General features: G+C 40.1%; 1 protein-coding gene across 2 annotated transcripts; it reads right to left on the reverse strand.

Annotated features, from left to right (window-relative positions):
- Positions 1–415: 415 nt before the first annotated feature.
- Positions 416–43,609, reverse strand: cdk11b (cyclin dependent kinase 11B). Of its 2 annotated transcripts, none has more exons than XM_062999173.1 (19): positions 43,566–43,609; positions 41,777–41,907; positions 40,001–40,116; positions 38,292–38,419; positions 38,054–38,198; positions 30,567–30,715; positions 28,443–28,580; positions 25,601–25,693; positions 23,345–23,461; positions 20,132–20,203; positions 19,194–19,390; positions 16,982–17,194; positions 16,725–16,830; positions 7,701–7,822; positions 6,714–6,821; positions 6,389–6,505; positions 5,872–6,020; positions 2,393–2,582; positions 416–951 (listed from the first exon to the last, which is right to left on the reverse strand). In XM_062999173.1, the coding sequence occupies exons 2-19, from the start codon at positions 41,885–41,887 to the stop codon at positions 859–861; spliced, it is 2,364 nt and encodes a 787-aa protein (XP_062855243.1). In that variant the 5' UTR covers positions 41,888–41,907; positions 43,566–43,609; the 3' UTR covers positions 416–858. The 2 variants fall into 2 exon arrangements, with proteins under 2 accessions (XP_062855243.1, XP_062855242.1); XM_062999172.1 differs by having other exon boundaries at positions 38,054–38,201.
- Between the last annotated feature and the right edge of the window lie 28,480 nt (positions 43,610–72,089).

The raw sequence follows: 72,089 nt of genomic DNA on the forward strand, positions 1-72,089 counted from the left end.
TGGTCCTAATATTTTGGTAGCCTACAAATCTCATCGAAAACAAAGGTCCTCAAAAAAGTTCAGAGAATGATGTGAGCTGCTTTACTCTATCATTCCTATGCTTAATTCCCCATTCATTAAGTATCCGTGACTAAAAAAAAAGAATATCACCTTGGATGGAAAGTTTCTCTGGCCACTTCTCTAATAAAACAAAGAAGCCAGACAAAGACCTCTTGATTGTACCGTCTGTGTGCAGCACAAAGGATGACATCATTTTTGGACATCTGGTGCTGTCAAAGCTGCCCGACTGTTTTCCCCCACTTTCTTCTCATTTCTGTTGTAAAAGTCAATCTGTTTACTGTCCCTAACCATTCCTTCTTCTAAAACATTGGTCACTACACACAGAAAGGCTTTAGATATTTGCGAAATCTGAGAATTTACTTTAAAATACTTTTATTTCCTACAACACAATCTACTACCAATTATGGATTCAGTATACGTAGTCAATGCAGATTTTAAGCATGAACAGTTCCTCATCAGTTGCTTAAAACCAGTTTTGAAATTCAATATCTGTAAGGAACAGACAATGAAATATGAAGTATGCTGAAAACCCACTACAAAAGGGAAAATGGCCTGGAATAACAATGATCACAAAAAGGCCAAAAAAAAGGAGACAGAAGCCCAATTTGGGGTTGTGATAAAAGCAGTTCATGGTGCTGAAAGAAAAAGTCTGACTTTCTTTGTCTGTGTATTGTGTCAAATGACCACAAAAGTTAGGTTAGCTTTCAAGTCTCTTTTAAATGTAAGTCCTGGTTCAAGTGCCACAAAGACTGCAAAAAATCTCCTGGCAGTGGCCTAGTACCTAAACAGGCACAGGGTTTAGAATTTCAGACTGAATCCCGGGCCACACTTGGATAGTCCTTGATTAGCTGTGGTGAGGTGGAAGCCTGTGTCTTTTAGATCGTCATCTCCCTGTAAAGCATGTGAGAAAAAAAAAAAGTAAATAATTTTATTCTTTAAAAAAAACCTTATTATACAATGACATAATACAAACTACTGTTCATGGTTGGGCTTAATGATCAGCGGAACCTTACTCTAGCAGACTTTTCTGCTGTCAACTTCTACTGAGCTTCTACTCAGCATTCTAACCTCACAGCTTAATTTCATTTTCATCAACTGCTTTATCCTGGTCACGGCAGATCCAGTTTTACTGGGAAACACTGGCAGAAATACCCTGAACAGGGCTCCAATCGATCCTACCCCGACACAGCAATCATGTGTGTGTAGATGCCCAGCCGATCGATAGCATCACTGAGATTCAATTAGATGTTGGCGTTTTTGGGCTATCATAATAAACCACTGCACCATTCGAAGTGCCCCGACTATCTCATGTTTGAAATGTATTGTTATCTTAATGACCATAAGCTGACCAGGATTGTGGCAGCAAAGCAACCATCCATCATGCTTCCTGATTGGAGGAAGACTTTGGTGCCGTTTTGTCTGTTTTTCTTCAGTGGTTTATTTAAGCAATAGAACACGAGAGGGAGTGTGTTATCACGAATAACACACAACCTCAAGTGTTCTATTGCTTTTATACAACAGTTTTTACAAAATAAAAAAAGAAAAATCAAAGAAGCCCTGAATTTCATACTGAATATGCTTTAATATTGACAATACCTTCCGCCAAAAAGTAGTTCCACAACGAATGAGTTGCTGCTATGCAACGGTAAAAATTCCCTACCCTGCCTTAACACAGTAGGCTAAAAAAGGCATATAGTTTAACACTACAAAGTAACGCTAGTTGGGAATAAAAATAATAAGCGAAGATGAAAGGAAAAGGAGAAAAAGCTAAAAATAAAATTAAAATTAATTAAGAATTAAAAGATAGAATTTAGTTATTTATTAGAGTTATTGCGTTATTTGTATATGTTAATCTGCACACTTCCGTATCAATTTCTGGATGTGTATGAGCACAAATAGGCCTACAAAACAACCGGCGGCTTGTGTGCATGAAGCTCTGCACCATCCAACTTTGACTGTGGTGGTTGGTGGTTATTATTTTTTAATTTGTGCTGATCATGGCACAGTTCACAGGAGAAATTGTGCAGTTTTTTTTTTTAATTAGGCAGAATACCTTTATATCCCTTTCACAGAAAATACAGGTACTTTTAAAGGGTTCGCCAGGCTATTTCTGGCTACTTTAAGTTTTCTTTTTAGATTTAAGCATGTTAGATAAGTTTGTGCATTTATTTATGGCTTTTTGTTTACTTTTCCAACACTGACTTAAAATCTGTCTTAAACATTAGTCTGAATGTTGATTCTGGCTCGTCGCCATTTAGAAAGAAAGCAAATAAAACGTGGTACAGTAAGACTTCAAGCGCAACATTGGCAGGTTAGCTACGGTTTCTCTTACCAGCTGGCTGTAGCCCAGACCTCCCTCCGGTGGTCGAGGGCTTGTTCCTCTTTTCACCCGCTGCTGTTCGCTCTTCGCTGGCCAAGTTGGAAACATGGAAGGATCAATGGGGAGTGGTGTTTCCCGAAAATACTCGTGCTTCAGGGCTTCATCGGCGCTGATCCGCTTGGCGGGGCAGTAGGTAAGGAATCTGTTGGTGCAAGATGGCGAAAAAAAAGACTTATTCCACCAAACTAAGATTGTAGTTTATTGTTTTTTTTCTGTATTTTAGCCACTAATCTATAAACCTAACTATAAAATATCTAAGCTAAACCTCCTGCAAATCTATGCAGGTTTTGGGGACTTCTAAAATTTGTGAAATCTGAATCCTCTCTAGGACCAGAAAAGCCACTATTTGTTTATAGCCACACCACATTAACTCTGTCATATTTTATTAGTACAAAAAACTGAAAATTTCCAACTCGAATGGACAAATCGAAAGCCTGGGCTGCCAGGACAAGCTAATTTAGCATCACAGCTATTAGTTTTTTATCCATAATTGCCCAGCAGACAAATGTCTCAGCAGGTTACTGACAAAGCAATCACCAGTGTTTTAACTTCCATTAATAAAGCAGAGAAAATAACTCTGAAAGGAAAAAGGTGCGTCATATTTGTACAATTACATTGATATAAGGATTTAAAGCAACATAAGGCAACTAAGAAAGTTCCAACAAGGCAAAATAGTGCGTTAACAGAAGTTGACATTACAAAAGCTGAAAGATAAGAATGTTGATATAAAAAATTTCTTACTTTCCGCTTTTCTAATTGAAGTCACACCTATTGCTAACAGTTGTATTAAAATCAAGGAGGCCCTTTCCTGTACTAGATGGCTACGCCACTGTGTAATGCTCATTTGACTAAATGGGCATACACTTCAACACACACTCAAAAATATATAATAAGTTTTCCTAGAGAAGTTGAGGCTGTCATGGCTGGCACAGGATGTCCAACAAGCTCTTTCTGTCAGGTGTCTACATACATTGCCCAGTTATTAACTTCATCTATATGGTCAGATTTTGATATGGAACAGATGCATATAGTGACAAAATGTCAAGTTTGTTTGGGCTTAAGTGAGTCGTGCGAAGGCACATTTTTTGGGAAAAGACAAAAACTAAAAGGATTAAAAACCTTGCGTTTCCTATCTTAAAAATGACATTTTATGTTGAATTTGGAGAAGACACCATTTGTTATATTAGTTGTGTTAAGTTATTTAAATTGTGGTTTATTGCAAACAGCTGATTGTGCATTTTGCTAATAAACCTAATTTTGGGGGTTTAATCATTTTAATTGCAACTGTGTGGTCTTGATCCCAGGGTTGAAAGCTAATGAAATCAAATGACAAAATAATTTTTTATATTTCAAAGACGCTGATAAAGCCAAAACTGTGGTAGTGCAGAAACAAAACAATATAAAATACACCGATCAGCCATAACATTAAAACCACCTTCTTGTTTCTACACACATTGTCCATTTTATCAGCTCCACTTACCATATAGAAGCACTTTGTAGTTCTACAATTACTGACTGTAGTCCATCCGTTTCTCTGCATGCTGTTCTCAATGGTCAGGACTCCCCCAGGACCACTACAGAGTAGGTATTATTTGGGTGGTGGATCATTCTCAGCACTGCAGTGACACTGACATGGTGGTGGTGTGTTAGTGTGTGTTGTGCTGGTAAGAGTGGATAAGACACAGCAGCACTGATGGAGTTTTTAAACACCTCACTGTCACTGCTGGACTGAGGATAGTCCACCAATCAAAAACATCCAGCCAACAGCGCCCTGTGGGCAGCGTCCTGTGACCACTGATGAAGGTCTAGAAGATGACCAAATCAAACAGCAGCAATAGATGAGCGATCGTCTCTGACTTTACATCTACAAGGTGGACTAACTAGGTAGGAGTGTCTAATAGAGTGGACAGTGAGTGGACACGGTATTTAGAAACTCCAGCAGCGCTGCTGTGTCTGATCCACTCATACCAGCACAACACACACTAACACACCACCACCAGGTCAGTGTCACTGCAGTGCTGAGAATGATCCACCACCTAAATAATACCTGCTCTGTGGGGGTCCTGACACTGTGAAAACAGGCTAAAAAGGTATGTAGAGAAACAGATTGACTACAGTCAGTAATTGTAGTCAACAACTACAAAGTGCCTCTATATGGTAAGTGGAGCTGATAAAATGGACAGTGAGTGTAGAAACAAAATTAAAAAAATAAGTAAAAAGCCCCTCCTATCATTTCTTCAAGGTTGCTCATCACTGTATACAGTCAGAACCAGAGTACCAATGTGCTCTGACAACATTCTACAATATATTTAAGGCCTTGATTAAGGGCCTAACAGTGGCAATTGGTGGGGTGATACTTGAACCAGCCATAATTCTAGGTGAAAGTAAAGGGCTAGGAGGAAGGAAATTGTTCTTTTTCTGGCACTATTGAAGACAGCATTTGGCTGCTGATTGTGTCTGCTTTCTGTCTAGCAAGACTGGCAGACTCCTCACTGAAAGAAGTTTTTGCTGGTCCAGTAACATTGGGATAACAGGAATTTTGGACCCATATGACAGTTTTATTTACCTCACACAGGAGAGTATTGATTCCTGTTGGGGCTGAGGTTTTTGGGGCCTTTCAAATAGCGGCTTTTAAGATAAGTGCACATGCACACAAAACACACATGCACACCTATGTGTGGTATTTATTAATAACCTGTGATATTAAGAATAATGTGATACATACACTTAAACTGTAGCAGAGTCATTCAAGATTGCCAAAACAGTGTTGTGTTCATACTATACCTGGAAGAGATCCATTTTTATATAACCCTAAATGGCAAAAAGTAAGTGGAAACCCATTCATTCCATATTCAGTACAAGTGTTTTACCACATTCTCTGTTCATGTGTTCAAAAAGGGTTTGGCAAAATGGGGGAAGGGGTGTAAAAAAAATACTACAACAAAAAAACTCACCTTTGCATTCAGTCTCTTAAGCTATGTAGATACTACAATTTACAATTATCAATTAAAGCTTGTATTCTAAATATCCTAACATATACTGATGAGTCAAAACTTCAGTACGACCTAATATGCTGTCAAAACAGCTTTGACCCACCGAAACATGGATTACACATGACATCACCAGGAGGTTTAACTTGTGTACAGTGCATCCTGGTGCCATCTCCTCCATGGGCTTGGGCTCGATATAAAAGATTCGATGGACCAGTCAACCGTTGGCTAGTTGGCTGATGGCTATAACAATTCGGCTCTTAGCAGTCACTTAGGTCTTTATGCTGATCATATCTGCTGCATTCAACATGTGCACAATCAATAACTACCATCAACCACACATGTAATATATCCCTGAGTGTGGATTTTTGTGCGTGTTGGGTGGCTTTTGTGTACATTTCACAAAGGAACTTAAAGTTACCATTAATTCCAAACTCTTACTTGTTCATGAGGTCGAAGCCCTGATCTGAAAGCAGAGCACCAAAGCGCTTGCGTAGGTTGTTATAGAGATGTTCTGTAAAAGTCATCTTCTTCACAGCGGGCAGCTCACTGTAGCCTGGCCAAATCTTCTCACTGGGAGAGCCAAGGTCCTGCAGTACAGGAAAAAACACACTGTGTTCACTCTCGCACATAATGCACAAACAGCATCAAGAAAGATGTATTTGGAGGATTTCCAGGAAACATCCTATCAATCACTTAGGGTAAATGTTAGAAGAACATGAAAACAAAATGAACCAATTGAGACTACATCAGACAACACAGCTAATGTGTCTGAGTGTGAGTGTTGTAGCATGACAAATGTACAGTATATTAACTAGCCTGAACAGCAAAGCCTCTTGTAAAATTACTGTGATGAACATTTTTGGTCAGCCTTTAATATTTTTAGCACTGTTCAACAAAACCAAGAGAGAAAGACTTTGCAGGATTTGTAGAAATCTGTATACATTCCAAAATTCACCTTAAATATTTTGTTGATTTGGTCAATCTCAGACTTCCCCGGGAAGAGCGGTTTTTGGGTGAGAAGCTCTCCAAATATGCAGCCCACTGACCACATGTCCACAGCTGTGGAGTACTCCTGTCAGAAAATAGCATATCAAACTTGTGACACTTCTCGGGGGATACAGGAATTTAGATCCAAAACCTCAAATGAGCAAACAATGGCAAGACGAAAAATTTCTACATTTTATAAAGCCTTTAGAGAACTGAAAAGTTTAAAAAAACCATCCTCAGCCATTCCAAATAATGTAAGATTAAATTAATAGAAATAAATTGTCATCATTTACCTTTGCACCCAAAAGCAGCTCTGGGCTACGATACCACAGTGTGACCACCACTGGTGTGTAAGGCTTTAGGGGGGAGCCATACTCTCGTGCCAGTCCAAAATCACCAACCTGCAAGAAACAGAAACCCCCAACGTCCTCATTACACACAAGAGTCTAATAGTTAACAACGGAACAATTATATCTTTGAAAAATACATCAAGCAAACGTAGCACTGTTAGGTTTCTGATTTGTTAGCAAATTACTGATATAAATATTCTGGTGCAATTCTCGCAAAACAGAGCTGTGTAATACTAAGTTCAAGTCTCAGTGGTTCGGGTTAAGTGCTTTACGAACATCACTGTTTATGTAGGTAGGGAATAATCAACATAGTGAATACTACTCTCCGTTTTACTGTTGAATATGTTAAAGCTCTCGTTAGAACTGTAATGTAATGGGGAATTAGATGCATCGAAATTATAAAAAGTTGTCAAAGGTGGAGTTAAAGGTAAAAGAGGAAGAGGACGGCCAGCAACAAAATGCATAAATACAACAGGGACACAATAAGCGAGCCATTAAGAAGCTGGAAGAACCAAACAGAAGACAGGATATTATGTAAAAACACTATCCATATGGTCTCCAAGAGTTGGAATCAACTTGACAGCACTCAACGGCAATAATTAATAAAAAAAAATATAAGTAAAACACGCTAGCCCACTACTACTGAGATGTCAAGCTCGAATCTCAGCTCTGCTATCAGCCAGCCAGGCGTCCACACAGACATGGTCTAAGGGTGGGAGGGCTGAAGGGATTCCTCAGAGCAGTTGCAATTTTGGCCTCTGCTGGCTAGTTGATGGAGTCTACATAGAGACAGGAAATAATGAAGGTCAGTGTGAGACAGTGTGACACTGGTCCCTGTGTGAACCTGCCTTGTGCTGGTAAAAAGAAGCAGTGGGCAACTGGACACAACTACACTGTTAGAAAAAAATGCAGATGATTTTCTCCGACGACCTTTAGAATACCCTTGTGGCTCAACAACAGGTTGGAAGTCTTAAGGTCACGATGCAGGATCCAGTTGTCATGGAGATGACGAACTCCCCTTAGCAGCTGAATCATCAATGTCTTTACTTCTCCTGGACAGACAGAAAACAAAAAAGTGAGTTGTTTTATTAAGCATTATAGTACAAATTAGATATAAAAAGTCTAACTTCATGTGAAAATGTATCATTAAAAATCTTTATCCCATCCTCTGTCAGCTAGTGGTGTAAGGTTTTCTAGAAATTCTAATACTTTTTGGTAAAGGTTGTATAAACTAGGGATGCACCGATCCGATATTATGCTATGCCAACAAGTTCGATGGCAACATGCAATATCTGCAGAACAAATGTTGCAAAGGGTGGTGGTAGCGCTGCAAAATACAATACAACAAATTTAATTAAGCACCTCCAAAAGTACCATGCTAAAGAGCACGCAGAGTTCCTAACGTTACAGTCGAACAAACAAAAAGAAGCAGGAGACAAAACGACGAAACAGTTAACTGTGGTGGACGCACTGCAAAGACGTGAAAAATTTCCAACCGATAGCGTGAACTACATATATACATATAGCGTTTACACTACATATTTAAAAAATAAGATTGATTACTGTTTGTGTAACTACTTCAGTTTCAGCTGATACATTTAATTTATTTTAAAATATTATAAGAAGTTTGCCTTTTTTATTTTGAATTTGAATGCTGTGCCAAGGTCCTGCACAATTGTTTATTATTTTATTGACAAATAAATAGCAGTTCAGTACATTTATATCTGTGTTAATTATATTTTGTTTTGCAAACTTAGTAATGTTTAAGTCAATCCTGATGCCTTAAGTCTTTCCCACATGATAAAGTATACAGTTTATTAATTCAACAATGGTATCGGATAGGTATTGGGTATCGACCGGTATGCAAAGTATATGTATCGTATCGGAACTGAAAAAGTTGGATCGGTGCATCCCTAGTATAAACAGACTTGACTATCTCAATAACCACCTGTATTTGCTTGCAAAGATCTTTGATGGATCCCCCTTTATAGCCAATACGTGCTGATTTTCATTCTAGTCACATCAATTGAAACTGCTCACAAAAACAAGCTGGGGGGCGCTGCTGAGCTCGCGATGGTGTAGGACGTGTTTAATTAGTGCTCCCGCCGAGTCTCCAATTTAATTAAAATAATTAAGTGCTTACTTTAGGAAATACTGCGCAATTTACGCTGAAAGTAGTGATGGGCAGATGAGGCCTCATTGGGTGTGTGGCACATTTCCCAAACTGTGTCGACACTGTGTTGCTGTATCACTTAATGGCGACATCTGCTGGATTTAAAAAGTCATTGCAGGCAACTTCAATAAAGACTGGAAACAAACAAGGTTCATTCATACGTTTTTATTTTACTTTATTAATTACTTAATTATTAATTAGTTACTTTATTAATACAATTTAGCGCGCTCGAAACCAAACGATACAGGAACTGTATCGGTCACGTGGTTTTCCTTAAAGTGATACGCGCACCGACACGGGGTTTCGCTTTGTTTACTCTGCGCAAGCGCCGAGGCTTCAGTGTCGTCAGACCCATCACTAGATGAAAGCATCTCTGAAGCTGGGAGATAACTTATATGTAAGCCAATGGCGACAAATCTACGCAAATATAAATACGCCGGACCAACCATCGCTAGGCCCAGCACAACTTCAAGTCCCTCCGATGCTCCGGCCCAACGGACTCGGACACCATCGAACAGTTTCGAAATGGATTTCACAACACTAAAAGCGGAGATTATTTCATCGCTAAAAGCGAATTTATCAGCCGTGATAAAAGCAGAAATAAAAAGCGCATTTGCTGAGGAATTTAACTTCCTAAAAATGGAACTGCATGCGGTTAGATTGGAATTAGCAAATAGCACAACGGTAATACACGCCGAAATGGACAAAGTTAAAAACACTGTCAAAGAAATGGAAGGCGGATTATCAACCTGGTCTGCTGAAACGACTGCTTTACAAACATCTGTGACTGCTTTGAAAGCCGAGGTGGCTGAGTTTAAGGAGAAATGCGAGATTATGGAGGGGAGAATGAGGAGATGTAACATTAGAATATACGGAGTGGCTTAGACGAACGGGTCAAGCTCTACTGAATCTGTTTCGAAACTTTTGAGAGAAGTGCTGCATCTGGATAAGGATGTGTTAGTGGACCGTTCACACAGAAGCGCGGCTATGAGAAGAGCTGACGGTAAACCGCGCGCCATTGTAGCGAAGCTACATTACTACCAAGACTGTGTTGAAGTACTGAGTCGCGCGCGTTCTCATGCTCCACTTCGTATTAATGGCGAGTTAATTGCCATTTACCCGGACTACACTCCAAGTGTTCTCAAGGCTCGGGCTGCCTTCACAGAGGTTAGAAAGCTGCTTCAAAATCGCCAGGACGTCCGGTATGGCATACTATTTCCAGCCCGTTGGAGATGTAAAGGAATTCACCGATGCAGCTAAAGCGATGGATTATGTAATGAGCAAGATTCTCCCAGCGACAGTGGATGGACCGTGAGACTAAATGCTATGTTTATATGCTAACACATTTCAGCATTGATTCGTTCAGTTGGGGTCACAAGTAATTTGTATTAAGTTATGGTGTTAATATAATTTAGTTTGCCCCATTAGGTCTGTAGACTTGCTTTACGGTGATTGCCTCCGCCCTGGCATAAGTATATATATACCCAGATGTGTATGTATGGATGTATGTGTGTGTGTATGTGGATGAATGTCTGTCTGAGCCTGTGTGTGTATGTGGGCTTGTGTACATGATGTTAAGTGTGCGAGTTATTATGTGAGTGTGTGTGTAGGTGTGTATGTTGATGAGAGTGAATCCATATGTTCCTTAGAAGTTGCTTGGGCGGAGGCATCACTGTTTTCCATGACCAACTTTATTATTTAAATGCGCAGTTAAATTCTAAGATATATATTATCTTATATATATATATATATATATATATATATATATATATATATATATATATAAGGGGGGGGGACACACGAGTAGCTGAGGTCCCAATCATAAGCACTAAATGTGTGGATTTGTTTTGGACTGGTATAGTGTTAACGCTGTTCTTGTTCATGTAAGCGTTATGTGGGGGGTTTTACCAGACATGGTTCTTTTGTTTTTCTTCTTTTCTGATTTAATAAGCCAGTTATTAGTTTTGCTTTGTATTTGCTGTCGTGCTGTGGCTCCCATTGACTTCAAATCCATAACCTCCTATACCCAACATGGCAAGCTCTAATGTTTTGGGAGGCAGGGGAGGCTGCTCGGTTAATTTTGTAAGTTGGAATGTTAAATCGCTTAATCATCCGGTTAAGCGTAAAAAGGTCTTTACGCATCTAAAACAGCTTAAGGCAGATATTGCATTCCTTCAGGAGACGCATTTACGGGTAGCAGACCATTTCCGATTAGAAAGAAGTTGGACAGGACAGATGTTTCATTCTAAATTTGACTCAAGGGCTAGAGGGGCTGCCATACTGATTGATAAAAATATACCCTTTACTGCAACAAGTGTGGATGCTGACTCTGCGGGGCACTATGTTATAGTGGTGGGACAACTCTATGCATTCCGGTTATATTGGCTAACATACAGTTAGGCCCAGAAATATTTGGACAGTGACACAGTCTGCATGATTTGGGCTCTGCATGCCACCACATTGGATTTGAAATGAAACAACTGAGATGCAATTGAAGTGTAGACTTTCATGTTTAATTCAAGGGGTTAAACAAAAATATCCTATGAAACGTTTAGGAATTGCAACCATTCTTCTACAAAGCCTCCTCATTTCAGGGGCTCAAAAGTAATTGGACAAATTAACTTTACCATAAATAAAATGTTCATTTTTAATACTTTGTTGAGAATCTTTTGCAGGCAATGACTGCCTGAAGTCTGGAACCCATGGACATCACCAAAAGCTGGGTTTCCTCCTTTGTGGTGCTTTGCCAGGCCTTTACTGCAGCTGTCTTCAGTTGTTGCTTGTTTGTGGGTCTTTCTGCCTTAAGTTTTGTCTTAAGCAAGTGAAATGCATGCTTGATCGGGTTAAGATCTGGTGATTGACTCAGCCATTGCAGAATATTCCACTTCTTTGCCTTAAAAAACTCCTGGGTTGCTTTCGCAGTACGTTTTGGGTCATTGTCCATCTGTACTGTGAAGCGCAGTCCAATCAACCTTGCTGCATTTGGTTGAATCTGAGCAGAAAGTATACCCCTGTACACTTCAGAATTCATCCGGCTGCTTCCGTCTTCTGTCACATCATCAATAAACACTAGTGACCCAGTGCCATTGGAAGCCATGCATGCCCATGCCATCACACTGCCTCCACCATGTTTTACAGAGGATGTGGTGTGCTTTGGATCATGAGCCGTTCCAAGCCTTCTCCATACTTTATTCTTCCCATCATTCTGGTACAGGTTAATCTTAGTTTCATGTGTCCAAAGAATGCTGTTCCAGAACTGGGCTGGCTTCTTTAGATGTTTTTTGGCAAAGTCTAATGTGGCCTTTCTATTTTTGAGTCTGATTAATGGTTTGCACCTTGTGGTGAACCCTCTGTATTTGCTCTCATGAAGTCTTCTCTTTATGGTAGACTTACATACTGATAAACCTACCTCCTGTAGAGTGTTCTTCACTTGGGTGGATGTTGTGAAGGGGTTTTTCTTCACCATGGAAAGGATTCTGCGATCATCCACCACTGTTGTCTTTCCTGGACTTCCAGGCCTTTTTGAGTCCCCGAGCTCACCAGTGCGCTCTTTTTTCCCCCCAGAATGTACCGAACTGTTGATTTTGCCACTCCTAACATTTCCGCTATCTCTGTGCTGGATTTCTTCTTTTTTTTTTAGCCTAATGATGGTCTGTTTCACTTCCATTGAGAGCTCCTTTGACCGCATGTTGTGGGTTCACAGCAACAGCTTCCAAATGCAAATGCCACACCTGGAATCAACTCCAGACCTTTTACCTGCTTAAATGATGATGGATTAATAAGGGAATAGTCCATGCAGCCCATGAAATAGCTTTTGAGATAATTGTCCAATTACTTTTGGTCCCTTGAAAAAGAGGCAGCTACATATTAAAGAGCTGTACTTCCTAAACCCTACCTCCAATTAGGATGTGAATACCTCGAATTAAAGCTGAGAGTCTGCACTTTAAGCCCATATTGATTATATAACTGTATCTTGTATATTTTTTGGTAAACAGCCAAAATGCCAAAACCTGTGTCACTGTCCAAATATTTCTGGGCCTAACTGTATATGCACCAAATTGGGACAATCCTGCATTCTTTACCGGTCTTTTTTCCCGTCTACCGAATATGGTTTCTCACCACCTTATCCTTGAAGGTGATATGAATTGTGTACTCTCCCCGGTTTGGGATCGTAGTTCATCCAAAAAAGTTCCCTTATCTAAATCTGCACGCTCTATTCAGCACTTCCTCGAAGTGTATGGGGCAGTCGATATATGGCAGTTTCGCAATCCTATGACTAGAGGATATTCCTTTTTCTCCCCAGTTCATGGAACCTATTCCCACATAGATAATTTCCTTCTGGATAAGCGGCTTCTGCCTTTAATCACTGAATGTGAATATGAGGCTATGGTGATTTCTGACCATGGCCCCTTGACCATGAAAATGCGTATTCCTAACACACGATTCGACTCCCGACCCTGGAGACTAAATCCGTTACTTTTATCAGAGGAAACATTTACCACTTTCATTTCATCTGAGATTGCACTTTTCCTTGATATTAATCAATCTCCAGAAATGTCTTTCTCTACTGTGTGGGAATCACTTAAGGCGTATATTCGGGGACAAGTTATCTCATATTGCGCTAACAAAAATAAAACAAATACGGCACGTCTTAAAGAATTAGCTGATGAAATTCTGATACTAGACAGGCAACATAGTTGTCAACACTCCAAAGTTATAAAGAAAAAACGTATGTCCTTGCAAGTCGAATTTGATCTCCTATCAACGAGACAGGCAGAGTACTTTATTACTAAAGCAAGGCACAGTTCATACGAACATGGGGAAAAAGCTGGACGGATACTCGCCCACCGACAAAGGACTGCCGGACTATTTCGGCAATCAAAGACGAGCAAGGTTTAAAAACTATGGACAGCTTAAAAATTAATTCCTGTTTTAAAACATTTTACCAGTCATTATATACCTCTGACTCATCTGTAAATCATTCCCAATTTGAAAACTTTTTCAAACCTTTGCATTTCCCATCCTTAGACCCAATGACCATAGCCAGACTGGAGAAAGATCTGTCGGTTGAGGAGATAGCTTTGGCCATTAGAGCAATGCAAAGCGGTAAATCTCCAGGGCCTGATGGCTATCAAACTGAATTTTTCAAAAAAATTTCAGACCAGCTTTCTCCATTACTGTTGTCTGTCTTCGAAGAATCACTCTATCAAAAATCCCTGCCACCGACCATGCGACAAGCAATCATCTCTTTAATACTTAAGAAGGACAAGAATCCACTTGAATGCAGCTCATTTCGCCCCATCTCTCTTTTAAACACAGATGCTAAAATTTTTGCCAAAGTCCTTGCACACCGTTTGGAGATGGTCCTCCTTCCATTATCTCACCTGATCAAACTGGCTTTGTAAAAAATCTTTTTTTTAATTTTTTATATTAGACGCCTCTTAAACATTCTTTACGGCTCCTCATCATCCAGTACGCCAGAAGCAATACTCTCGCTTGATGCTGAAAAGGCATTCGATCGGGTGGAATGGGATTATCTTTTTAATGTTCTGGAGAGGTTTGGATTTGGTCATAAATTTATATCATGGGTTAAAATATTATACACATCTCCGATGGCAGCTGTACGCACTAATAATAATCTGTCCACCTACTTTGAACTCCATCGTGGTACAAGACAGGGTTGCCCTCTATCCCCACTTTTATTTGCACTCGCAATCGAACCACTGGCTCTAGCTCTGAGGCAGAATGATAATATTAAAGGGATCATGCGAGCAGGGGTGGAGCATAAGGTCTCGCTGTATGTGGATGATATGCTGCTATACATCACACAGCCCCTCTCAAGCATTCCCAAATTGATAGACCTGCTCACAGAATTTGGGAAATTGTCTGGTTACAAGATCAATATTCAGAAAAGCGAGCTGATGCCTATAAATAATGGGAACAACCGGGCGTCGTTGTCCTCACTTCCTTGCAAAATTAGTCCTAGAAAATTCAAATATCTTGGAGTATGGATTACAAATAATCATAAAGACCTATTTGTGGCTAATTATGAACCTTTGCTCTATAATCTGAGGAAAGACATTGAGCGTTGGGACCACCTAGTCCTCTCTCTGGGGGGACGAATCAACTCAATAAAAATGAACGTTCTTCCCAAATTTTTATATATATTCCAATGTTTCCCGGTCTTTTTAACAAAATCATTTTTTTCTAAGTTTAATAATTTAATTTCAACTTTTATTTGGAACAAGAAGACACCCCGTATTAAAAGAAGTATGCTACAAAGATCTCATACAATGGGAGGGATGGCATTACCAAATTTTCTGTACTATTACTGGGCAGCCAATATAAGGTCATTGCTATATTGGATTAGGAGTGAGGACACCACAGCTGATTGGCTAAAACTGAAGGAAGCGTCAGTCAGTCACACATCCTTAGCAGCTTTATTATGTTCCAAATTACCATTCACTCAGCCTCTCTCTAATTCTACCCATAACCCGGTCATAATACACTCACTTAAGATCTGGAATCAGTTCAGAAGGACTTTCTCTCTCAGGGATCTATCTTTGGCAGCGCCAATCACAAACAATCATATGTTCATTCCATCAACGATGGATGCAGCCTTCGCTTTATGGTCTAGTAGAGGCCTGGTCACGGTGTCGGATCTCTATATTGACGATTGCTTTGCCTCATTTGATCAGTTAGTACAAAAATTTAATATCACAAGACCACATTTTTACAGATACTTGCAGCTTTGAAATTTTGTAGCTACCAGCTCGGACTGCTTCCCAACACGCCCTCCCACTACTCTATTGGACTCAGTTTTTAACTGCAATCCTACTAATAAGGGAGCTATAAGCACAATTTACGGCCTGCTTGACGATTGTAACTCAACTTCATTAGATCTTCTCAAAGACAAATGGGAATCAGATTTTAACCAAACTATATCAGATGAAACGTGGCAAATAATAATACGGGGAATTTTCTCCTCATCTATTTGTCTAAGGCACGCAGTTATTCAATTTAAGATTGTGCACCGCCTGCACTGGACTAAGGTCAGACTCTCTAAGATTAGGGCAGACATAGATCCTACATGTGACCGATGCAAACAGGCCCCGGCCACTCTACTGCATATGTTTTGGACATGTCCAAAGCTCCATGTGTACTGGCATACAATTTTTGAAACTTTCTCTAAAATATTTAGGAGAGTAATCAACCCATCCCCGTTTATTGCCTTGTTTGGTGTGAGAGTGGTACCGCCAGCAAGAAAGAAATTAGCGTTATGGCCTTTAGCTCTCTCCTGGCAAGAAGATTGATATTATTTAAATGGAAGGACTCTGCCCCACCTACATATTGCCAGTGGTTTACAGAGGTCGCTAGTCATCTCAGACTGGAGAAGATTAGATACACTGTCCGGGGGTCTACCGAGAAATTTTATAATATCTGGCAGCCCGTTCTGGCACATATTGGGGAGATGGGGGCTAACGGCACGACGGTATAATTAACATATGTAACTTTAATGTGATGGCATTTTCTGTTTTGATTTATTGTATACTGGCTGTATTTTAAGTTTGAATACTCATGTCTGGTCTGGGGGGAAGGGGACTTTATTCCCATTTTTTATTTTTTATTTTCTCTTTGTTGCTATTTTTTGTAAAATTGTATTAAAAAACAAAATAAACAAACTTTGATCAAAAAAAACAAAACAAGCTGGTCTAAAACAATGTTATCATGAAACCATTTCATAATAATAATATTTCACAATATCTGCACTGGTACCATACCTGGTAAGAAAGGCTGTTTCATGGTTTCCATGAGACTCTTTAGATCATGTTCGACGTAGTTCATCACTATGTAGATCTTATCCATATTACTGCCCACAACAATCTCCTACAACCAATATGGACGTTAGGCATTAGTTATCCATTTAACTAATATCACAACTATAGCCAAAGCTTAACAAGCTATGACAAAATCAGTAATGTATAATACTAATTGTTGTATTAGATACAACATATTAGGCTTTTTTTAAACAGCTTACCCTGACAGTGACAATGTTGGGATGCTGGGCTTTAAGGATAGTGTTGATCTCTCGGAGAGAAGTGATAGGAAAGCCCTCCTTCTCTTTTTCCATTTTCAGTCTTTTGAGAGCCACAATTTCATCTGTCTTCTTGTCTTTGGCTCTGTAGACCACTCCATAGGTGCCCTCTTCAATTCGATTTAAACACTGGAATTCCTCCACACTACGACAGCCCTTAAAACCAAGAGGAAATGTAAAGAATGAGGTTAAAATGTTCCGATTTATTTATTTGCAGTATGTTCAAATTCTCCAGTTAAAAGCTGGAGACCCGGCCGGTCATCCACACAAACGCAATTGGTCGAGTTTGGGACAGTGAAAGTTTAATCCACAACCTGGAAGCTAATACAGAGAAGAGCACTTATGCTCCTCATCTTTAAGTCTTGAGGGGTGAACAAAGTTAAGCTGTTAATGTGGCTTGTGATTCAAAGGGTAACAATCTTGAAGGTCAGACAGTTCAGGACTGATCTGTTTTTAGCTTAGACAAGCATCAATGCTCAAAATTTAATGGGGGCAGCTACAGGAAGCCAGTTAATTGCAGCAGGGGGGCAATGTGGCAGGGCTAAATTAAATTTTAATCCTGGTATGTGCTTACAGAGGTCTGATGGTGGACATGACACAGTGGCAAAAGAGTGGCCTCCATGAAAAGGAATGTTCAAGTCCTTTTAATTTTTGTTTGTTTGTTTATTGGGATTTTAACGTAATGTTTTACATGCATGACAGGAACGGTAGTCACTCATTACACAAGGTTCCTTAGCCCACAAGGTTATATTGAACACAGTCCTGGACAATTTTGTATCTCCAATTCACCTCACTTGCATGTCTTTGGACTGTGGGAGGAAACCGGAGCTCCCGAAGGAAACCCACGCAGACACGGGGAGAACATGCACACACCACACAGAAAGGACCCGGACCGCCCACCTGGGGATCGAACCCAGGACCTTCTTGCTGTGAGGTGCTAGTGCTACCCACCGAGCCACCGTGCTGCCCAAGTCCTTTGAATGTATTACTGGAGAAATGACAGCAAGATATTGACATGTTAGGGTAAGGTGTTCATAAATAAAAGTAATGATGATACATTTACATGATATAGTACCTTTCCCAAAATCACTTTACAACCAACATGGACACAAGAAACAAAAGTACAACAATGAACATCACAGGTAATACAGACAGAACATCCAAGTACAATTGGAACCAGGAAAACATTGTGAATACAAGTAAGTCTTTAACTGAGATTTAAACGACCCAAGAGAAGAGTATTCCACTCTGAAGGATGGTAGTGGTGTGATCAGTCTTCTTAGATTAAGTGACAATCCTAGCAGCAGCATTTTGTACATTCTGTAGCCTACTGAGGATTTTAACAGGGAGGCCATATAGAAGGGCATTACAGTAGTCTAACCTTTATGTCACCAATGCATGTACAAGTATTTTAACATCTACAAGGCTGAGGTATGACCAGAGATGAGCAATATTACACTGATAGAAAAATGCAGTTCTGACTACAGCATTATTATGAATGAGAGTAGAATAAAAAATCACTCCAAGATTGCATATGCCAATACCAAGCACAAATGAACTAGATATCAGTGCCTTTGTGCCAACAAAAAGCAACTCAGTTTTTAAAAGTTTATGCTCATCTATGACTTTATATCATGAACATAGTTAGACAAAGCAAGTGGTGGCAAAATCTAAGTAGGGCTGATAGACATATATCAGAGTGTCATCTGCAGAACAGTTTAAATTTAACCCATGACTGCATGTTACATGACTAAGTGAGAGAATATATACGATGAAGAGAAGTGTACCTAAGACTGAACCCTGTGGGACACTCTTAGTAATAGTAACAGACTAAATCCATCTTATGCAAAATAGTAGCTGTACTAGCTCTGGCAGCTGTACAAATCTGTGTTTGTTGAAAAAGTTCCTAAGCTGGCATGAGTTACAGAGGATTAGCAAAGACAAATAAGTGAAGCAAGCCCCATTTATGGCATCTTTGTTTCTAGCCATAAGGTCTGCATAGGCCAGAGAGTATACAGTAAGGCCACTTTTCCTATAAAGCAGGCAAATTTTCAAACATTACATAGCAATTTATTACAACCTTAAAATGATTAGTTCAGCGCTTTAATCACAAAGCCACCACTGCACACATGTGTGACTAGCATAAGCAGCATACCTGTAATGCTGGGAGATATTTGGGCAGCTCTTTTTTCAGCTCTACAGGCGAGACAGGCGGTGAGTCAGGGACGTAATTTTCCTCCGGTGTTGCTGAGTGAGAATGAGACTGAGGAGTCACATCTTCTTCATCTCCTTCCCCGACTTCCTCCTCTTCTAGACTCTCCTCCGAGTCGTGATCAAACCGTGATTCTGGAACTAAAGAGAAACACGTGTTTATGCTGGCTCAGCTAACACCTTAACAGAAAACATTTTAAAACTTACAAATCCAGCTTTTTTGAAGCAAAGCTTACTAGGTTATCAAACAGAAAACAAAATAAATTGGAGCCCTTAATTTGACTAAATGCTTTGTTTTAACCTGAGAATGTCTGAGGTCAATCTAGTAAGAGCTAGTAAGAAGTATTCCTTAGTTGGAATATTGTAAAATATTCATCTGAACTTCTACCTTTTTATATGGGTCGATATGACAAGCTATTTTGTGTCCAAGTACAGGAGTTAGCATGAGCACTTTGGCCTGTGACTATGCAGCCCTACACACAGCAGGGTTCACATTCACCTCATCGGAGGTATTTGAATAATCTGCTATTTGAGCCACATTCGCTCTTCTGCTAGTCTGTACCAGACACCATTGACGTCCTCTGGCATTGAATCCTAGCCACCCAACAGCCAGTTCCAGCTTGGACCACTGTTCAAGGTTGGACACTTCGGCAGTATTTACCATGGCTAGCGTGTATTTCTGGCTGTTTCAGAGATACTCCAATTAATATGTCTGGCTTCAATTAGTTAACCCTTACTAAAGTCATTCAGGCCTTTATGTCTGATCATAATCTGCACATTCAACATGTGTACTATGAGTAACTAGTGAAATTGGCATTGTCATGCACATTTTTGGGGTGGGGTGTAATGTTTTGGCTAAGTGGTTTAAGTGCCCACTCTTACCAGCAGGTATGTGATTTCCATTCTCCCGCTCATCTTCCTCATCTTCTGATTGTTCATCTTCACTTACATCATCTACAAAAAAACGACAAAGAGACAGAACACCTTTACATTTCATTTAATTACATATGCAGTTAACACAAAGTTTACATACATGAATAGGCGACATGCATGTCATGACAGTAGGGGTGGGCGATATGGCCCTAAAATGATATCACGATATTTCAGGTTATTTTTGCGATAACGATATTTTTGGCGATATAACAAAACACTGAAAAATATTTTATTTATTTCGAGAAAACACTATTGCAAAAAAAATAATAACACTTTTCTTTATTTTTTCCTTCCAGTAAAAATAATGTAACATAATGTAATGGCGAAGTCAGACAATTTCCATAGGGGTGGCCAGACTGAGACCATTGCTCACACAGGGGTCGCACAGAAACTGATACCTTTTTTTATGTGGTCACTCATTTATTTACCTATACAGGCAGTGAGTGCCATGTAGAATTACATCACGAAGACCCACATACTAATAATAAGCGTTTTTTCTCTTTCTATTTTCCCTGACAATTAAAAAAAAATATATATATATAGCAACCTTAACATAATGAGAAAGAATTTCAAAGATATTCCTTTGCAATACTTTATTATTTGGCTGCCAACTTGTGTGTAATGATGAGACTCAATTGAACCCCAGAACATGCCATTGTGAATGCATGGGAAAATTATTTTCTTTCAATATGATAGACTGACCAACACTATTAAGCCAAATCAGCATTGAAAATTGACTTTACTTTTAATAACCTTCTTCAATGCTGGAGCTTTTTAAAACGGAATATTTTCTCTTAAATAGAAGTGTTATTTAACTGCTATTAAATTGTTTGGCGGATAACCGCCCAACCTGGCAACACTAGAAAGCGCAGAGCCCGGTGGGACTTTACTCGTAGCGCGCCACAATTACTACTAAGTACAGTAGTATTGGTACTAAGCAGTAGTAGTACTACATCTGTGTTGGTGGTGGACATTAATGTTGAGAGTATTCCTGCACTGTTTGGTGGAGGTGTGCTGATGAATTGCGTCCCTGTGTAAACCTGCGTGCAGAAATACTTCCGCAAAAAAGTCGCCGGCAAAGTGGTGGTTGGGATTTGGGTTGCCAAAGATTAATTTATGGTGGACTTGGAGTTTTTGGAACGAGCTCCTCCACCACAGAGCCGCTTTCCGCCATACTCGTTACTGTACCCAAATGACCCACGTAACGAACGTACGCCATTTGCGTAGCTGTGTGACGTCATTACGCAAAGTACGCAGAATATCGCTTTTATTACGATATGGTACTTTTTGTATCGTTTTAAAAATTATACCGGTATTATCGTGAACGATACGATATAGCACAACCCTACATGACAGCCTTGGAATTTTAATGATTTTCTTTTGGCAGTTCTTTGTTTGGAAACATCTTTCATGCTGGGTCAAAAAGACATACACAAGTGATTGATTTTAAGGTGCAAAAAAAATCTTTTAATGATATTATAATAATGGCACAGCCTCCTTATTCCTCATAAGTGACTAGTTGTCTTAAGCTGGTGGCTTCTGTGTCAATACAAGTAGGGCCAGTTTGACTGCACACATTACAAAGCACATTAAACAGTGGTTCATTTGTCAGGGAAGAAATTACTATAAGCTGAGATGGCCAAATATAATCTAAGAATCACAAAGAAAGGTTACAGGGATATCTTACAGGCTGCGATGCAGGAAGTAAGTCACTCGCTTCAGTTTTTCATGTGTCCATGTGATCAGCAACAAACTTTAGGTGAGCTTTAGCCCATATAAAGCCATGTAAAGCTTGCTTGACAGTGTCACCAGTGTTCCAGCAGCTTCCAATTAACAGCAGACCCTTTTGAGTTTCAATTTAGGGTTACATTTGACTACATGGACAAATAATCTTTTGTCAAGAATATCTTCTTCCCAACTTTCAAAATAGCCCTTTTATTTGGAGCTCTATTTATATTTTTTTAACCAAGCATGATTTCTTACCTGACAAACAGAACAAATCATTTAAATTAGTAAAGATTGTTTTAGGATAAAACAAGTACGTCACAATCATTCAGATAGCAGAAATCACTAAAATTCCAAGACCACCATGACACACAATATACAGTAACATTATGTGGACACCCCGTGTCATGGGTGTAGGAATTTTATCCGAACCTTTTGCCAAAAAATATATAAACTATATGCAACAGTCTTGGATAGGTTTTTTCTTAGTCCAGAATGACTGTGGCCCTGTTTTTTCAGTTTATATGTGCATAAAGCAAGATCCATACAGACATGGCTTGACAATTCTGTGAAAGGAAAAGAGAAGGAACTCATGTGGCCTACAGACACCTGACCTCACACTCATCAAACATCCTGGAGCCTGAGCTCACAAATTCACACATCCAACCTTTAAAATATTCTGTACCCAAACAGTACAGTAAATTCCAGCTATGAAAAAATGCACCCATCCCCCAAATCATTGTTGAGATAAGGCCAGAGTAAAATAAACTAATAATGTTAATAAATTTGAGAGTTGAGTACAGCCTCTACACAACACGAACACACTGTAGCGGCATAAACAAGAAAAATCCATAATCTATTAGTGAAAAGGCAGAGTGGGGAATATAAAAGGCATTTAGCAGATGCTTTCATGCAAAACAACTTACAACTGTGACTAAATACAATGCAAAGAGCTGAGGGTTAAGGGCTCTGCTCAGCAGCCCACAGTGGCACTTGGCAGTGATAGGGATTGAACCAGCAACCTTCTGATCACAACCAGTACCTCAACCACTATGCCACCACTGCCGGTTTCTGTTCAAACATAGTTCCTACTGTGTTTGATACAGACAATTGTGTGTCTGACAATAATGACTGCTGCAGTAGGTGGCTTTTTCTGATATTTTAAGGTAGTTAAATTTGACTGTTCCTTTTTTACATTATTAAAATTTTTTAGGAAAAAACATCTGTTAAAAAAAGAAACAAATTTATTAGTGGAACATGTGTTTCCATTTGTATCATCTGAATAGATAAAACCAGTCTGTTATGGCAATAAGGTGACTAACCATAAGCCATAAAGTGAAAAAGAACTAAAAAACTGATCTGATCTGTTTGTCTGCTTAAGGCTTTAGCTTGGTGTAGGGAATTATAATTGGGTGTATTGAAATAAATAGTGCTGACCTGCACTTTGATCAGATCCTTCAGACTCTGATCCGGACTCTGCCTCTCCATCTCCCTCACTCTGGCTGCTTGACTCGTCGTCTTCATCTTCATCGTCTTCTGAGCCTGAACCCGATCCTTAAATGATAAAAAGTGATTTTACTTGGATTCTTTTTAATTCTATTTATTTATTTTAATTCTAAATCTGCTGCAGACCCCTACCCAGACCGAGGAGGGCAGAACTTAACACATGCTCCCCATGACGTGTAGTTGCCAACCGCTTTTTTTAACTAGCACACTGGTTCATACAGGGATCAGTATTGTTTACACAGAGAGTCACGCACTGATCTCCATTATTTTATCTCAGGTGCCATTGACCAGCCAGCAGCGGCTGCAGTTGCAGCAGCAATGAGGAATCCTTTTAATGTAAGTGCACAACAGCCAAACTCAAGATCCTAAGATTTAGGGTGTTTTAACACTGTGCCACCTGAGTGCTCTTTACTTTTAATTCAGAAATTTTAATTCCAGATTGAGTGATTTCACAGTATTTGTTTGCAATGAAACCCTAATTGTAAATGAAAACAGAGGCACAATATTAAAAAGCATTGCTTGAACAGGGCTTTATTATTAACATTATTAATGAAACTCAACAACAGTTAATCGACAAAGAGCTCACTGAATGTTTAATTCTATCATGTAAAAAAAAAAAAAAAATCATTTTAGGGCACTCAGAAGGCACAGCACTCTATTAAGCTAGCCCACCCAAGCTGAGATAGAGTTTTCAAATCTCAGCTCTGCACCTACACAGACATGATTGACTATGTCTGGCTAGTAGGTATGACCATTGTCAGTCAGCTGTAGTGCTGAGGAGGAATATTGCTGGGTAATTGGATATGACTGAATAAAAAAAAAAAAAAAAAAAAAAGGTAATTTCAATGTATTTTTAACAGCTGGTGCTCGATTTGAACTGAGAGCAGAGCCACAGATCTTGACATACACAAGAGCTCAGACAGATAATTTGAGGCTCACCTCAGTGCACATGTATCAGTTTATCTCAGAGTGCACTGCTGTTTCAATCTAAGCAGTAAAACATTTTATGCATGTTTATTATTTAAATCAGAACACATTAAAGCTTAGCATTAAAAATCATGAAACAGAAGCAGTTTTGTGTCAGTATGCATTCTAACTCTGCACATGTTGATTTGTGTTTTTTTTTTTTTTTTAAAGAAATGGCTTGGATTGTGCATGATTTGCAATAATTTTGAATAATGTCCAAGTATAAAGGTAAGACACAGACTGAGGAAGGGCAGGTCAGACATGCCACTGCTGCTGTACCAGCAATTTCTGCTGTCTGGTAAAGGCAGCAACTTAAATAGTGATGATACAAATAGGGTATAGCAGGACTCACTATTAGCGATACAACTGTAAGGCTTTCTACTTACTGCTTTCTGGTGTAAAAAAAAAAAAAAAAAAAAACAAACAAAAAAAAAAAAAAAAGTAGCTGACAACCTAAAAACATGTCACTGGGTTCTAGCAAGCATCCCTCCTCGGCCAGGTTAGGGGTGGTGACAGCAGCATTGTAATAAGAAACTGAAAATGACTAACTGAAGAAAATGTCAAGAAAAAAAAGAGAAAATGGATGCAGCAGTTTGTTTGGGTTTATTGCCATATCAGCATCATACTGGCTATATTTATGACATAGACAGACATTGAAACTGTACAATATTTGTTCAGATCATTTGTTTTATATCAAGTCTGTCTAAAAAGTTCAGATTTTTAATTGGAGGAATCTTCTCGAACAAGTCTTTCACATGTTCTCAACCCTATAAAAGTCGTCACTGATGGCTGAAATTCTAGGACATTCTAACAAAACATGTTTGATTGTAAGGGTTATAGCACATAATTGACAGGTTGGTGCCTGCTCGCCAAACAGAGAGAAAGTGGATGCAGCGTTAATTATCTACTATTGCACATTTCATAGATGAATGACAATTTAATTAAAAATAACATGCTGAAAACTAAAAGTTTATAGGATTTTCAAAGAAGTCTATTTAATAATGTTAATAAAATATTTTTGTGTTTTAAAATAAATGTTATTGTACAATGCCCACTTAAGGGCAAACATAAATCATTTATTATGGTCAGATTGTGTTTTAGTGCTTGGTTCTAGGCAACACTGCCACCTTGTTGACAATGTAGATCTCCAGAGAGCTATAAAGGAGTGAATCATGTACACGGGAGAGTAGATCTGCGTATGACGCCTGAACATGTTCTTACCAACTGAGGACTCAGCTGTACTGTTGGTCTTTCTCTCACTATCACTGATATCCTGAAGATCAGCAAGCAGATCTTCTATCTTTTCTTCTTTCACTAAAGAAAAATAAAAGAAAAAAGTCAAATTTGATTGGATTTTCTAAAGTCTAGGCAGAGCACAAAATAGCTTGAATGACAGACACGTTTGCAAATGCTTATCACTTTTGCAGAAGAAGTGAAGGGAACTGGGTGATCTAATATACTTTGAGCAGCAAAAAACATGGCATACTCCGCCAGTGAGAGAAGTCTAATGGCTAGCACACGCCACTAAAAGTGTCTTTTTACCACACAAGCAGGACTAGACTGCCCCATTAAAAGCTGCAGGAAAAGCTGGGGCTGAACTTCCTTTTTACAGCATGGAAATAGCCAGATGCACTTAAAAATGACAACTGTGATGGTTTTAATAGAAAAATACTCAAGTAATAGACTACTGGTATTTCTATGAGCACTTCCAGTCAGTTAAAAGTTTACATGCACTTGCACGAGGAATAAATTATGCCAGTCTTGGGATTACAAGAACTTCTGCATGGTATTTTTACTGTGAAAATGATTAAAACACACAATTTGCTGAAAAAAGAAGCTGTCCTGAAATCTGAATTCCTTGGTTTATTTGTAGGCTTTATTGTAGGGTTTCTAAAAATAAGTTGTTAGAATTGATTATAGCCTTTAATAAGGTCCACTTTGAAGGTGTCCAAATACACAGAACAGAGCTTGTTTAGGTCAGGTAAAAAAACAAAACCATTAGACTATTCTAAAAAAAATGATAACTGTCCAAATAGACAAATATAATCAAACAACCACCAGATAAAACACTGTAAAAGGAAACAGAGCTTAACATAGCAATGAATTAAAATGCTGTTGTGCAATAAAGAAGTCTTTACTACTGTTTTCACAGCAGGAGCCTCATTCTCACTAGCATGGTGACATTTTAGCCTAAGCTAGCTTGGCTGTGGACAACGTCAGTCTTTTTCCACCATATTCTAATTTATGAGAAGACTTTTTAAATTGACCTAATACATCAGTAACTAGACCTGTTGTATGAGCTTATATAGCAGGTGAAAAGAGCATCACCAGTACTTGAAAGGACATTTAGGCATAGTGAAAGGGGTGCATCCCATACCACATTGCGACGATGAATGCTAACAAGCTCTTTAGTATGTATGTAATTGTGAGCCAATGGAAATTTCCTGGCTTTCCACAAATGTATGCTGCTTTTAGAGAAATTGACACTTTTTTGGTCACATAATGTGCATATTAGCCATTTAGACAAAGTGCAGTGTCATATCTGTCTGCTGTGGAAGACTTCGTCTGCACAAATCCTTAAATCTGGAACTTATTTGGCTTAAACACACACCATGGAAACTATGATGGCTTAATAATAATGTAATTGTAACCCAATATAAACACATAATATAGCTGAAGGTCTATATGAAAACTGCACTACACTTTCTAATGCCACCAATTTTTTTTGGAAAATTAAAGGTCTAGTGCAGAGAGCGGGTTAGTATTATTTATAATTGCTTTATTAAATACACATATGGTTGACAGACGTGCCGATGCCCTGTCCTGGCCTTCCACCAATAAGCTTTTAAGCAATAGCCTTTCTGCACCTAAATGCTCCAGCATAACAAATCTTCCTTTCGGCTGCTCCCATATTATGGGTTGCCGCAGCAGATCATTCTGATCCACATAACTAAGTTGGTACAGTATTACTTCCTGACACAACCCTACTTATTTTCTTCAGGCTTGGGACTGAATAAAATGATGAGAGCACACTGACAAGTGCACATCCCAATGGCCAGGCTGTTTGGCAATCCCTCCCACATAGCCAGACTGGCCGATAGCACAGCTGAGATTCAAACCCTGGATGTCTAGAGCACCACCCAAGCACCACAGCTAATCTCCACAGATTTACTAATTAAAAAAGCATCAAGGTATGGTAGGTTAAGTTCTAGACCTGTCATTATCTTAATTCTATGTATTGGTAGCCTGATGTACACAAACAGATAATACTAGACATTACCTAAAGTCATATATTGATACCAAAGTTGATCCTGCAAAAACCATTCTGTTTATCTGCACAACCAACCCGAAATTTAACAATTACTTTATTTAAGCCTAAGTAACCAAACCTACACTTGATGGACTATTTTTTTTGGTGCTTAATTTTGTAGCTTGAAATGAGCAGGGCGTGTGTTTTTGATTCTATGGCTGGCTGAGCAAAAAAAATCCTTGGGGGAAAAGAATGTTTATGTTCACAAAATTACCAGGAAACTTTTCCAAGGCTCACTGAATAAGCAGAGATGATTGCTTTTCTGTTCTTGTGATTTGATACAGTACATTAATGCAACAGATTTTCACTGGCATTTTCTGACCGTATTCAGGAAAATAAAACTGATGGCTCAAATCACTGATTGCCTTGCCTTCCATCAGCAGTTCTGGCATCAAGGTTGATCATTTCTCCCAGTAAACACTTGCTGGAATGCTCTTATTTTAAAAATGAGTCTACAGAAGAGGTCAAAGTGACAGGGTATCACAAGCAACAAGAGCAATCTAAAGGCCTCTGGTATATAATAACTATATTTACTAGCCACTGACTAATCCACTGCCTTACTAAAAATGTCATGCAATATATGTAAACTGTACACTACTTTTATCCAACATTTAGCACCGATAAAAGCTTTCAAGCCTAAAATGTTTAAAAAAAAATAATAATAAAAAATACATGTAGACACAAACTGGAGATGGTGCTCAACATGGTAAAGTTGTAAACAAGTATGCATTCTTCCATTTGTTTTTGACTGACCTGCACGCCGCTGTTCACCTCCCTCTGATCTTTGTTCTCTCTGCATGCGAACAGGACTCCTGCTGCGGCTGCGATGCCGAGGCTTGGCTTTGTCTCCGTAATCATCTAAAGCGCCACCTCTGTGGTGAGAGGGTGGACCTACACAAGCACAAATACAATTATGCTAATAAAATGTCATTTGTAGTGAAAATTAAAAAGTATTTGTAGTATTTAAATATAATGCGACACACTGGCCAAATCGGATAATAGATTATTAGCTACCACAAGTTTTCATGTATACAATATGATCAAAAGCATATGGACATCCCTATATTTTACTTAATTTAAAAGACATAAAATGAATTATGTACAGTCAATTATGTGTTCAACTTTGTGGCAACAGTTTGGGAATGGTCCTTTTCTGTTTCAGCAAAATTGTGCCTCTGTGCACATAGTAAGGCTCATGAAGACATGATTTAATAAGTGTGTGGAAGAAGTCAATAGGCCTGTACAGAGCCCCGATGTCGGCCTGAGTAAATCCATTTAGCATAAATTGGAATGGCAAAGCCAGGCCTTTTCGTCCAGCATAAGTGCCCCACCTCACAAAATACAGATACACCTACATACTGTAAAAAGTTGTCCCAGAAGAGTGGAGGCTGTTATAGCCCCAAAGAGGTATGTTCATGAGGTCCACAAACGTTTGGCAATAGGAAAAACAAGCCCTATACAAAAATTCCTATTTGTCTTAGGAACACAAATAAAGAACAGTGATGTCCCAAAACAATATTTCACATTTACAATACCAGTTAAAAACCAGTATTAGGTTAATGGTAGCATGCTTGAACATAATTTCTGTTCTGTCAATAAAATACAATATGAAAGTGGAACAATCAACAACAGTCCTAAACCAATCAAGCGTTAGTCATACTGATTCTTGGTACCAGATCTTCACATTTCCAAAACAAATGAACAGGAATTTGCACAGATGATTATATTTACATATAATCTGTACACTGTTGTAGATGTTGATGGCATTGAAGTCTAGGACAATATGTACCAATAAAAAAAAAAACTGTGGTCCAGTGTTCTTGTTTACCATGACATTCATGGGCATGACTGTGATATACAAATGAAAAACAGAAAGGGAAAAAAAATGAATGAGAAACTGTAAATGGATAAGCGCATCCAGTCAAGGGAGCTTTGCATTGGAATTTAAAGCAGAGGCTACTTACTTGCACAGCAACATCTAAATTCAGAGAAATGTAAAGATTTGATGTAAAGATCCATCCGTAACAAATTTTCTCACACTTTCAACCTTGGCCTGAGACCAACGTAACAAATATTTAAGCTAACCATATTTGCATGGGCACAGATAACTCACTATTAATAGTCGATCAATCGTCTGAAAAAACAGTTAGGCCTAAAACTAAATTAAAATCACCAAATTCATGCCATATGTATATTCTGACAAGAAGTTAAGAGGGAACGATGAAATAACACAAATTTGTCACAAGTTTTTGGGACAAGTATGGTGGCTGTTTTTTTGGTCAGACAGGGCAAAGGGAAAAAAAACATGTATTCATGTATTTAAGTTCTTTTGTGTCTTACTGTAGGTTTTAGGTCAGATTTCACCTATTAAACAATAAATGAAACAGTGGTCGTTGTCCAAGGTTGTTAAGAAAACTTCGGTCTGTCATTAATTAGAAAGTACTGAAACATGGCTGAGATTTGTCTACAGGCGAACAAGCTTAACATCGCTATATGCTTATAGGGTCAGCTATTGTATGGTGCACCTGGAGAAGAGAGGGTTAAGAGCCTTGGATGGCAACGCTGGGATTCGAATCCACAACCTCCTGATTGATGGCCCAAAGATCTTCCTACAAGGCTACCACTGCACTTAATGTGACAACATGCTCAAACCTGTCTGTTTAGTCTGCAAAGGTCTGTTATTAACATTTAGCACATTGTGCTGCTAAAATAACTGGCTGGAGAGAAATTGCTTTATTAAATTTTACCAAACCAGTACAGGTACTTCATAAACAAGCATGTATACTACGTCTGCTAACATTGAGAAAACTGCAAACTGTTATAAATCACAAAGGCATTAAAAAAATAAATCTCCCATTCTTCATGTCCCACTTTTACCTTCACGCCGCGCCTCCCGTTCCTTGCGCCGCTCTTCTGCCCTCCTCTCTCTCTCCTTAAACTCACGCTGTTCCCTCTGTTCCTTTTGTTGCTGCTCCCGAAGCTTCCTATCCCTCTCACGCTGGCGCTCCAGTTGCTCAAGCCGGTCCCTGCAGAATATATAGGGCAAATCAGTAAGATGTCAGTGGTATCACCAACAAAAGCAAACTTACACTGCAGGATCTAACTTATGTCACCATGACCTTCTTTAGGCATTATGGGCTCCCCATTTGCAGCTGTATATATATATACAGTGTATCACAAAAGTGAATACACCCCTCACATTTCTGCAAATATTTTATTATATCTTTTCATGGGACAACACTATAGAAATAAAACTTGGATATAAGTTAGAGTAGTCAGTGTACAACTTGTATAGCAGTGTAGATTTACTGTCTTCTGAAAATAACTCAACACACAGCCATTAATGTCTAAATGGCTGGCAACATAAGTGAGTACACCCCACAGTGAACATGTCCAAATTGTGCCCAAAGTGTCAATATTTTGTGTGACCACCATTATTATCCAGCACTGCCTTAACCCTCCTGGGCATGGAATTCACCAGAGCTGCACAGGTTGCTACTGGAATCCTCTTCCACTCCTCCATGATGACATCACGGAGCTGGTGGATGTTAGACACCTTGAACTCCTCCACCTTCCACTTGAGGATGCGCCACAGGTGCTCAATTGGGTTTAGTCCATCACCTTTACCTTCAGCTTCCTCAGCAAGGCAGTTGTCATCTTGGAGGTTGTGTTTGGGGTCGTTATCCTGTTGGAAAACTGCCATGAGGCCCAGTTTTCGAAGGGAGGGGATCATGCTCTGTTTCAGAATGTCACAGTACATGTTGGAATTCATGTTTCCCTCAATGAACTGCAGCTCCCCAGTGCCAGCAACACTCATGCAGCCCAAGACCATGATGCTACCACCACCATGCTTGACTGTAGGCAAGATACAGTTGTCTTGGTACTTCTCACCAGGGCGCCGCCACACATGCTGGACACCATCTGAGCCAAACAAGTTTATCTTGGTCTCATCAGACCACAGGGCATTCCTGTAATCCATGTTCTTGGACTGCTTGTCTTCAGCAAACTGTTTGCGGGCTTTCTTGTGCGTCAGCTTCCTTCTGGGATGACGACCATGCAGACCGAGTTGATGCAGTGTGCGGCGTATGGTCTGAGCACTGACAGGCTGACCTCCCACGTCTTCAACCTCTGCAGCAATGCTGGCAGCACTCATGTGTCTATTTTTTAAAGCCAACCTCTGGATATGACGCCGAACACGTGGACTCAACTTCTTTGGTCGACCCTGGCGAAGCCTGTTCCGAGTGGAACCTGTCCTGGAAAACCGCTGTATGACCTTGGCCACCATGCTGTAGCTCAGTTTCAGGGTGTTAGCAATCTTCTTATAGCCCAGGCCATCTTTGTGGAGAGCAACAATTCTATTTCTCACATCCTCAGAGAGTTCTTTGCCATGAGGTGCCATGTTGAATATCCAGTGGCCAGTATGAGAGAATTGTACCCAAAACACCAAATTTAACAGCCCTGCTCCCCATTTACACCTGGGACCTTGACACATGACACCAGGGAGGGACAACGACACATTTGGGCACAATTTGGACATGTTCACTGTGGGGTGTACTCACTTATGTTGCCAGCTATTTAGACATTAATGGCTGTGTGTTGAGTTATTTTCAGAAGACAGTAAATCTACACTGCTATACAAGCTGTACACTGACTACTCTAAGTTATATCCAAGTTTCATGTCTATAGTGTTGTCCCATGAAAAGATATAATGAAATATTTGCAGAAATGTGAGGGGTGTACTCACTTTTGTGATACACTGTATATATATATATACAGGGGTTGGACAAAATAACTGAAACACCTGGTTTTAGACCACAATAATTTATTAGTATGGTGTAGGGCCTCCTTTTGCGGCCAATACAGCGTCAATTCGTCTTGGAAATGACATATACAAGTCCTGCACAGTGGTCAGAGGGATTTTAAGCCATTCTTCTTGCAGGATAGTGGCCAGGTCACTACGTGATGCTGGTGGAGGAAAACGTTTCCTGACTCGCTTCTCCAAAACACCCCAAAGTGGCTCAATAATATTTAGATCTGGTGACTGTGCAGGCCATGGGAGATGTTCAACTTCACTTTCATGTTCATCAAACCAATCTTTCACCAGTCTTGCTGTGTGTATTGGTGCATTGTCATCCTGATACACGGCACCGCCATTGGATGCACATGGTCCTCCAGAATGGTTCGGTAGTCCTTGGCAGTGACGCGCCCATCTAGCACAAGTATTGGGCCAAGGGAATGCCATGATATGGCAGCCCAAACCATCACTGATCCACCCCCATGCTTCACTCTGGGCATGCAACAGTCTGGGTGGTACGCTTCTTTGGGGCTTCTCCACACCGTAACTCTCCCGGATGTGGGGAAAATGGTAAAGGTGGACTCATCAGAGAACAATACATGTTTCACATTGTCCACAGCCCAAGATTTGCACTCCTTGCACCATTGAAACCGACGTTTGGCATTGGCACGAGTGACCAAAGGTTTGGCTATAGCAGCCCGGCCGTGTATATTGACCCTGTGGAGCTCCCGACGGACAGTTCTGGTGGAAACAGGAGAGTTGAGGTGCACATTTAATTCTGCCGTGATTTGGGCAGCCGTGGTTTTATGTTTTTTGGATACAATCCGGGTTAGCACCCGAACATCCCTTTCAGACAGCTTCCTCTTGCGTCCACAGTTAATCCTGTTGGATGTGGTTTGTCCTTCTTGGTGGTATGCTGACATTACACTGGATACCGTGGCTCTTCATACATCACAAAGACTTGCTGTCTTGGTCACAGATGCGCCAGCAAGACATGCACCAACAATTTGTCCTCTTTTGAACTCTGGTATGTCACCCATAATGTTGTGTGCATTGCAATATTTTGAGCAAAACTGTGCTCTTACCCTGCTAATTGAACCTTCACACTCTGCTCTTACTGGTGCAATCTGCAATTAATGAAGATTGGCCACCAGACTGGTCCAATTTAGCCATGAAACCTACCACACTAAAATGACAGGTGTTTCAGTTATTTTGTCCAACCCCTGTATATATATATATATACAGTGGGGGAAATAAGTATTTGATCCCCTGCTGATTTTGTAAGTTTACCCCCTTACAAAGACTATAATTTTTATGGAAGGTTTATTTTAACAGAGAGAGACAGAATATCAACAAAAAATCCAGAAAAAAAACATTAAATAAAAGTTATAAATTAATTTGAATTTAATTAAGGGAAATAAGTATTTGATCCCCTACCAACCAGCAAGAATTCTGACCCCCACAGACCGGTTATGTGCCCATGAGGCACACAAATTAGTCCTGTCCCTGTATAAAGGACTTCTGTCACAGAATCAGTTTCTTCCGTTCAAATCTCTCGACCACCATGGGCAAGACCAAAGAGCTATCAAAGGACGTCAGGGACAAGATTGTAGACCTGCACAAGGCTGGAATGGGCTACAAGACCATCAGCAAGAAGCTTGGTGAGAAAGAGACCACTGTCGGTGCGATAATTCGAAAATGGAAGAAATACAAGATCACAGTCAATCACCCTCACTCTGGAGCTCCATGCAAGATCTCACCTGGTGGGGTAAGAATGATTCTGAGAAAGGTGAGGTCTGTCCAGAATTACACGGGAGGAGCTTGTCAATGATCTCAAGGGACTAATTTGTGTGCCTCATGGGCACATAACCGGTCTGTGGGGGTCAGAATTCCTGCTGGTTGGTAGGGGATCAAATACTTATTTCCCTTAATTAAATACAAATTAATTTATAACTTTTATTTAATATTTTTTTTCTGGATTTTTTGTTGATATTCTGTCTCTCTCTGTTAAAATAAACCTTCCATAAAAATTATAGACATAGGATCAAATACTTATTTCCCCCACTGTGTGTGTATATATACAGTGTATCACAAAAGTGAGTACACCCCTCACATTTCTGCAGATATTTAAGTATATCTTTTCATGGGACAACACTGACAAAATGACACTTTGACACAATGAAAAGTAGTCTGTGTGCAGCTTATATAACAGTGTAAATTTATTCTTCCCTCAAAATAACTCAATATACAGCCACTAATGTCTAAACCACCGGCAACAAAAGTGAGTACACCCCTTAGTGAAAGTTCCTGAAGTGTCAATATTTTGTGTGGCCACCATTATTTCCCAGAACTGCCTTAACTCTCCTGGGCATGGAGTTTACCACAGCTTCACAGGTTGCCACTGGAATGCTTTTCCACTCCTCCATGACGACATCACGGAGCTGGCGGATATTCGAGACTTTGCGCTCCTCCACCTTCCGCTTGAGGATGCCCCAAAGATGTTCTATTGGGTTTAGGTCTGGAGACATGCTTGGCCAGTCCATCACCTTTACCCTCAGCCTCTTCAATAAAGCAGTGGTCGTCTTAGAGGTGTGTTTGGGGTCATTATCATGCTGGAACACTGCCCTGCGACCCAGTTTCCGGAAGGTGGGGATCATGCTCTGCTTCAGTATTTCACAGTACATATTGGAGTTCATGTGTCCCTCAATGAAATGTAACTCCCCAACACCTGCTGCACTCATGCAGCCCCAGACCATGGCATTCCCACCACCATGCTTGACTGTAGGCATGACACACTTATCTTTGTACTCCTCACCTGATTGCCGCCACACATGCTTGAGACCATCTGAACCAAACAAATTAATCTTGGTCTCATCAGACCATAGGACATGGTTCCAGTAATCCCAAACTGTTTGCGGGCTTTCTTGTGTAGAGACTTCAGAAGAGACTTCCTTCTGGGGTGACAGCCATGCAGACCAATTTGATGTAGTGTGCGGCGTATGGTCTGAGCACTGACAGGCTGACCCCCCACCTTTTCAATCTCTGCAGCAATGCTGACAGCACTCCTGCGCCTATCTTTCAAAGACAGCAGTTGGATGTGACGCTGAGCACGTGCACTCAGCTTCTTTGGACGACCAACGCAAGGTCTGTTCTGAGTGGACCCTGCTCTTTTAAAACGCTGGATGATCTTGGCCACTGTGCTGCAGCTCAGTTTCAGGGTGTTGGCAATCTTCTTGTAGCCTTGGCAATCTTCTTGTAGCACAACAATTCGTCTTTTAAGATCCTCAGAGAGTTCTTTGCCATGAGGTGCCATGTTGGAACTTTCAGTGACCAGTATGAGAGAATGTGAGAGCTGTACTACTAAATTGAACACACCTGCTCCCTATGCACACCTGAGACCTAGTAACACTAACAAATCACATGACATTTTGGAGGGAAAATGACAAGCAGTGCTCAATTTGGACATTTAGGGGTGTAGTCTCTTAGGGGTGTACTCACTTTTGTTGCCGGTGGTTTAGACATTAATGGCTGTAAATTGAGTTATTTTGAGGGAAGAATAAATTTACACTGTTATATAAGCTGCACACAGACTACTTTTCATTGTGTCAAAGTGTCATTTTGTCAGTGTTGTCCCATGAAAAGATATACTTAAATATCTGCAGAAATGTGAGGGGTGTACTCACTTTTGTGATACACTGTATATGTATATGTATATGTATATATATATATATATATATATATATATATATATATATATATACTGTATCCATCTTCACCATTCACATAAAAGTTAAATATATACAGTGGGGCCAAAAAGAATTTAGTCAGTCACTGATTGTGCAAGTTCTCCTACTTAGAAAGATGAGAGAGGTCTGTAATTTTCATCATATGTACACTTCAACTATGAGAGACAAAATGAGAAAAAAAAATCCGGGAAATCACATTGTAGGATTTTTTAACAATTTATTTGTAAATTATGGTGGAAAATAAGTATTTGGTCAATAACAAAAGTTCAACTCAATACTTTGTAACATAACCTTTGTTGGCAATGACAGAGGTCAAACGTTTCCTGTAAGTCTTGACCAGGTTTGCACACACTGTAGCTGGTATTTTGGCCCATTCCTCCATGCAGATCTCCTCTAGAGCAGTGATGTTTTGGGGCTGTCGCTGGGCAACATGGACTTTCAACTCCCTCCACAAATTTTCTATGGGGTTGAGGTCTGGAGACTGGCTAGGCCACTCCAGGACCTTGAAATGCTTTTTACGGAGCCACTCCTTCGTTGCCCGAGCGGTGTGTTTGGGATCATTGTCATGCTGGAAGACCCAGCCACGTTCCATCTTCAATGCTCTCACTGATGGAAGGAGGTTTTGGCTTAAAATCTCACGATACATGGCCCCGTTCATTCTTCCCTTAACATGGATCAGTCGTCCTGTCCCCTTTGCAGAAAAACAGCCCCAAAGCATGATGTTTCCATCCCATGCTTCACAGTAGGTATGGTGTTCTTGGGATGCAACTCAGCATTCTTCTTCCTCCAAACACGACGAGTTAAGTTTTTACCAAAAAGTTCCATTTTGGTTTCATCTGACCACATGATATTCTCCCAATCCTCTTCTGGATCATCCATATGCTCTCTGGCAAACTTCAGACGGGCCTGGACATGTACTGGCTTAAGCAGGGGGACACGCCTGGCACTGCAGGATTTGAGTCCCTCTCGGCGTAGTGTGTTACTGATGGTAGCCTTTGTTACTTTGGTCCCAGCTCTCTGCAGGTCATTCATCAGGTCCCTCCGTGTAGTTCTGGGATTTTTGCTCACCGTTCTCATGATCATTTTGACCCCACGGGATGAGATCTTGCGTGGGGCCCCAGATCGAGGGAGATTATCTTGTCTTGTATGTCTTCCATTTTCTTACAATTGCTCCCACAGTTGATTTATTCACACCAACCTGCTTGCCTATTGTAGATTCACTCTTTCCAGCCTGGTGCAGGTCTACAATTTTCTTCCTGGTGTCCTTCGACAGCTCTTTGGTCTTGGCCATGGTTGAGTTTGGAGTCTGACTGTTTGAGGCTGTGGACAGGTGTCTTTTATACAGATAACGAGGTCAAACAGGTGCCATTAATACAGGTAACGAGTGAAGGACAGAAGAGCTTCTGAAAGAAGAAGTTACAGGTCTGTGAGAGCCAGAAATCTTGCTTGTTTGTGGGTGACCAAATACTTATTTTCCACCATAATTTACAAATCAATTCTTTAAAAATCCTACAATGTGATTTCCTGGATTTTTTTTCTCATTTTGTCTCTCATAGTTGAAGTGTACCTATGATGAAAATTACAGACCTCTCTCATCTTTCTAAGTAGGAGAACTTGCACAATCAGTGGCTGACAAAATACTTTTTGGCCCCACTGTATATTCAGCATTTTATTCCTTCTGTTACTACATATTAGGGTCAATGTGCAATTTGGTAGGCTAGTTTTTGGGTCTGTGAATGCTTAAAATTTTCCCATATAAATTAACAGTAATTGCAGTTAAGAGTATTTAATCTCTGTATGCTAATTGTGTGGGTGTATGAGACCTTTCTCTACGCGAGTGTGCCCTGGCCTGATCCCGTCGTTTCTGTCTTTCATAGTCTCTGTGAGATTTGCTGTCTTCTTGCCACTGTCGTTTGCGTCTCTCGTTATCCCGTTCCTTTATTTTGTCCTTCACTCGCATGTGTTTGCCTGCTTTGGAGAGAATATTTTGCTTCACTAAATGCAGTAACAAAAAACTGTTTAAAAGCTACTACAGGTTTTACAACTGAAAAAGGTAGCTACCTCCTTCTGCAGAGTGACTCCTGTGTCTCCTTTTATCCTTTCGCTTCTCTTCTTTCCTGTGATATGATTTGTCCTTCCGTGACATCTGTTGTGGAGGTTTTATTGCCAGGGATTCATCTTCCTCCCCTCTGTAAAAGAAACAAAGGACAGGTGTTAAGCATTTTTATTAAAATACATATTTGGAAAAGTTTTTTTTTTATTTATTTTTTTATTTTTTAAGACCAGTGGTTGCCAAACCAGTGGTTGAAAAAATGCAGATTTGTTATATGTCAGACTCAATGCTGCCTTATGCATTACAGGGTCATGGAGGTAGCTTTACGTAGATCAGTAACCACTGATTAGTAACCATGTGTAAATAGCAGTATGTAGAGGTTAAACTATGCTGCTTAACTAAAAAAATTAGAGTGTCCAACATTGCTAAAGGGACAGTGGTAGCTCAGTGGGTAGAGCTCTGGACTATCAATCGAAAGGTTATGTCATTGTACTGTACACATGTATATGTATCTATGTAAAAGAAAAACATTCTGTTCTATAAACTGGAAAATGTACTAAATAGTATACCAAATTAGTACTTGGTATAGAATACTTTAGTACAGTAGTATGTACTCTGGAAATAAGCATTTAGTATGTGGTAAAACTATAAGATGATGCATTAAAACTTCACCACACAGAACTAATCAAACCATGTGTTTTTGTTCGCTTTGTTTAACTAGAGCACATGCTGAAACAGGAAAGGGCCTTCTCCAAACTGGTGCCACAAAGCTGGTAGCATCTAATTAGTTTTATAAAAATTAATGTGCTTTCATTCACCTGTAAGCAGTGAATGTGGCCAAAACAATCAAATTTGTGTGCAAGTTTTGAGGATTTGTGTGTGGGACGCATGATCCTGTAGCATGCATGTTCCTAGGAACCGCAGCATCATTGTCGCATGTCGCTTTTTGGAAGTAATTTATAATGCAACAAAAGTACAAGGGGGTCTCTGTAGTGGCTGTACGATTGCTTCTACTCTGTTAGTGTTTTTATCTCTGGTACACTTCGTGTAAGTGTGTTTATCTCTGGTCTGTCATGGCAGAGCAGTTAAATCAAATCTAGCAGAGTTACAGCTATTTCAGCTCTACAAACGTATTAAGAATGCTTTGCCAGCTCTATTAACTCTGACAAGGAGTCAAAAAGCATTTGTTTAAAACCTCCACACTAGTGGAAGAACACACATTAGTTATGGACACTAAGAAACAGCAATGGCCTCACATTACTATTAGTGTTTATGCACTTGCATCAAGTGTTTTTCTTGAATAAGATGATATTTCTGGAAGATTTGGTTAAGACCAAAGTCTTTTTATATGTTTGTATTAATATAAAAACAAATATCAAAAAAGCACATGAAGTACCACCAGTAGCAGCTTTAATATCATCTGCATATGCTGTACTAATGCTAAAACTGTTTGTGTCTTTCCTCAGTCAGGGTGGGGGTGTGCAGCAGTAATGACTAGATTGGGATGGAAATACAAAAAAACAAATACAGAAAAAAACTGCAGTGAGGGTTTTGTTTTAAATTATTTTTCTCTCAAAACATAATAAGAAGAATAACCAAATCCATTAAAGTACTTTCAACATGGGTCATTTGGTGGAGAAGATAATGGTAAGTGAACTATAGCAAGCAGTACTATACATAATACTACATCCGTAGTTATGATGGATACGTGAAATACCTGTCTTCAGTCGAGTCCTCACGGACATATGGAGAATTGCGTATTGTTATTTCCATCCTGTGGTCTCGTAGCTCTCCTTCTTCTGGAGTGTCCCTTTTGGATTCCCTTTCATCCGTCTGGAAGAGGAAGCACCATAATTAAAACGCACAATTTATTTATTTAGATGTTTTACGCCATGTTTACACAATGGTTATATTTATGGCAGGAAAGGGTAGGTAATTTTTATATCAGTCTATAGCCCTTGTCAAGCGTTGTTTTAGTATGTTGTTTTATATGTGTTCATTTAGACCAATTTTTCAAGAATTTGAGGATTGTTTCTACTTTGTCTCAGTTTTTAAAAAAAATTTCGTAGTTTTTGGTATTGCTATACATTGTCGTTTTTGTCGTATTTGGGGCATTCGTTCAGTATATGTTTGATTGAAATAGGTATTTGGCAAATATCGCAGAGTGAGGTAGCTTCCACCCTTACAAGACAGGAATATGTTAATTATGTGTGTGTCCAATGCGGCATCTGGTGTAGACCACCTGATCAATACATTTCTCTGGTTGTAGGGGCTGCATTTCTGGCAGTGGTGTTGGCGATATTGTCCGAATTTATGGAATCGTAAACGCTGAAAAGTACAGACAGGTTTTAATTCACCATGCCATTCCTTCTGGAAAGCACCTAATTGTAATGGTTGTATTTTTCAGCATGAACATGATCCCAAGCACACTGCTAATACAGTGAAAAGTAATAAAACCCTGAGAGCCATGGACTGAGTCCAAACCTGAATATTATAGAGGCAGTATAAAATCATCATTTGGGCAGCCAAAATCTAAAGAAATCTGGGGAGTGCTGAAATAAGTCTGGTATAATATACCAGAAGATTATCTCAGAAAACTTCAGGACAGTCTCCGGAAAAGAGTTTAAGATAAATAAATAAATACTGTCTTTTGCCTCACAAATGATTTGTGGACTAAATTAGCCAAGAGGAAGCCAACTTATATTAATGACAATATATTTGTAATAAGACTTTTAAGACAATTCAGGACCATTGTTTGTTTGTTTCTTAACGCCATGCCAGCTACTAATGCTATTTTCATGGCAGGATGAAGGTTTTGAGTCAGTCAGCTTATTTATCTTCCTTTATTTACAAGAAACTAGAGGGATTGTTATGGATCAATGTAAGTGAAGTGTTTATCTAAAGTACTGTTATTTATTAGTGCTTCCAGGAATCAAAGAAGTTTTTGGGAAAAGACTGTGGTGAAGACTCCTCCAAAGCTTTTAGTGAAATCAAATTGTCAGCTTGGCCTCCTTTTGGTAGCCAGGAGTTTGTAGGTAGAAGTGGTTTTGTGTGTCCAATACAACATGTTAATGCAGTGTCAGAAGTGACTAGTAAATCAATATAGTAAGGCTACTGTTATCAATAAAAGGGCGGCACGGTGGCTTAGTGGGTAGCACTGTCGCCTCACAGCAAGAAGGTCCTGGGTTCAAACCCCAGGTGGGGCGGTCCGGGTCCTTTCTGTGTGGAGTTTGCATGTTCTCCCCGTGTCTGCGTGGGTTTATTCCGGGTGCTCCGGTTTCCTTCCACAGTCCAAAGACATGCAAGTAAGGTGAATTGAAGATACTAAATTTTCCATGACTGTGTTTGATATAACCTTGTGAATCGAATAAACTTGTGTAATGAATAACTACCGTTCCTGTCATGAATGTAACCAATGTGTAAAAACATGACGTTAAAATCCTAATAAACAAACAAGTTATCAATAAAAGTGATGCTATTTTGTAAAACATACATTTTTCAGGCGCTTTGAATCAGTCTTCTCTTCGAGCTCTCGTCTGCGCTTTTTTTCTTGTAAAATTTCATCAAGCGTTTTTACTTTCCAGCTGTCTTTTTCGTCCCCCATCAGCTCCAGGTCACCACCAGCTGCAAAACATGAAAAATAAACCAATAATAGTTTGTGTAGTCATCTTGTTTTCTTTGCCTGATTCTTATCCTTGTTTTCTAACTACTCCATTCAAAGACTATTAGGTGTAATAGCTGTAAAAGGTAGATTAACCAAACACTAAACAAAAAGGATATGCTAATACCTACAATTATAATTACTTTTTTCTGGTCAGAATTAATCACATGAATAACTTCAATTTATTTATTTTTCATCTACTAATCTGTGTGTGTCCAATAGAAAACTCTTTCGTAACAGTTCTGTAGGTCAGAGTCTAGGATATAGTACACATGTAAAATGCAGCAGATATAATCTGGCATCAAGACCTTAGTGACTTTAAAAAGGTTCAAATTGTTATGGCCAGACAACTGAGCTGAAGCATCTTCAAAACAGTAAGGTGTGCTCACAGGCAGCTGGTCAGTGGTCCGAGGAGGAACAAGGTCATGAAAGCTTGCGCTTCGTCAGACAGCATTGACTCTCTTATTGAAGGCTATGGCTTTGCAGATAGTTTTAATAGTGGTAAATAATGGTAAAGGACAAAGTGAATGAGTCACAACACACAGTTAATCACAGACATGACTGGCTATGTCTTGGGGGTGGACAAAGACCTGTGATAAATTGGCGCCCTGTCCAGGGTATTTTTTGCCTTGGATTCAGTTTTTCATGGTGGAACCGAACGCGCCACGACACTGACCAGAATTAAATGGTTGATTAAAATAAAAAAATGTTAAAGTACGTTTAACATTTGAAAACTAATGCAATAAAACTTATGTTTTTGCATTAGTGACAACGTGTTTGTTTAAAAATCCAGCAACACTTGGATGTGTACGGCGAGAAATTAATTTATTGCTTGTGTATTTTTTCGTTATTGAAAACTACATACTAGTATAGTATAACTGTTTTAATGGTATTTTCTTGCATTTTGCTTGTTTCGAACATGTTTTGACAGAAAACCACTGTAACAATCTGGCAGCCCATGTAGTAAAATCACAAGAACGTTGTAAATTGTTTGGTTAACAATACAACCACTAAAATTCGTGTAGAGTGTGTGTAAACTTTTGTGTATCTGTAGCTTTTTATTAAAAAAAAAAAAAAGCTACAGATACTGCTGGACCCAAACGAACTTGGCATTATGCTAGCTATTTAAGCTAACCACGTCGAAAATTCTTTTGTAAAACATAATATACTAAAAGCCGAACTAAACTCGCCCCACTGGTAAGTAAAAGTATACTTAAACTAAACTTTTAGTTTAGTAAGACAAGTACCAACATTAGCGTGACGCTCTAAGCATGTTTTCTTTACACAGAAACTGTAGTTTAGCTAGCAGAACATGACACGGGCTGTCTCAAATGCCACAATAATTACTTCACAAGTGCACTAACTAGTGTATGACGTCATAGCCGTTACACTAGGACTAGTGCACTAAAGTACTTGGCAGAATCAGTTTGGTATACAGCCTCATTTGTTCAAATGTGGTCAGCCAGCTAATGCGTTTATAAAACACAGAACACACACTGTTCAATTTATAAAAGATAAACACTGGTAAATAGTTATTAAACTAATATATATTATACAAAATGGATATAAAAAGAATATGTATATGTATATGAATATGTATGTTATAAAACAATTTACAAACCTGAAAGTAATTCGGCGCGTTTCAAACCACCGGAAAAACAAATGACTTCTTTTCAGCCTCTACCGAAGTATTTCCCGGTCAAAGTTTAGAGCAAGTGAGAAATAAGTGCTCTCTAGTGGTTATATGTATAGTCACTGTTGAACATCATATTACAAAAAATCGACTGTAATTTGATTCAGCTTCGAAAAAGTTCACATATATAATCTTTTAAAGAGTGTATACACACCCCCTCTAACCCTTTGACTTTTTGCGTTGTGGATTTTAATGCATATAATTGCCATTTTTATCCGTGTATTTGTACTTTTATGCTTATATTATATATCTTTGTACTTCTGGGCAACATGGGCAAAAAACGAGTCAACCCCAAATTCATTTTAATAGTCTTATTTAAAAAAACTTTTTTTTGTCTATAATTGTTGAAACTGCTGTTTTCAGGTTGCCCTGCAAGTCTTTTCATATGACTTCTGGCTTCTCTTTTATTTTTACTATAATTAGTCTGAGATTATAATATTGATACACACATGAACATGGTACATGTTTAGGATTGTTATAGTAATGAAGTTTAGATCAGGGCTTAACATGTTTATTTAGATTTGTTATAGTAATGTAGTGTAGATCAGGGTTTAACATGTTTATTTAGATTTGTTATAGTAATGTAGTGTAGATCAGGGTTTAACATGTTTATTTAGATTTGTTATAGTAATGTAGTGTAGATCAGGGTTTAACATGTTTATTTAGATTTGTTATAGTAATGTAGTGTAGATCAGGGTTTAACATGTTTATTTAGAATTGTTATGGTAATGTAGTGTAGATCAGGGTTTAACATGTTTATTTAGGCTTGTTATAGTAATGTAGTGTAGATCAGGGTTTAACATGTTTATTTATAATTGTTATGGTAATGTAGTGTAGATCAGGGTTTAACATGTTTATTTAGATTTGTTATAGTAATGTAGTGTAGATCAGGGTTTAACATGTTTATTTAGATTTGTTATGGTAATGTAGTGTAGATCAGGGTTTAACATGTTTATTTAGGCTTGTTATAGTAATGTAGTGTAGATCAGGGTTTAACATGTTTATTTAGAATTGTTATAGTAATGTGTAGATCAGGGCTTAACATGTTTATTTAGAATTGTTATGGTAATGTAGTGTAGATCAGGGTTTAACATGTTTATTTAGGGCTGTTATAGTAATGTAGTGTAGATCAGGGTTTAACATGTTTATTTAGGCTTGTTATGGTAATGTAGTGTAGATCAGGGTTTAACATGTTTATTTAGGATTGTTATGGTAATGTAGTGTAGATCAGGGTTTAACATGTTTATTTAGGATTGTTATAGTAATGTAGTGTAGATCAGGGTTTAACGTTTATTTAGAATTGTTATAGTAATGTAGTGTAGATCAGGGCTTAACATGTTTATTTAGGCTTGTTATAGTAATGTAGTGTAGATCAGGGTTTAACATGTTTATTTAGGATTGTTATAGTAATGTAGTGTAGATCAGGGTTTAACGTTTATTTAGAATTGTTATGGTAATGTAGTGTAGATCAGGGTTTAACATGTTTATTTAGGCTTGTTATAGTAATGTAGTGTAGATCAGGGTTTAACATGTTTATTTAGATTTGTTATGGTAATGTAGTGTAGATCAGGGTTTAACATGTTTATTTAGGCTTGTTATAGTAATGTAGTGTAGATCAGGGCTTAACATGTTTATTTAGAATTGTTATGGTAATGTAGTGTAGATCAGGGTTTAACATGTTTATTTAGGGATGTTATAGTAATGTAGTGTAGATCAAGGTTTAACATGTTTATTTAGGCTTGTTATGGTAATGTAGTGTAGATCATGGTTTAACATGTTTATTTAGGATTGTTATGGTAATGTAGTGTAGATCAGGGTTTAACATGTTTATTTAGGCTTGTTATAGTAATGTAGTGTAGATCAGGGTTTAACATGTTTATTTAGATTTGTTATAGTAATGTAGTGTAGATCAGGGTTTAACTTGTTTATTTAGGATTGTTATAGTAATGTAGTGTAGATCAGGGTTTAACATGTTTATTTAGATTTGTTATAGTAATGTAGTGTAGATCAGGGTTTAACATGTTTATTTAGATTTGTTATAGTAATGTAGTGTAGATCAGGGTTTAACATGTTTATTTAGATTTGTTATAGTAATGTAGTGTAGATCAGGGTTTAACATGTTTATTTAGAATTGTTATGGTAATGTAGTGTAGATCAGGGTTTAACATGTTTATTTAGGCTTGTTATAGTAATGTAGTGTAGATCAGGGTTTAACATGTTTATTTAGAATTGTTATGGTAATGTAGTGTAGATCAGGGTTTAACATGTTTATTTAGATTTGTTATAGTAATGTAGTGTAGATCAAGGTTTAACATGTTTATTTAGATTTGTTATGGTAATGTAGTGTAGATCAGGGTTTAACATGTTTATTTAGGCTTGTTATAGTAATGTAGTGTAGATCAGGGTTTAACATGTTTATTTAGAATTGTTATAGTAATGTGTAGATCAGGGCTTAACATGTTTATTTAGAATTGTTATGGTAATGTAGTGTAGATCAGGGTTTAACATGTTTATTTAGGGCTGTTATAGTAATGTAGTGTAGATCAGGGTTTAACATGTTTATTTAGGCTTGTTATGGTAATGTAGTGTAGATCAGGGTTTAACATGTTTATTTAGGATTGTTATGGTAATGTAGTGTAGATCAGGGTTTAACATGTTTATTTAGGATTGTTATAGTAATGTAGTGTAGATCAGGGTTTAACGTTTATTTAGAATTGTTATAGTAATGTAGTGTAGATCAGGGCTTAACATGTTTATTTAGGCTTGTTATAGTAATGTAGTGTAGATCAGGGTTTAACATGTTTATTTAGGATTGTTATAGTAATGTAGTGTAGATCAGGGTTTAACGTTTATTTAGAATTGTTATGGTAATGTAGTGTAGATCAGGGTTTAACATGTTTATTTAGGCTTGTTATAGTAATGTAGTGTAGATCAGGGTTTAACATGTTTATTTAGATTTGTTATGGTAATGTAGTGTAGATCAGGGTTTAACATGTTTATTTAGGCTTGTTATAGTAATGTAGTGTAGATCAGGGCTTAACATGTTTATTTAGAATTGTTATGGTAATGTAGTGTAGATCAGGGTTTAACATGTTTATTTAGGGATGTTATAGTAATGTAGTGTAGATCAAGGTTTAACATGTTTATTTAGGCTTGTTATGGTAATGTAGTGTAGATCAGGGTTTAACATGTTTATTTAGGATTGTTATGGTAATGTAGTGTAGATCAGGGTTTAACATGTTTATTTAGGCTTGTTATAGTAATGTAGTGTAGATCAGGGTTTAACATGTTTATTTAGGCTTGTTATAGTAATGTAGTGTAGATCAGGGTTTAACATGTTTATTTAGAATTGTTATAGTAATGTAGTGTAGATCAGGGCTTAACATGTTTATTTAGGCTTGTTATAGTAATGTAGTGTAGATCAGGGTTTAACATGTTTATTTAGAATTGTTATAGTAATGTAGTGTAGATCAGGGCTTAACATGTTTATTTAGAATTGTTATGGTAATGTAGTGTAGATCAGGGTTTAACATGTTTATTTAGGCTTGTTATAGTAATGTAGTGTAGATCAGGGTTTAACATGTTTATTTAGGCTTGTTATAGTAATGTAGTGTAGATCAGGGTTTAACATGTTTATTTAGGCTTGTTATAGTAATGTAGTGTAGATCAGGGTTTAACATGTTTATTTAGAATTGTTATGGTAATATAGTGTAGATCAGGGTTTAACATGTTTATTTAGAATTGTTATAGTAATGTAGTGTAGATCAAGGCTTAACATGTTTATTTAGAATTGTTATGGTAATGTAATGTAGATCAGGGTTTAACATGTTTATTTAGGCTTGTTATAGTAATGTAGTGTAGATCAGGGTTTAACATGTTTATTTAGGATTGTTATAGTAATGTAGTGTAGATCAGGGTTAAATATGTTTATTTAGGGTTGTTATAGTAATGTAGTGTAGATCAGGGTTAAATATAATAATAATAATAATACATTTTATTTATATAGCGCTTTTCAAGATACTCAAAGACGCTTTACATAAGACAAATAATCAAAACAAATACGTACATACACCATACAAATCATAGTACAAAATCAAAATAGTACATCAACATCAAGAATAATTAAGATAAAAACAAAGAGAGCAGCATAAGACAGTTCATTAAAAATTAGCTAAATTATGAGAGAGAACAACAAATATAGAACAATTTCTTAAAATTAGACAGAAACAGGACAGATTTACATGCAATCAGGAAACTGAAAACTTTACAAGTTTTAGGATCTAGGACTTCACATTTCTGTCGTGATCTAAGTATAAAAACTATTAAAAAGAATAGCAAAAATAAAAGCATTTATTTTGTGTTGTTACAAGTTAAATGCCACTCTGAATAGATGAGTTTTGAGAAGTGACTTGAATTTGGACAGGTCAGGACAATCTCGTAGGTGTTTGGGGAGAGCATTCCATAAAGATGGAGCAGCTATGGAAAAGGCCCTGTCACCCCAGGTCCGGTGCTTGGTCCTAGAGGGTATGGACAGTAGGTTAGCCTCAGAAGAGCGAAGGCTACGGGAGGGAATGTGCTGATGGAGCAGGTCGGTGAGGTAGGATGGGGCCTGATTATGGAGAGCTTTGTGAGTGAATAGAAGAATTTTGAATTGAATGCGTTGAGCAACGGGAAGCCAATGAAGTTTTTGTAGAACAGGTGTAATATGATCACGGGAGCGAGTATGAGTAAGGAGGCGAGCAGCTGAATTCTGGATATACTGAAGTTTTTTTAGGATTTTGTTAGATGTACCATAAAGGATGCTATTGCAATAATCAATTCTGGATGTAATAAAAGCATGAATCAAGGTTTCGGCGGCAGAAAAGGAGAGTGATGGACGTAGACGTGCTATGTTTTTTAGATGAAAGAAAGCAGTTTTGGTGATGTGATTTACATGGCGGTCAAAAGAGAGGTTGCTATCAAAAATTACACCAAGATTTCGGATGTTAGAAGACGGAGACAAAGTGTCATTATCAATGGTAATTTGAAAAATTTTTGTGGTTTTTGCCAGGGTTGTAGGACCTACGATGATCATATCTGATTTTTCACAGTTTAATTTGAGGAAATTAGCTTTCATCCACAATTTCATTTCAGTGATGCAATTTGTCAGAGTGGAGTGAAGTTCAGTATTAATGGATTTGGAGGAGATGTAAAGCTGAATATCATCAGCATAGCAGTGGAAATGTAAACCATGCCGACGTATGATGTCACCAAGGGGGAGCATATAAAGAATAAACAAAAGGGGACCTAACACTGAGCCTTGGGGAACGCCTTGGGACAGTGGAGCAATGGCAGAACTACAATTGTTGATATTAACAAACTGTTGTCTGTTTATGAGATATGACCTTAACCACAAAAGGGCAGTACCAGTGATGTTGACAGAGGATTCAAGGCGGGACAGAAGAATGGAGTGATTAATGGTGTCAAAAGCTGCAGTAAGATCAAGGAGGACGAGAATATTAATTTGTCCAGAGTCTGAGGAAAGAAGAAGGTCATTTGTGACTTTGAGGAGGGCTGACTCAGTGCTGTGCTGGGGGCGGAAACCAGACTGAAATGATTCAAATAGATTATTGGAATTTAGGTGATCTTTGAGCTGTGAGGCAACAACACGTTCCAGTATTTTCGACAGAAATGGAAGATTGGAAATGGGCCGAAAGTTACTCATAATGTTAGAGTCAAGTCCAGGTTTTTTAAGTATGGGAGTAACAGCAGCCAATTTGAGTGATTGAGGGACTGAGCCAGAACTAAGAGAGGAATTGATTATCTCTGTGATAAGTGATGAGATAACTGGAAAACAACCCTTAACAAGTTTTGATGGAGCAGGATCCAAAACACAAGTGGAGCTTCGCATCCCTGTTAAGATCTCAGATAGGTCCAAAAGAGACACAGGTGAGAACTGAGACAGAGGCTGGGTAATAAATTGAGATGAGATAGGCGGAGAAACAGAGATGACAGGGGAAACTGTCAGAAAATTGTGGATATTCTCAACTTTTGTTTGAAAAAATGAGAGGTAAGAGTTACACTTGTCAACTGTAAAGGAATTGGTAGTATTGTCAATTGGTTTGAGAAGTTTATTTATTGTGGAAAAGAGAGTCTTAGGATTTGTTGATCCAGCATGTATGAGTTCGGAATAGTAAGTGGATCGGGCTGCCGTAAGAGCGTCTTTGTAATGTTGAAGATAATCAGAATAAATCTGATAATGTACTGTTAGACCGGTTTTCTTATAAAGTCTTTCAAGCTGGCGTTTACGGGATTTCATTTGGTGAAGCTCAATTGTGTACCATGGTGCGGAATGACTAAATGAAACAAATTTGGTTCTCAAAGGAGCCAGCTCATCAAGACATGAGGCGAGTATGTCATTATAGTAATCGACAAGGTCAGATGAATTACTAGACAGTACAGGACAGACAGACATCTTTTTAACAAGAGAATCTGAGAAAGCAGAGGGAGAGATATATTGAAGATTCCTGAAGGATATTTTACGTTTAGCTCTAGTGATGGGCCTAGTGACCTCAATGTCCATGATGATTGTCAAATGATCAGAGACAGTAAGGTCATGGCTGGACGGCTGATGAACTAGGACACCAGTAGAGCAGACAAGGTCAAGAGTATGACCTTTTTTATGAGTTGGAAAATGTATATGTTGTGTGAAATTAAAACACTGTAACAATTCCAAAAATTCCCTGGCAAATTTACAGTTGTTGTCATCAATATGGATGTTAAAATCACCCATAAGCAGTACAGAGGATGAGAGGGCACTAAGCTGGGTTAAAAAATCTGAAAAATCAGAGAGAAAGGAAGCGTTTGGCTTTGGCGGACGATAAACTACAGCAGTGACCAGAGGAGTAGGCCCTGACAACTTGAAAGCCAGGTGTTCAAAAGAAAGAGCAGCAGGAAAAGACAAAGTGGTTATTTTAATATCATCCCTATAGACTGCAGCAACACCACCACCTCGCCCTTCCATACGAGGTTCATCAATATACGAGTATCCCATTGGCGTGGTCTGATTTAACATAAAATAATCCAAGGGTTTATGCCAAGTTTCAGTGAGACAGAAAAAGTCTAGTTCACTGTCAGATATAAATTCACTAAGTACAGTACTTTTTGTGTTGAGTGAACGAACATTAAGCAATGCCATTTTCAAGTGGTATTGTTGTGTAGTTGGCTGTGAGGAACGAGGAAGAGAACGGAGATTTGCTAAGTCCACTCCGCGTTTCCTATCCCACTCCGTGGACAGCGTTGTCATGGAGACTACACCGCTACTGGTGTGCAAGGCAGCAGCGCTCTGATGACGTGTTTGCGGAGCGACAGTGCGCACGGCTGACCAGAAGGATGGAATAGCGTTACCGTTTCGAAGATAAACAAGCTTTCTCCGGGAGCCCCTGTGAATATAACGAGGCCGGCGAAGGAGTCCAAGCTGTTTGATGACTGAAATACACGATGGAGTAGTGCAGTTGTTGAACTTCCTCAGCTGGTCAACGGAATAGTTCAACATCGTGCCGATCCCAGGAAAACTCATCCACCGTTCACCACCGGCCGCAGACGCGATGTACAGTAGAAAGAACAAAAAGTATCAAAAGCACAAATAAAAGTATCAAAAGTAACATAAAAGAAATAGATCCACAAGGTGTGTAAAAAGATGAAAACGAAAAACGATAAAAATACAATAAAATACGGTAAAATACGGTAAAATACGGTAACGGTAGCGGCAGCCAAATGCGCCAGCGTCCACCATCACCATGGCAATCAGTAAAAATAAACATATCAATAAAAATATGTTTATTTATTTAGGGTTGTTATAGTAATGTTGTGTAGATCAGGGTTTAAAATGTTTATTTAGATTTGTTATAGTAATGTAGTGTAGATCAGGGTTTAACATGTTTATTTAGATTTGTTATGGTAATGTAGTGTAGATCAGGGTTTAACATGTTTATTTAGATTTGTTATGGTAATGTAGTGTAGATCAGGGTTTAACATGTTTTTTTTAGAATTGTTATAGTAATGTAGTGTAGATCAGGGTTTAACATGTTTATTTAGGATTGTTAAAGTAATGTAGTGTAGATCAGGGTTTAACATGTTTATTTAGAATTGTTATGGTAATGTAGTGTAGATCAGGGTTTAACATGTTTATTTAGGCTTGTTATGGTAATGTAGTGTAGATCAGGGCTTAACATGTTTATTTAGAATTGTTATGGTAATGTAGTGTAGATCAGGGTTTAACATGTTTATTTAGGGATGTTATAGTAATGTAGTGTAGATCAGGGTTTAACATGTTTATTTAGGCTTGTTATGGTAATGTAGTGTAGATCAGGGTTTAACATGTTTATTTAGGATTGTTATGGTAATGTAGTGTAGATCAGGGTTTAACATGTTTATTTAGGATTGTTATAGTAATGTAGTGTAGATCAGGGTTTAACATGTTTATTTAGATTTGTTATGGTAATGTAGTGTAGATCAGGGTTTAACATGTTTATTTAGAATTGTTATAGTAATGTAGTGTAGATCAGGGCTTAACATGTTTATTTAGAATTGTTATGGTAATGTAGTGTAGATCAGGGTTTAACATGTTTATTTAGGGTTGTTATGGTAATGTAGTGTAGACCAGGGTTTAACATGTTTATTTAGATTTGTTATGGTAATGTAGTGTAGATCAGGGTTTAACATGTTTATTTAGGCTTGTTATAGTAATGTAGTGTAGATCAGGGTTTAACATGTTTATTTAGAAATATTATAGTAATGTAGTGTAGATCAGGGCTTAACATGTTTATTTAGGCTTGTTATAGTAATGTAGTGTAGATCAGGGTTTAACATGTTTATTTAGATTTGTTATGGTAATGTAGTGTAGATCAGGGTTTAACATGTTTATTTAGGCTTGTTATAGTAATGTAGTGTAGATCAGGGTTTAACATGTTTATTTAGGGTTGTTATGGTAATGTAGTGTAGATCAGGGTTTAACATGTTTATTTAGATTTTTTATGGTAATGTAGTGTAGATCAGGGTTTAACATGTTTATTTAGGCTTGTTATAGTAATGTAGTGTAGATCAGGGTTTAACATGTTTATTTAGAAATATTATAGTAATGTAGTGTAGATCAGGGCTTACATTTACATTTACATTTTCAGCATTTAGCAGACGCTTTTATCCAAAGCGACTTACACAGTGAGCGGAACACAATGAGCAATTGAGGGTTAAGGGCCTTGCTCAGGGACCCAACAGTGGCAACTTGGTGGTGGCGGGGCTTGAACCGGCAACCTTCTGTTTACTAGTCCAGTACCTTAACCACTGAGCTATCACTGGCCTAACATGTTTATTTAGGCTTGTTATAGTAATGTAGTGTAGATCAGGGTTTAACATGTTTATTTAGATTTGTTATGGTAATGTAGTGTAGATCAGGGTTTAACATGTTTATTTAGGCTTGTTATAGTAATGTAGTGTAGATCAGGGTTTAACATGTTTATTTAGAATTATTATAGTAATGTAGTGTAGATCAGGGCTTAACATGTTTATTTAGAATTGTTATGGTAATGTAGTGTAGATCAGGGTTTAACATGTTTATTTAGGGATGTTATAGTAATGTAGTGTAGATCAAGGTTTAACATGTTTATTTAGGCTTGTTATGGTAATGTAGTGTAGATCAGGGTTTAACATGTTTATTTAGGATTGTTATGGTAATGTAGTGTAGATCAGGGTTTAACATGTTTATTTAGGATTGTTATAGTAATGTAGTGTAGATCAGGGTTTAACATGTTTATTAGTGTGATTGCTGTAGGCAAGCACACTATTGTTATCCGAAAGTCATATTATTATTATTAGTGTGATTGCAGAATGCAAGCACACTATTGTTATTGTTATTTTCGTTTTCAATATATTATTATTATTCTGCCCGTTTTTTGTCCGTGCTTCCTCTCCCGCAGTTTTCGAGATATCGACCCCGTTCCAGCGCCAAATCGTCCGGCCCATACGGGAATAGAGCGCTTGTATACAACTTTTTGATCGAACCAACACGTTTTAAGGTGCCCGTTTTTCCCCATTGACTCCCATTCATTTTGAAATGAATTTCGAGCTATCAACGCCGTTCCAACCCTTGATCGACCGGGTCATTAATTAGCGCCCAAATCCAAAAAATCATCCGGATACGCCCATCCGTGTGGCATTTATGCCCGTTTTTGCCCGAATTTTTGGACAAAAATCTTGACACCTTTGGCTTTCCACAGAACGTCAACGTGATGACGTAGACGGCATCTTCAGGCCGTTCTGAGAATAGAAAATGGCGGCCGCCAAAAAATCTGACTTATTTTGGTCTGTAACTAAAGTATTAGTGATTTTTAAGATGAAAACGCTGCACAGAATGAAATTATAGTGCAGTTAGACTTTGCAGTGAGCGTCATATCGTTCGCGCTGCAACAGAAACAAAGATATTTATATCCGTTAGCTTCAAGGCTAACGGATGCATTGAAATCAATGGGAATTGCTAAATGCTAAAAGAGGGACCGAAGTCTGAGTGCACTATGCCTGAAATCTGTAAATGAGACACAGCCGATCATAGATTGCGCAATACCATGGCCCCTGCAGTGATAATCACATGTAAATGAATGAGTACTGATTTGTAAGCAGTACAAACGTGCAGAAATGCATTTTTTTACAGGTTTGGCTTTTCAAACACACCCAGAGTGAACTTGTGCTCACACCACAGCTTGTGCACAGATACAGTGGCCTGTCTGGGAGAAAGTATTCACACCCCACGCACCGCACCACTTCTAAACGCATGCGCGCCCCCGACCTGCGCACGCCCGCCGACCGGCACACGGCAATCACACTCGCATTTTCTCCGGAAATGCACTCTCTAGTTATTATTATTATTATTATTATTATTCCACCCGTTTTTTGTCTCCCTTTCTTCGTCCGCAGTTTTCGAGATATCGACCCCGTTCCAGCGCCAAATCGTCCGGCCCATACGGGAATGGACTGCTTGTATACAGGTTTTCGATCCACCCGCCCAATCGCCTGCCACGCCCGTTTTTCCGGAAATTTTTTCCCATAGACTTCCATTCATTTTTGAAAAAATGTTGAGATATCGACGCGGTTCCAACTCTAAATCATCCGGCCCGTTATTGTCATCACTTCTTGTTTTTTGCGTTTCGATCCGCCTTTCCGTTCACCCGCCACGCCCTCTTTTTACCGTTTGAATGGTTGTTGAATGGTTATTTCTACAACCTTTATGTAACCAATGAGTCCCATTGACTTCCATTCCTTCGGCTCAAATCGAGAGCTAGGATTTAGACAGAGTCGCCTGTGTGAGTCTTCACCCCCCCAAACACACACACTGCAGCTCTTCTATACAGCATTTAGATATGCTCACTTCCCACTGATGTAACCCCACTCACATACAGCATGGGGATTCGAACCCACACCCACCTGCCACGCCCGTTTTTCGGCTCCATTCACTTCCATTCATTTTTTTTTAATTTGAGATATCAACGCCGTTCCAGCTCTAAATTGTAAAGCCCACTGATGTAACCCCGACTCAGATACAGCATGGGGATTCGAACCCACACCCACCTGCCACGCCCGGTTTTTGGTCCCATTCACTTCCATTCATTTTTTGAAAGTTTGAGATATCAACGCCGTTCCAACTCTAAATCGTAAAGCCCCCTGATGTAACCCCGACTCAGATACAGCATGGGGATTCGAACCCACACCCACCTGCCACGCCCGGTTTTTGGTCCCATTCACTTCCATTCATTTTTTGAAAGTTCGAGATATCAACGCCGTTCCAACTCTAAATGGTAAAGCCCACTGATGTAACCCCGACTCAGATACAGCATGGGGATTCGAACCCACACCCACCTGCCACGCCCGGTTTTTGGTCCCATTCACTTCCATTCATTTTTTGAAAGTTCGAGATATCAACGCCGTTCCAACTCTATATCGTAAAGCCCACTGATGTAACCCCGACTCAGATACAGCATGGGGATTCGAACCCACACCCACCTGCCACGCCCGGTTTTTGGTCCCATTCACTTCCATTCATTTTTTGAAAGTTTGAGATATCAACGCCGTTCCAACTCTAAATCGTAAAGCCCCCTGATGTAACCCCGACTTGGGTACAGCCTGGGGATTCGAACCCACACCCACCTGCCACGCCCGGTTTTTGGTCCCATTCACTTCCATTCATTTTTTGAAAGTTCGAGATATCAACGCCGTTCCAACTCTAAATGGTAAAGCCCACTGATGTAACCCCGACTCAGATACAGCATGGGGATTCGAACCCACACCCACCTGCCACGCCCGGTTTTTGGTCCCATTCACTTCCATTCATTTTTTGAAAGTTTGAGATATCAACGCCGTTCCAACTCTAAATCGTAAAGCCCCCTGATGTAACCCCGACTCAGATACAGCATGGGGATTCGAACCCACACCCACCTGCCACGCCCAGTTTTTGGTCCCATTCACTTCCATTCATTTTTTTAAAGTTCGAGCTATCAACGCCGTTCCAACTCTATATCGTAAAGCCCCCTGATGTAACCCCGACTCAGGTACAGCATGGGGATTCGAACCCACGCCCACCTGCCACGCCCGGTTTTTGGTCCCATTCACTTCCATTCATTTTTTTAAAGTTCGAGATATCAACGCCGTTCCAACTCTAAATCGTAAAGCCCACTGATGTAACCCCGACTTGGGTACAGCATGGGGATTCGAACCCACGCCCACCTGCCACGCCCGGTTTTTGGTCCCATTCACTTCCATTCATTTTTTGAAAGTTCGAGATATCAACGCCGTTCCAACTCTAAATCGTAAAGCCCACTGATGTAACCCCGACTCAGATACAGCATGGGGATTCGAACCCACACCCACCTGCCACGCCCGGTTTTTGGTCCCATTCACTTCCATTCATTTTTTTAAAGTTCGAGATATCAACGCCGTTCCAACTCTATATCGTAAAGCCCCCTGATGTAACCCCGACTCAGGTACAGCATGGGGATTCGAACCCACGCCCACCTGCCACGCCCGGTTTTTGTTCCCATTCACTTCCATTCATTTTTTTAAAGTTCGAGATATCAACGCCGTTCCAACTCTATATCGTAAAGCCCCCTGATGTAACCCCGACTCAGGTACAGCATGGGGATTCGAACCCACGCCCACCTGCCACGCCCGGTTTTTGTCCCCATTCACTTTCATTCATTTTTTGAAAGTTCGAGATATCAACGCCGTTCCAACTCTAAATCGTAAAGCCCACTGATGTAACCCCGACTTGGGTACAGCATGGGGATTCGAACCCACGCCCACCTGCCACGCCCGGTTTTTGGTCCCATTCACTTCCATTCATTTTTTGAAAGTTCGAGATATCAACGCCGTTCCAACTCTAAATCGTAAAGCCCACTGATGTAACCCCGACTTGGGTACAGCCTGGGGATTCGAACCCACACCCACCTGCCACGCCCGGTTTTTTGTCCCATTCACTTTCATTCATTTTTTGAAAGTTCGAGATATCAACGCCGTTCCAACTCTAAATTGTAAAGCCCCCTGATGTAACCCCGACTCAGGTACAGCATGGGGATTCGAACCCACACCCACCTGCCACGCCCGGTTTTTGGTCCCATTCACTTCCATTCATTTTTTGAAAGTTTGAGATATCGACGCCGTTCCAACTCTAAATCGTAAAGCCCGCTGATGTAACCCCGACTCAGGTACAGCATGGGGATTCGAACCCACACCCACCTGCCACGCCCGGTTTTTGGTCCCATTCACTTCCATTCATTTTTTGAAAGTTCGAGATATCAACGCCGTTCCAACTCTATATCGTAAAGCCCCCTGATGTTACCCCGACTCAGGTACAGCATGGGGATTCAAACCCACACCCACCTGCCACGCCCGTTTTTTGTCCTTATTCACTTCCATTCATTTTTTGAAAGTTTGAGATATCGACGCCGTTTCAACTATAAATCGTAAAGCCCACTGATGACACCCCGAGTTGGATAAAGCATTGGGATACGCACGCACGCCGACCGGCACACGGCAATCACACTCGCATTTTCTCCGGAAATGCACTCTCTAGTTTAGAATTGTTATAGTAATGTAGTGTAGATCAGGGTTTAACATGTTTATTTAGAATTGTTATGGTAATGTAGTGTAGATCAGGGTTTAACATGTTTATTTAGGGATGTTATAGTAATGTAGTGTAGATCAAGGTTTAACATGTTTATTTAGGCTTGTTATGGTAATGTAGTGTAGATCAGGGTTTAACATGTTTATTTAGGATTGTTATGGTAATGTAGTGTAGATCAGGGTTTAACATGTTTATTTAGGATTGTTATAGTAATGTAGTGTAGATCAGGGTTTAACATGTTTATTTAGAATTGTTATAGTAATGTAGTGTAGATCAGGGTTTAACATGTTTATTTAGAATTGTTATAGTAATGTAGTGTAGATCAGGGCTTAACATGTTTATTTAGGCTTGTTATAGTAATGTAGTGTAGATCAGGGTTTAACATGTTTATTTAGAATTGTTATAGTAATGTAGTGTAGATCAGGGCTTAACATGTTTATTTAGAATTGTTATGGTAATGTAGTGTAGATCAGGGTTTAACATGTTTATTTAGGCTTGTTATAGTAATGTAGTGTAGATCAGGGTTTAACATGTTTATTTAGGCTTGTTATAGTAATGTAGTGTAGATCAGGGTTTAACATGTTTATTTAGGCTTGTTATAGTAATGTAGTGTAGATCAGGGTTTAACATGTTTATTTAGAATTGTTATGGTAATATAGTGTAGATCAGGGTTTAACATGTTTATTTAGAATTGTTATAGTAATGTAGTGTAGATCAAGGCTTAACATGTTTATTTAGAATTGTTATGGTAATGTAATGTAGATCAGGGTTTAACATGTTTATTTAGGCTTGTTATAGTAATGTAGTGTAGATCAGGGTTTAACATGTTTATTTAGGATTGTTATAGTAATGTGTAGATCAGGGCTTAACATGTTTATTTAGATTTGTTATGGTAATGTAGTGTAGATCAGGGTTTAACATGTTTATTTAGGGCTGTTATAGTAATGTAGTGTAGATCAGGGTTTAACATGTTTATTTAGGCTTGTTATGGTAATGTAGTGTAGATCAGGGTTTAACATGTTTATTTAGGATTGTTATGGTAATGTAGTGTAGATCAGGGTTTAACATGTTTATTTAGGATTGTTATAGTAATGTAGTGTAGATCAGGGTTTAACGTTTATTAGTGTGATTGCTGAAGGCAATCATACTATTGTTATCCGTTAGTCATATTATTAGTGTGATTGCAGAATGCAAGCACACTATTATATATTATTGCCATTCCGCCCGTTTTTTGTCTCCCTTTCTTCGTCCGCAATTTTCGAGATATCGACCCCGTTCCAGTGCCAAATCGTCCGGCCCATACGGGAATGGACTGCTTGTATACAGCTTTTGGATCGAACCAACACTGTGGGCACAGTGCCCGTTTTAAGGTGCCCGTTTTGCCCCATTGACTCCCATTCATTTTGAAAAAAATTTCGAGCTATCAACGCCGTTCCAACCCTTGATCGACCGGGTCATTAATTAGCGCCCAAATCCAAAAAATCATCCGGATACGCCCATCCGTGTGGCATTTATGCCCGTTTTCGCCCGAATTTTTGGACAAAAATCTTGACACCTTTGGCTTTCCACAGAACGTCAACGTGATGACGTAGGCGGCATCTTCAGGCCGTTCTGAGAATAGAAAATGGCGGCCGCCAAAAAATCTGACTTATTTTGGTCTGTAACTAAAGTATTAGTGATTTTTAAGATGAAAACGCTGCACAGAATGAAATTATAGTGCAGTTAGACTTAGCAGTGAGCGTCATATCGTTCGCGTTGCAACAGAAAAAAAGATATTTATATCCGTTAGCTTCAAGGCTAACGGATGCTATAAAATCAATGGGAATTGCTAAATGCTAAAAGAGGGACCGAAGTCTGAGTGCACTATGCTTGAAAGCTGTAAATGAGACACAGCCGATCATAGATTGCGCAATACCATGGCCCCTGCAGTGATAATCATATGTAAATGAATGAGTACTGATTTGTAAGCAGTACAAACGTGCAGAAATGCATTTTTTTACAGGTTTGGCTTTTCAAACACACCCAGAGTGAACTAGTGCTCACACCACAGCTTGTGCACAGATACAGTGGCCTGTCTGGGAGAAAGTATTCACACCCCATGCACCGCACCACTTCTAAACGCATGCGCGCCCCCGACCTGCACACGCCCGCCGACCGGCACACGGCAATCACACTCGCATTTTCTCCGGAAATGCACATCTCTAGTTAGTGTGATTGCCTAAAGGCAATCATACTATTGTTATCCGAAAGTCATATTAGTGTGATTGCTGTAGGCAAGCACACTATTGTTATCCGAAAGTCATATTATTAGTGTGATTGCTGTAGGCAAGCACACTATTGTTATCCGAAAGTCATATTATTATTATTAGTGTGATTGCAGAATGCAAGCACACTATTGTTATCCGAAAGTCATATTATTAGTGTGATTGCAGAATGCAAGCACACTATTGTTATTCGTTTTTTCGTTTTCAATATATTATTACCATTCCGCCCGTTTTTTGTCTCCCTTTCTTCGTCCGCAATTTTCGAGATATCGACCCCGTTCCAGTGCCAAATCGTCCGGCCCATACGGGAATGGACTGCTTGTATACAGCTTTTGGATCGAACCAACACTGTGCCCACAGTGCCAGTTTTAAGGTGCCCGTTTTGCCCCATTGACTCCCATTCATTTTGAAAAAAATTTCGAGCTATCAACGCCGTTCCAACCCTTGATCGACCGGGTCATTAATTAGCGCCCAATTTCAAAAAATCATCCGGATACGCCCATCCGTGTGGCATTTATGCCCGTTTGTGCCCGAATTTTTGGACAAAAATCTTGACACCTTTGGCTTTCCATAGAACGTCAACGTGATGACGTAGGCGACATGTTCAGGCCGTTCTGAGAACAGAAAATGGCCGCCGACAAAAAATCTGACTTATTTTGGTCTGTAACTAAAGTATTAGTGATTTTTAAGGTGAAAACGCTGCACAGAATGAAATTATAACACAGTAACACTTAGCAGTGAGCGTCAAATCGTTCGCGTTGCAACAGAAAAGAAGATATTTATATCCGTTAGCTTCAAGGCTAACGAATGCATTCAAATCAATGGCAATGGCTACATGCTAAAGGAGGGACCGAAGTGTGAGCACTGTGTAAGTGCACTATGCCTGAAAGCTGTAAATGAGACACAGCCGATCATAGATTGCGCAATATCATTGACTTCCATTCATTTTTTTTAATGGTTATTTCATGGTTATTTCTATAACCTTTATTTAACCTATAAGAGCCCCATTCACTTCCATTCATTGTTTGAAAGTTTGAGATATCGACACCGTTCCAACTCTAAATTGTAAAGCTCACTGATGTAACCCCGACTCAGATACAGCATGGGGACTCGAACCCACGCCCACCTGCCACGCCCGGTTTTCAGCCCCATTCACTTCCATTCATTTTTTGGAAATTTCGAGATATCAACACCGTTCCAACTGTAAATCATCCGGGCAGTTAATGACACCCCAACCTGGATACAGCATGGTCATACGCAGCCCCGCCCACCTGCCACGCCCACTTTTTTTATATTTCGAGATATCAACGCCGTTCAAACTCTAATTTGTTTAGCCCACTGATGACACCCCGACATGGATACAGCATGGTCATACGCAGCCCCGCCCACCTGCCACGCCCATTTTTTTATATTTCGAGATATCAACACCGTTCCAACTGTAAATCATCTGGCCAGTTAATGACACCCCAACTTGGATACAGCATGGTCATACGCAGCCCCGCCCGCCTGCCACGCCCACTTTTTTAATATTTCGAGATATCAACGCCATTCCAACTCTAATTTGTTTAGCCCACTGATGACACCCCGACTTGGATACAGCATGGTCATACGCAGCCCCGCCCGTCTGCCACGCCCGTTTTTGAGACGTCCGGACGTCAACGCTGTTCCGACTCTGAGCCGTCCGGCCCGTCGACGCTGCTCCCAGCTTAGATACGGCGTTCGGATAAGCGCGCATGCACGCCGACCGGCACACGGCAATCACACTCGCATTTTCTCCGGAAATGCACTCTCTAGTTATTAGTGTGATTGCAGAATGCAAGCACACTATTGTTATTGTTATTTTCGTTTTCAATATATTATTGCCATTCCGCCCGTTTTTTGTCTCCCTTTCTTCGTCCGCAATTTTCGAGATATCTACCCCGTTCCAGTGCCAAATCGTCCGGCCCATACGGGAATGGACTGCTTGTATACAGCTTTTGGATCGAACCAACACTGTGGGCACAGTGCCCGTTTTAAGGTGCCCGTTTTGCCCCATTGACTCCCATTCTTTTTGAAAAAAATTTCGAGCTATAAATGCCGTTCCAACTCTTGATGGACCGGGTCATTAATTAGCGCCCAAATCCAAAAAATCATCTGGATACGCCCATTTGTGTGGCATTTATGCCCGTTTTTGCCCGAATTTTGAGAGAAAAATTTTTACACCTTTGGCCTTCCATAACACGTCAACGTGATGACGTAGGCAACCACCTCGGACTGTTCCGAAAAAGCAACATGGCTGCCGATTTGAAAACGAACTTATTTTGGTCTGTAACTAAAGTATTAGTGATTTTTAAAGTAAAAATGCTGCACAGAATGAAATTATAGTGCAGTTACACTTAGCAGTGAGCGTCAAATCGATCGCGTTGCAACAGAAAAAAAGATATTTCTATCCGTTAGCTTCAAGGCTAACGGATGCATTGAAATCAATGGGAATTGCTAAATGCTAAAAGAGGGACCGAAGTCTGAGTGCACTATGCCTGAAAGCTGTAAATGAGACACAGCCGATCATAGATTGCGCAATACCATGGCCCCTGCAGTGATAATCACATGTAAATGAATGAGTACTGATTTGTAAGCAGTACAAACGTGCAGAAATGCATTTTTTTTACAGGTTTGGCTTTTCAAACACACCCAGAGTGAACTTGTGCTCACACCACAGCTTGTGCACAGATACAGTGGCCTGTCTGGGAGAAAGTATTCACACCCCACGCACCGCACCACTTCTAAACGCATGCGCACCCCCAACCTGCGCACGCTTGCCGACCGGCACACGGCAATCACACTCGCATTTTCTCCGGAAATGCACTCTCTAGTTAGTGTGATTGCAGAATGCAAGCACACTATTGTTATTGTTATTTTCGTTTTCAATATATTATTGCCATTCCGCCCGTTTTTTGTCTCCCTTTCTTCGTCCGCAATTTTCGAGATATCGACCCCGTTCCAGTGCCAAATCGTCCGGCCCATACGGGAATGGACTGCTTGTATACAGCTTTTGGATCGAACCAACACTGTGGGCACAGTGCCCGTTTTAAGGTGCCCGTTTTGCCCCATTGACTCCCATTCATTTTGAAAAAAATTTCGAGCTATCAACGCCGTTCCAACCCTTGATCGACCGGGTCATTAATTAGCGCCCAAATCCAAAAAATCATCCGGATACGCCCATCCGTGTGGCATTTATGCCCGTTTTCGCCCTAATTTTTGGACAAAAATCTTGACACCTTTGGCTTTCCACAGAACGTCAACGTGATGACGTAGGCGGCATCTTCAGGCCGTTCTGAGAATAGAAAATGGCGGCCGCCAAAAAATCTGACTTATTTTGGTCTGTAACTAAAGTATTAGTGATTTTTAAGATGAAAACGCTGCACAGAATGAAATTATAGTGCAGTTAGACTTAGCAGTGAGCGTCATATCGTTCGCGTTGCAACAGAAAAAAAGATATTTATATCCGTTAGCTTCAAGGCTAACGGATGCTATAAAATCAATGGGAATTGCTAAATGCTAAAAGAGGGACCGAAGTCTGAGTGCACTATGCTTGAAAGCTGTAAATGAGACACAGCCGATCATAGATTGCGCAATACCATGGCCCCTGCAGTGATAATCATATGTAAATGAATGAGTACTGATTTGTAAGCAGTACAAACGTGCAGAAATGCATTTTTTTACAGGTTTGGCTTTTCAAACACACCCAGAGTGAACTAGTGCTCACACCACAGCTTGTGCACAGATACAGTGGCCTGTCTGGGAGAAAGTATTCACTCCCCATGCACCGCACCACTTCTAAACGCATGCGCGCCCCCGACCTGCACACGCCCGCCGACCGGCACACGGCAATCACACTCGCATTTTCTCCGGAAATGCACATCTCTAGTTATTATTATTATTCCACCCGTTTTTTGTCTCCCTATCTTCGTCCGCAGTTTTCGAGATATCGACCCCGTTCCAACGCCAAATCGTCCGGCCCATACGGGAATCGACTGCTTGTATACAGCTTTTGGATCGGACCAACCGTGTGCCCACAGTGCCAGTTTTTCCGGGCAAATTTTTCCCATAGACTCCCATTCATTTTTTAAAAAATGTCGAGCTATCAACGCCGTTCCAACTCTTGATCGACCGGGTTATTAATTGGACCCCAAATCCAAAAAATCATCCGGATACGCCCATCCGTGTGCCAGCTATGCCCGCTTTTCTACAAAAGTTGGCACCAAAATTATGACACTTTTGGGATTCCATAACACGTCAACGTGATGACGTATCCTGAAACTTCCAGGTCGTTCTGACCGAAAAACATGGCTGCCCATCAAAAAACGGGCATATTTTGGTCTGTAACTCAAATATTACTGAATTTTCAGGTGAAAACGATACACAAAATGAAATTATATGCCAGTTACAGTTGGAATTCAAGGTTAAATCAATCGCGTTGCACCAAAAACTAAAGATATGTGGATTCGTTAGCTCAAACGCTAACCAATGCATTGAAATCAATGGAGAATCGCTAAAGCTATAGCGTAGGGAGCGTGGACGTGTCCCAATCCAGTGGAAGTGCACTACAACGAGTGAACTTGTGTCTGGAAACACAGTGAAATGTAACACGGCCGATCACGAAAATTAAAATGGCCGCCGCTTCAATAACAGACTTATTTTTGTCTGTAACTCAAATATTACTGAATTTTAAGGGGAAAACACTACACAGAAGGAAATTATAGGGAACTTACACTTGGGAATTAAAGTTAAATCGATCGCGTTGCCTCCAAAAATAAGATATTTACTTTCGTTAGCTTCAATGCTAACGATTGCATTTAAACCAATGGTAACGGGCTAACCGCTAACACAGGGACCGAAACCGGAACTATTTCATGTGGAAGTGCACCAGAATTAGTGCATTTCTGCCTGTAAAACTGTAAATCACCCCCCCGCTCAGATTGTGCTCAAAAACAATGTCCACTGCACTTATTTTCACATATAAATGAATGCGCAGTGATTTGTAAGCAGTAAAAAAGTGCACAAATGCATTTATTTACAAGTTTAGCTTTTCAAACACACACAGAGTGAACTTGTGCTCACAGCACAGATTGTGCACAGATACAGTGGCCTGTCTGGGAGAAAGTATTCACACCCCACGCACCGCACCTCTTCTAAACACATGCGCGCCCCCGACCTGCCACGCCCGTCCACCCGCCGCACCGCGATAGACGCCGTTCAGACTCTGAGCCGTCCGGGCCGTCGACGCCGCACCCGATTTAGAAACCGCGTCGGGATACGCGCGCACGCCCGCCGACCGGCACACGGCAATCACACTCGCATTTTCTCCGGAAATGCACATCTCTAGTTATTAGTGTGATTGCTGTAGGCAAGCACACTATTGTTATCCGAAAGTCATATTATTAGTGTGATTGCTGAAGGCAAGCACACTATTGTTATCCGTTAGTCATATTATTAGTGTGATTGCTGAAGGCAAGCACACTATTGTTATCCGTTAGTCATATTATTAGTGTGATTGCCTATGGGCAAGCACACTATTGTTATCCGTTAGTCATATTATTATTATTTTTTTTCTTTTTATTATTCCACCACTTTCGTCGCCGGCTATCTCGCCCCGCAGTTTTCGAGATATCGACACTGTTCCAACGCCAAATCGTCCGGCCTGTTGGTGCGACGCGGGCTTGTATACAGCTTTCGGATCCGCCTGCCCGTTCGCCCGCCACGCCCTCTTTTGTAGCGATTTTTTTCCCATAGACTTCCATTCATTTTCAAAAAAATTTTGAGATATCGATGCCGTTCCAACTCTAGATCGTCCGGCCCGTTATTGGCATCACTTATTGAAAAAAAGTTTTTTGATCCGCCCGTCCGTTCACCCGCCACGCCCGCTTTTGTACCGATTTTTGGTCCCATTGACTTCCATTCGTTTTCTTTGAATGGTTGTTGAATGGTTATTTCTATAACGTTTATTTAACCTGTAAGAGTCCCATTCACTTCCATTCATTTTTTGAAAGTTTGAGATATCAACACCGTTCCAACTCTAAATCGTAAAGCCCCCTGATGTAACCCCGACTCAGATACAGTTTTGGGGATTCGAACCCACACCCACCTGCCACGCCCGTTTTCCGGCTCCATTCACTTCCATTCATTTTTTGAAAGTTTGAGATATCAACACCGTTCCAACTCTAAATCGTAAAGCCCCCTGATGTAACCCCGACTCAGATACAGTTTTGGGGATTCGAACCCACGCCCACCTGCCACGCCCGTTTTCCGGCTCCATTCACTTCCATTCATTTTTTGAAAGTTTGAGATATCAACACTGTTCCAACTCTAAATTGTAAAGCCCCCTGATGTAACCCCGACTTGGGTACAGCATGGGGATTCGAACCCACACCCACCTGCCACGCCCGGTTTTTGGTCCCATTCACTTCCATTCATTTTTTGAAAGTTCGAGATATCAACACCGTTCCAACTCTATATCGTAAAGCCCACTGATGTAACCCCGACTCAGATACAGCATGGGGATTCGAACCCACACCCACCTGCCACGCCCATTTTTGAGCTCAATTCACTTCCATTCATTTTTTGAAAGTTCGAGATATCGACGCCGTTCCAACTCTAAATTGTAAAGCCCACTGATGTAACCCCGACTCAGGTACAGCATGGGGATTCGAACTCACGCCCACCTGCCACGCCCGGTTTTCTGCCCCATTCACTTCCATTCATTTTTTGAAAGTTTGAGATATCAACATTGTTCCAACTCTAAATCATAAAGCCCACTAATGTAACCCCAAAATGGGTACAGCATGGGGATTCGAACACACGCCCAACTGCCACGCCCGTTTTTCAGCCTCATTGACTTCCATTCATTTTTTGAAAGTTTGAGATATCAACGCCGTTCCAACTCTAAATCATAAAGCCCACTGATGTAACCCCGACTAAGGTACAGCATGGGGATTCGAACCCACACCCACCTGCCACACCCGTTTTTTGGTCCTATTCACTTCCATTCATTTTTTGAAAGTTTGAGATATCAACGCCGTTCCAACTCTAAATTGTAAAGCCCACTGATGTAACCCCGACTCAGATAAAGCATGGGGACTCGAACCCACACCCACCTGCCACGCCTGTTTTTTTGTTCCATTCACTTCCATTCATTTTTTGAAAGTTTGAGATATCGACGCCGTTCCAACTCTAAATCGTAAAGCCCACTGATGTAACCCCGACTCAGGTACAGCATGGGGATTCGAACCCACGCCCACCTGCCACGCCCGTTTTTCGGCTCTATTCACTTCAATTCATTTATTGAAAGTTCGAGATATCAACGCCGTTCCAACTCTATATCGTAAAGCCTACTGATGTAACCCTGACTTGGGTACAGCATGGGGATTCGAACTCACGCCCACCTGCCACGCCCGTTTTTCGACTCCACTCACTTCTATTCATTTTTTGAAAGATCGAGATATCGACGCCGTTTCAACTCTAAATCGTAAAGCCCACTGATGACACCCCGAGTTGGATAAAGCATTGGGATACGCACGCCCGCCCGACCGGCACACGGCAATCACACTCGCATTTTCTCCGGAAATGCACTCTCTAGTTATTATTATTATTATTCTGCCCGTTTTTTGTCCGGCTTTCTTCGTCCGCAGTTTTCGAGATATCGACCCCGTTCCAACGCCAAATCGTCCGGCCCATACGGGAATCAACTGCTTGTATACAGGTTTTCGATCCGCCCGCTTGTTCACCCGCCACGCCCGTTTTTCCGGAAATTTTGTCCCATTCACTTCCATTCATTTTTGAAAAAATTTTGAGATATCGACGCCGTTCCAACTATATATCGTCCGGCCCGTTATTGAAATAACTTCTTGTTTTTTGCTTTTCAAACCGCCTGCCCGTTCACCCGCCACGCCCGTTTTTTTACCGTTTTTTTACCGTTTTTTGGTCCCATTGACTTCCATTCATTTTTTCTGAATGGTTGTTGAATGGTTACTTCTACAACCTTTATTTAACCTATAAGAGTCCCATTCACTTCCATTCATTTTTTGAAAGTTTGAGATATCGACGCCGTTCCAACTCTATATCGTAAAGCTCACTGATGTAACCCCGACTCAGGTACAGCATGGGGATTCGAACCCACGCCCACCTGCCACGCCCGGTTTTTGTCCCCATTCACTTCCATTCATTTTTTGAAAGTTCGAGATATCGACGCAGTTCCAACTCTATATCGTAAAGCTCACTGATGTAACCCCGACTCAGATACAGCATGGGGATTCGAACCCACGCCCACCTGCCACGCCCGGTTTTTGTCCCCATTCACTTCCATTCATTTTTTGAAAGTTCGAGATATCGACGCAGTTCCAACTCTATATCGTAAAGCTCACTGATGTAACCCCGACTCAGGTACAGCATGGGGATTCGAACCCACGCCCACCTGCCACGCCCGGTTTTTGTCCCCATTCACTTCCATTCATTTTTTGAAAGTTCGAGATATCAACGCCGTTCCAACTCTATATCGTAAAGCCCACTGATGTAACCCCGACTCAAATACAGCATGGGGATTCGAACCCACGCCCACCTGCCACGCCCATTTTTCAGCTCCATTCACTTCCATTCATTTTTTGAAAGTTCGAGATATTAACGCTGTTCCAACTCTATATCGTAAAGCCCCCTGATGTAACCCCGACTTCGGTACAGCATGGGGATTCGAACACACACCCACCTGCCACGCCCATTTTTCAGCTCCATTCACTTCCATTCATTATTTGAAAGTTCGAGATATTAACGCCGTTCCAACTCTAAATCATAAAGCCCACTGATGTAACCCCGACTCAGGTACAGCATGGGGATTCGAACCCACACCCACCTGCCACGCCCGGTTTTTGTCCCCATTCACTTCCATTCATTTTTTAAAAGTTTGAGATATCAACGCCGTTCCAACTCTAAATCGTAAAGCTCACTGATGTAACCCCGACTCAGATACAGCATGGGGATTCGAACCCACACCCACCTGCCACGCCCGGTTTTTGTCCCCATTCACTTCCATTCATTTTTTGAAAGTTTGAGATATCGACGCCGTTCCAACTCTAAATCGTTAAGCTCACTGATGTAACCCCGACTCAGGTACAGCATGGGGATTCGAACCCACACCCACCTGCCACGCCCGGTTTTTGTCCCCATTCACTTCCATTCATTTTTTGAAAGTTTGAGATATCGTCGCCGTTCCAACTCTATATCGTAAAGCTCACAGATGTAACCCCGACTTGGGTACAGCATGGGGATTCGAACCCACACCCACCTGCCACGCCCGGTTTTTGTCCCCATTCACTTCCATTCATTTTTTAAAAGTTTGAGATATCAACGCCGTTCCAACTCTAAATCGTTAAGCTCACTGATGTAACCCCGACTCAGATACAGCATGGGGATTCGAACCAACGCCCACCTGCCACGCCCGGTTTTTGTTCCCATTCACTTCCATTCATTTTTCTAAAGTTTGAGATATCAACGCCGTTCCAACTGTAAATCGTAAAGCTCACTGATGTAACCCCGACTCAGATACAGCATGGGGATTCGAACCCACGCCCACCTGCCACGCCCGGTTTTTGTCCCCATTCACTTCCATTCATTTTTTGAAAGTTCGAGATATCGACGCAGTTCCAACTCTATATCATAAAGCTCACTGATGTAACCCCGACTCAGGTACAGCATGGGGATTCGAACCCACGCCCACCTGCCACGCCCGGTTTTTGTCCCCATTCACTTCCATTCATTTTTTGAAAGTTCGAGATATCAACGCCGTTCCAACTCTATATCGTAAAGCCCACTGATGTAACCCCGACTCAAATACAGCATGGGGATTCGAACCCACGCCCACCTGCCACGCCCATTTTTCAGCTCCATTCACTTCCATTCATTTTTTGAAAGTTCGAGATATTAACGCTGTTCCAACTCTATATCGTAAAGCCCCCTGATGTAACCCCGACTTCGGTACAGCATGGGGATTCGAACCCACGCCCACCTGCCACGCCCATTTTTCAGCTCCATTCACTTCCATTCATTTTTTGAAAGTTCGAGATATTAACGCTGTTCCAACTCTATATCGTAAAGCCCCCTGATGTAACCCCGACTCAGATAAAGCATGGGGATTCGAACACACACCCACCTGCCACGCCCATTTTTCAGCTCCATTCACTTCCATTCATTATTTGAAAGTTCGAGATATTAACGCCGTTCCAACTCTAAATCATAAAGCCCACTGATGTAACCCCGACTTGGGTACAGCATGGGGATTCGAACCCACACCCACCTGCCACGCCCGGTTTTTGTCCCCATTCACTTCCATTCATTTTTTAAAAGTTTGAGATATCAACGCCGTTCCAACTCTAAATCGTTAAGCTCACTGATGTAACCCCGACTCAGATACAGCATGGGGATTCGAACCAACGCCCACCTGCCACGCCCGGTTTTTGTTCCCATTCACTTCCATTCATTTTTCTAAAGTTTGAGATATCAACGCCGTTCCAACTGTAAATCGTAAAGCTCACTGATGTAACCCCGACTCAGATACAGCATGGGGATTCGAACCCACACCCACCTGCCACGCCCGGTTTTTGTCCCCATTCACTTCCATTCATTTTTTGAAAGTTTGAGATATCGACGCCGTTCCAACTCTATATCGTAAAGCTCACTGATGTAACCCCGACTCAGGTACAGCATGGGGATTCGAACCCACACCCACCTGCCACGCCCGGTTTTTGTCCCTATTCACTTCCATTCATTTTTTGAAAGTTTGAGATATCGTCGCCGTTCCAACTCTATATCGTAAAGCTCACTGATGTAACCCCGACTCAGATAAAGCATGGGGATTCGAACCCACACCCACCTGCCACGCCCGGTTTTTGTCCCCATTCACTTCCATTCATTTTTTGAAAGTTCGAGATATCGACGCCGTTCCAACTCTATATCGTAAAGCCCCCTGATGTAACCCCGACTCAGGTACAGCATGGGGATTCGAACCCACACCCACCTGCCACGCCCGGTTTTTGTCCCTATTCACTTCCATTCATTTTTTGAAAGTTTGAGATATCGTCGCCGTTCCAACTCTATATCGTAAAGCTCACTGATGTAACCCCGACTCAGATAAAGCATGGGGATTCGAACCCACACCCACCTGCCACGCCCGGTTTTTGTCCCCATTCACTTCCATTCATTTTTTGAAAGTTCGAGATATCGACGCCGTTCCAACTCTATATCATAAAGCTCACTGATGTAACCCAGACTCAGATTCAGCATGGGAATTCAAACCCACGCCCAACTGCCACGCCCGGTTTTTGTCCCCATTCACTTCCATTCAATTTTTGAAAGTTCGAGATATCGACGCCGTTCCAATTCTAAATCGTAAAGCCCACTGATGACTCCCTGAGTTGGATAAAGCATTGGGAGACGCGCGCCCGCTTGACCGGCACACGGCAATCACACTCGCATTTTCTCCGGAAATGCACTCTCTAGTTATTATTATTATTATTCTGCCCGTTTTTTGTCCGGCTTTCTTCGTCCGCAGTTTTCGAGATATCGACCCCGTTCCAACGCCAAATCGTCCGGCCCATACGGGAATCAACTGCTTGTATACAGGTTTTCGATCCGCCTGCGGGTTCACCCGCCACGCCCGTTTTTCCGGAAATTTTGTCCCATTCACTTCCATTCATTTTTGAAAAAATTTTGAGATATCGACGCCGTTCCAACTATATATCGTCCGGCCCGTTATTGAAATAACTTCTTGTTTTTTGCTTTTCAAACCGCCCGCCCGTTCACCTGCCACGCCCGTTTTTTTACCGTTTTTTGGTCCCATTGACTTCCATTCATTTTTTCTGAATGGTTGTTGAATGGTTACTTCTACAACCTTTATTTAACCTATAAGAGTCCCATTCACTTCCATTCATTTTTTGAAAGTTTGAGATATCGACGCCGTTCCAACTCTATATCGTAATGCCCACTGATGTAACCCCGACTCAGATACAGCATGGGGAT

Source organism: Trichomycterus rosablanca, chromosome 7, assembly GCF_030014385.1.
Source record: "Trichomycterus rosablanca isolate fTriRos1 chromosome 7, fTriRos1.hap1, whole genome shotgun sequence".
NCBI classification, from domain to species: Eukaryota; Metazoa; Chordata; class Actinopteri; order Siluriformes; family Trichomycteridae; genus Trichomycterus; species Trichomycterus rosablanca.

Coding starts and splice junctions, on each gene's coding strand:
- cdk11b (XM_062999172.1), bottom strand. CDS start 41,887: ATGGGGGACGAAAAAGACAGCTGGAAAGTAAAAACGCTTGATGAAATT. Junction 38,202..38,291: donor GAGTCACTCTGCAGAAGGAG/GTAGCTACCTTT, acceptor TTCTCTCCAAAG/CAGGCAAACACATGCGAGTG. Junction 6,822..7,700: donor GCCACAAGGGTATTCTAAAG/GTCGTCGGAGAA, acceptor TGTTTCTTGCAG/GTTGGTGATTTTGGACTGGC.